This window comes from Monodelphis domestica, chromosome 3, assembly GCF_027887165.1.
Source record: "Monodelphis domestica isolate mMonDom1 chromosome 3, mMonDom1.pri, whole genome shotgun sequence".
NCBI classification, from domain to species: domain Eukaryota; kingdom Metazoa; phylum Chordata; class Mammalia; order Didelphimorphia; family Didelphidae; genus Monodelphis; species Monodelphis domestica.
In genome coordinates this window covers 247143898-247215986 of record NC_077229.1, presented here as the reverse complement: position 1 = coordinate 247215986, position 72089 = coordinate 247143898, and the positions used below count along the sequence as shown (strand labels likewise).

The following is a 72089-nucleotide window of genomic DNA, read 5'->3' as shown; positions in this document are numbered from 1 at the left end:
AGCTCTCCTGGCTATAGCAAGCCCGGTTGCTTCTTTGCTGAGAGTTACTTCCCAGGTTACTTCCATTATGCTCCTCAGGCTCCTCAGCATATACTAGACTCCTCACACAGCCTGTTCGACTATTCTCTCCTCTTGACCCAGTGAAACAGCTCCTTCCTGTTGTCCCTCAGTATTTTCTTTGGTGTATAAGATTCTGTCTTTCATTAATTATGCCATTCTAAAATTTATTTCGAAGTCCTTTTTTAGTAACTGTTTGGAGATAGGTTTGCGTGAACTTAGAGCATTCCTTACTCCACCATCTTGCCTACCAGATTGTTTTTATTTTTATTTTTTGAAAGGCTAACACTTGGACTAAGCATCAGCCTGCAGCTCATAATGTTGGAAAGAAGCACTGAGCAAATTAAGGTTCCTAAAATTTTGTAAATGATTTTTTAAATATTAAAAATCATTCTAACACCTATGGCCATTAGTAAATTTTAATGTGAACAGACAGTAAAGCTAATTTAGAATAGTTATCCTTATGAATAACTAGTTTGGTATCCATGTAATGGCAAGGTTTTAACATATGACAAGAAATAGAGATTTGAATTTTTTTGCAAGTACATACAGTCAGTTGTTAACATTTGCCTGACACCCCAGGCCAAATGAGTGTTATCATTTTACACATTAAATATTAGCATGTATTTTCAAATTCATTGAAGGTCAGTCATAACACTGACTATCTTTGTAGTTAGGTGATAGATTTCATAGAAGGGGAGGCTGAAGGACATATGTAGGGTGATGGATTCCCTAAGGTGAACCTTGAAATTGAAATATGATCTTGAAAATAAAGAAAGCAATTATATCTTCACCCTTCACACCATTTTGTTCAGGGTGGTTGGGATCCTGCTGTTTGATCTGCCATAAACAACATGATTTTGCTGATCCTTTTCACGGAATTTGATCTTTTTTCATCCCTTTATTCCCCTTGATCTACGTATTAGATGGTTATTTTGTTAGGTGGTTTATGGTAATATGAGGCTACTGAGCAAGCACACTGAGCAATACAGTAGTGAAGAGTCAGACCCCATCTCCCTCCTACCCTCCCACCAACTTCCATTGTTCTCTTCTGTTGGAGTGAAGCTGGGATTCAGACTAAGTTGACTGAAAATGTGACAGATAACTCACTCTCTAAATTTGTTAGAAACGGAATTTATTTAAGGAAGGAAGGGAAAAGGAAGTTAGATAAGAGAGAGGTGTTGGGATTTCCTTAATCTAGAATAAATCCTAAACTGAATAACTAAAATTATATAGTTTTATAAGAGGGATGTCTTTAACAGCTTTGAAAGGGTCTTCAGAGTCAAACTCCAGTATCTCAGAGAAGAAATTAGTGACGAAAAGGCAGAGGAAAATCCCCAGCTCTTTCTCCCAATGGTCTCAGGAAAAAGAGTCAGTTCTAAGCAGTTTGTGGGTTCCTGTTTTAACTGCCTTCTCCAGGTCACATTCTCCCCTGGAATTTTTCCTTGATGGACAGATCTCCAAGCATTCATTCATTGCATCTTTTCTCCAGGTTTTCTGCACTTATTCTCTTACAATGTATTACTCTTACATCTACCTCCTTCCATAGACTAAATTAACTAGAAATTCTTGCCAAGTTAGTCAGAATCTTGGTAGAATATATTCATTATTCTTCTACTTCATTCAATATCACAAATATTAAAATATTTATTGCTTTAAAGGATTTTTTTCCATTTTCAAATTGTAATTCATTTTCCTTTAAGGGAAAATTTTACACATGTGTTTATGTAAATAAAAGTGTGTTTGAAAAGAAGAAAAGTAATAATATGTAACATTTAAATAGCACTTAATATATGCTAGAATTATGTAAAGCATTTTTTATTTTACATTTTTATTTTTTCCAGAGTGCAATATTGATACAATTTTTAATATTCATTTCTTGTTTTTTTTTGTAATTCATATTCTCTTCCTGCCATATTCTCTTCCCCTCTTTCTTCTCCCTAAAAAAGCAGGTAATTTCATATAGGTTGTACATATATTATCATCTATACATAGTCTCATGTTCATTGTGTTATGAAACAAGACACACATTGCTTACACCAAAGAATAATTTGTGGAGGAAATGAAGGAAAGAATGTTATGTTTCAATCTGCATTCAGACTCCATCTGTTCCTTCTACGGCAGTTTATATTCCTTTTCATCATGTGTCCCTAGAGTTGTTCTGGATCCTATCATTGTTGAAAATAGTTGTAACTCACAGTTGATCATAATATAGTAGTGTTTTTATTGTGTACAATGTTCTCCCGGTTTGTTCACTTCACTTTACATCACTTCATATAATCTTTCCAGGTTTTTTATCATCATTTTTTTCATGTCTTATGGCACAATAGCATTCTTTTATATTCATATACCACAACTTGTGGTACTGTGTACCTAAATTACTGGATAGCTCTTCAGTTTCAAGTTCAGTTTCCAGTTGGTGCCACCACCAAAGGAGCTCCTAGAAGTAGGTTCTTTTCCTCTGACCTTAATATCTCTGACATACAGACCAAGTAGTTGCATTAGTGGGTCAAAGGGTATGCACAATTTATGTCCCTTTGGATATGGTTTCAGATTTCTCTCCAAAATGGTTGTATCGGTTCCCAGCTCCACCCACAGTGTATTAGTGTTCCATTTTTCCACATGCCTTCCAACATTTATGACTTTCTTTTTCAGTCTAGTAGGCATGAGTGAGGTGGTACCTCAGAGTTAATTAATATGCATTTCTCTATAATTGATAGGTACTTGAACTGAAACTGAATTAATATATAAAAAGGCCAGTGTACCTTTCCTTTGCATCAAGTTTATTCATAGCTGAGTAGAGAGCCAATGGGGTAGGTAGTAGGCTTTCTCCATTACCCAACCAAAAGTCATAAGTACATGACTATCTGGCTTTTTTTGTGGTTGTTCTGTCTTGATCTTGGATCAAGATATGGAATTGCTATTTGAAAGTAATAGTACCTTAGGAGGTTTGTGAAGGTGGCAGTTGAGCCAAAACAGACACAATTGCTTAAGGATTACTATAATATAACATGTTATTTAACTTGAAAAGGCTATAAACCAAGATTAAATGGAGAGAGAGTTGATACATGAGTTTTTTTTTTCACAGATGATTGTGCACTCAATGCATCCTCTGAGTCTGAGATGCAATAGAATATGGATCAATTTTTAAAAAATAAATACTAATTTTGGCCTGACAATTAGCACCAAGAAAAGAGAAGTTCCCCATCAGCCAACATTGCATCATTGATATGTAAAACTATCAGTTATGGTAAAAAGAGAAATTTTGAAGACTACATAAGTTCACTTATCTTGGTAGTATACTGTCCAGGGATGTACATATAGATGAAGAGGTTCATGCACACATTGCCAGAGGTGGATCAGTATTTGGAAGGCTCTGAAGGAAAGGAAAGTAGAAAAGAAATATTAGGCTGCCTACCAGACTGAAGGTCTACACAGCCTGTGAAACTTGAACAATATGCCAAAGTCATATCAGGAAATTGAATTGCTTCCATTTGAATTGTCTTAAGAAGATTCTGAAGATCACCTGGCAAGGTAAGAAGATATCAGACACTAACGTAAGGTCTTAAGCTGACCTGCCAAGCCTTCAAACTCTACTGCACAGATCCCAATTCTGATGTTCAAACACCAAATGCATATTTCCCTAATAGAAAATTTTACATAGAACTCACACAAGGCAAACACTCACATAGTAGTGAAAAGAAATAACTAAAGGATTAAATAAATCCCCAGCTGACTTGGGTATTTTCATATTTGGGAATTCCCCATGCCAACCACTTAATTTTAGATTTTAATCAAGACACTAAAAATTATCTTTACAGTTTGGCTGAAACCTTTACAATTTTGGCAGTTACATATCCCAAGGGCCTACTGACTTCTTGCCATTACGTACTTCCTGTAGACAGAGGATAAAGGGTGTGTGCTTTGGAGGTTCCCTCTCTGATGTAGAATCAGCATTGATGATAGTGAGTGGGGTTGACTAAAAAATGGCTAACCAGTTATGGGCACATGTTCTTTATTTTGTATCTTCTTTGTTCCTTGATTTCTAGGGATCATTAAAAAATCTCTTAAAACATAATATTATTATTGAGATTTAATTTTAACCTTTACAATACATTCCTGGTTGCCAGGATTTGAAAGGTTAATCAGGGTGGAGAAAATCTAAAATTCACAATCAAAAGACAATTCTCACTTTACAGACTTTTTCATCTGGTATCAGGAAAGAACACACACACACACACACACACACACATACACACACAAACTGTGAAGATTAAAATTAACTTTTCCATACTAGTGGGGAACTCAAGAAGGAACCAAAGTGTTGCCAGATACTTGGGAAAGTGGGAAGAGATAAATTCCCCTACCCCAAGCAGAGCTGTTTGACTATGGAGTTGGGTATGACTAGAGACAAAGGTAAGTGAAAATCCCCTTCAGTCTCTTTCTTCTTAGTTGATGTACTTTGTAATTCTCCCTCTAGCACACTGAAGATGATTAAGTCTTTAGTAAAAACCAAAAATATATATTTATTGGGTAAAATGGTTGAGGTATAATAAGGGTAGAGGAAACAGGAAGTCCCTGACTATTTTCCCCTCTACAGATGGGTTTAGGGTTCCCAGACTCTGTTAATGTCTTGGTGAGCTCAAGATGTTGGTATTTTGTGTCTCAGAGATATGGTTGGCATAAATCTTCTGTAAGACAGGCTTTTTCTTTCCCCTAAGGGAAAAGTCTCTATCCTAACAATATAACTGATAAATGAACTGGATCTTTTATTTCTCAGCAAAGGATTAATGGATATATGTTGTCCTCTCAGTAAGGAATTCATTCCCTCTCTCTTCAAGCCAAGGAGAGAAAAAAACCCCAGCAGTTCTCAACTGCTCCAGCTTTAACTTAGCTAGAATGTTCAATCCCATCTCCCAATGGCAGCAGGAATCCATCTCATTTTTCCTTTTTTTTTAAATTCAGACTCTGATTTTATTTTTATAAATTTAATATATTTAGTCAATTTATAACATTATTTCTTGGTTCCAATCTTCCCATAGCTGAAATGTGATTTCACTGGGTATTAAATGTGTCCTTGATCAAAACCTATTTCCATCTTTTTGAGGTTTGCACTAAGGTGATCACTTAGAGTCTACATCCCCAACCATCTCCTTGACCCATGTATTCAAGCAGTTGTTTTTCTTCTGTGATTCTACTCCTACAGTTTTTCCTCTGAATGTGGATACTATTTTTTCTCATAGATCCCTCCAATTTGTTCAGGATCACTGCATTGCCACTAATGGTGAAGTCCATTACATTTGATTGTATCACAGTGTATCAGTTTCTGTGTACAATGTTCTCTTGGTTTTGCTCCTTTCACTCTGCATCAATTCCTGGAGGTTGTTCCAGTTCACATGGAATTCTTCCAGTTTATTATTCCTTTGAGCACAATAGTATTCCATCACCAATATATACCACAATTTGTTCAGCCATTCCCCAATTGAAGGGCATCCCCTCATTTTCTAATTTTTTTGCCATCACAAAGAACACAGATAGGAATATTCTTGTATATATCTTTTTCCTTATTTTCTCTTTGGGATACAAACCCAGCAGAGCTATCACAGGATCAAAGGGCAGATAGTCTTTTAGCATCCTTTGGGCATAGTTGCAAATTGTCCTCCAGAATGGTTGGATCAATTTACAACTCCACTAGCAATGCATTAATGTCCCAACTTTGCCACATGCCTTCCAGTCTTCATTACTTTCCTTTGCTGTCATGTTCGCCAATCTGCTAGGTATGAGGTGATACCTCAGAGCTGTTTTGATTTGCATTTCTCTGATTATAAGAGATTTAGAATACTTTTTATGTGCTTATTAATAGTTTTGATTTATTTAACTGAAAATTGCCTATTCATGTCCCTTGCCCATTTATGAATTGGAGAATGGCTTGATTTTTTTTGTACAATTGGTTTAGCTCTTTATAAATTTGAGTAATTAGACCTTTGTCAGAGGTTTTGTTATGAATATTGTTTCCTGATTTGTTGCTTCCCTTCTAAATTTGGTTGCATTGGTATTGTTTGTACAAAACCTTTTTAATTTGATGTAATAAAAATTATTGATTTTATGTTTTGTGATTTTTTTCTAACTTTTGCTTGGTTTTAAAGTCTTTACTTTCCCAAAGATCTAGCAAGTATACTATTCTGTGTTCACCTAATTTACTTATAGTTTCCTTCTTTATATTCAAGTCATTCATCCATTCTGAGTTTATCTTGGTGTAGGGTGTGAGATGTTGATCCAAACCTAAAATCTCCCAAACTGTCTTCCAATTTTTCCAGCAGTTTTTTTTTCTTTATCAAATAGTGGATTTTGGTCCCCAAAGTGGGGATCTATGGTCTTATCATAGACTGTCTTGCTGGGGTCACTTACCCCAAGTCTATTCCACTAATCCTCCTTTCTATCTCTTACCTAGTACCAAATTGTTTTGATGAACACTGCTTTATAGTATAGTTTGAAATCTGGAACTGCAAGTCCACCTTCCTTCACATTTTTTTGATGATTTCCCTGGATATCCTTGACCTTGTGTTCTTCCAAATGAACTTTGTATTGTGTTTTTCTAATTTAGTAAAAAAGTGTTTTTGCAGTTCAATGGATATGGCTCTAAATAAGTGAATTAATTTGGGTAGGATTGTCATTTTTATTATGTTAGCTCATCCTAGCCATGAGCAATCAATGTTTTTCCAATTGTTTAGATCCAGTTTTAATTGGGTGGAGGGTGTTTTGTAGTTGTGTTCATATAGTTCCTGTGTTTGTTTCAGCAGATAGATTCCTAAGTATTTTATATTGTCTAGGGTGATTTTAAATGGAATTTCTCTTTTTAATCCTTGATGTTGAGATGTGTCAGAGATATATAGAAATGCTGAGGACTTATGTGGGTTTATTTTGTATCCTGCAACTTTGCTAAAGTTGTTGACTATTTCAATTAGATTTTTGTTTGGTTCTCTAAGATTCTTTAAGTAGACAATCATATCATCTGCAAAGAGTAATAACTTCGTTTCCTCACTGCCTATTTTAATACCTTCGATTTCTTTTTTTTTCTCTAATTGCTACAGCTAGTGTTTCTATTACAATGTTAAATAATACAGGTGATAATGGGACAAGCTTGTTTCACTTCTTATCTTATTGGGAAGGTTTCTAGTTTATCCCCATCGCAGAGGAAGCTTGCTGATGGTTTTAGATATATACTGTTTATTTTTTTTTTAGGAAAGGCCCTTCTATTCCTATACTTTCTAGTGTTTTCAATAGAAATGATTGTTGTATTTTGTCAAAGGCTTTTTCTACATCTATTGAGATAATCATGTCATTTTTGTCAGTTTGCTTGTTAATATGGTCAATTATGTGAATGGCTTTACTAATATTGAACCATCCTTGCATTTCTGGTATGAATCGTACCTGGTGATAGTGGATAACCCTCGTGATCACTTGCTGGAGACTTTTTGCTAGTATTCTATTTAAGATTTTTACATCTTTGTTTATTAAGGAGATTGTTCTATACTTTTCTTTCTCAGTTTTTGACCTGCTTGGCTTTGGAATCAGGACCATATTTGTGTCGCAAAAGGAATTTGGTAGAACGTCTTTTTGCTTATTCTGTCAAATAGTTTGTATGATATTGGGATTAGTTTTTCTTTGAATGTTTGATAGAATTCATTTATGAGTTCATCTGGACCTGGGGATTTTTTCTTAGGGAGTTCTAGATGGCTTGTTCAATTTCTTTTTCTGATATGGGGTTGTTTTGGTAATGTATTTTTCCTCTGTTAGTCTAGGCAATTTATATTTTTGTAAATATTCATCCTTTTCACCTACATTGCCATATTTATTGCCATATAATTGGGCATAATAATTTTTAATGATTGACTTAGTTTCCTCTTCTTTAGAGAAAAGGCCTCCCTTTTCATTTTGGATACTATCAATTTTGTTTTCTTCTTTCGTTTTTTCAATTAGATTGACCAGGACTTTGTCTATTTTATTTATTTTTTCAAAGTACCAGCTTCTAGTCTTATTTATTAAATCAATAATTCTTTGACTTTCAGTTGTATTAATTTCTCCTTTAATTTTTAATATCTCCAATTTAGTCTCCATCTGAGGATTTTTAACTTGTTCACTTTTTAGTTTTTTAATTTGCATGCCCAATTCATTAACCTCTGCCCTCTCTAATTTGTTAATATATGAACTCAGGAATATAAATTACTCCATTGGGTACTGCTTTGGCTGCATTCCCTAGATCTTGAAAGGATGTCTCATCATTGTCATTTTCTTCAATGAAATTATTAATTGTTTCTATGATTTGTTCTTTAACCAATTCTGGAATGGTATTGTTTAATTTCCAATTAATTTTTGCTTTGCCTCTCCATGTATGCTTACTAAATATTATTATCATTGCATTGTGATCTGAGAAGGTTGCATTTATTATTTCTCCTCTTTTGCACTTGTTTGCAATGTTTTTATGCCCTAGTACATGGTTGATCTTTATGAATGTACCATGTGCTGCTGAAAAGAAGGTGTATTCCTTTTTGCCCCTATTTATTTTTTTCCACATACCTCTAATTTTCCTAAGTTTTCATTTACTTCTCTTACCTCTTTCTTATTTATTTTTGTTTTGATTTATCTAGTTTTGATAAAGGAATTTTCAGGCCCCCCCCCCAGCTTAGTTTTTCTATCTATTTCATCCTTGAGCTCCACTAGTTTTTCCTTTAGAAATCTGGATGCTATGCCATTTGGTGCATACATGTTGGGTACTGATATTTCCTCATTGTCTAAATGCCTTTTATCAGGATGTGATTACCTTCCCAATCTCTTTTAACTAGATCTATTTTTTCTTCAACTTTGTGAGATATCATGATTGTGACTCCTGCCTTCCTTTTATCAGTTGATGTCCAATAGATGTGGGTCCATCCTCTTACTTTCACCCTATGCGTATCTACCTTCCTTATGTGTGTTTCTTGTAGATAGCATATGCTAGGGTTTTGGATTCTAATCCACTCTGTTATTCACTTGCATTTTATGGGTTAGTTCATTCCATTTACATTCAGAGTTATAATTACCAGCTGTGTATTTCCCAGTATTTTGATTTCTACTCGTAGTCTGCCTTTTCTTCTTTTAATATTTCTTTCTACACCAATGTTTGTTTTTAATCAGTACCCCTAATTCCCACACTTATTTTACTTCCCTTTTGTGACAAGGAAATCACTTTAAAAGACTGATATATATTAATTTAAAGTCGCCAAGGAATTCAGCTATGTAATTCCTAAATGAAAACTCAAGTCAGCAGTCAACCTTTTATGGAGTTTAATTACAAACAGGATGAAGAAAGGTATTAGAGATAGAGAGAGAGAGGGAGAGAGAAAGGGGAGAGAAGGGAATAGGGCTTAAATACCCCTTCTGTTTAGGCTGGGCCAAAAGGCCCAAGCCCTTAGATAGCTGGGGCAAAGAAAGGAGATCAGTCCCTATTACTCACGTGACCAAAATGGAGAAACAGTCTCAGGGGCCTCCACCTCCAGCTTCCTTCAGAGCAAGCTTCTCAGAGCACCTCTCCAACCACTCAGAGCCAAAACTCTCCAACCAACCACCCCTCAGTCCTCAGACCCCTCTCTCTTTAAGCAAACCATCCAAGTTCCCTCCCCTCCATTCCCACATCTACCAATCACTGTCCATGTCTTCCCTGTGACAATGGTGGCTCTAGCTTAACCCAGGACCACCCAGAGGTCTGTGGCTTTGCACATGTCTGTTGAAGGTCATATTCTCAAATAATTAAATCTTGATCCTTTGCTACAGCCCTTCCTAAATCCTGTTAGCCTGAGTAGGGTGGAGATTGTAAGTTCCAAGACCTGGTTCTGTAATTCCAAGTATCTCTATTGTATCAATTCTAAAATCAATCATGACTCAAAGAAATTCCTGTTCTATGCTTAAGCATAGGTCAAAGCCCTTTCCATTGTTCAGCAAAAGGTTTCTGTCCTAAAGTAATCTTAAGAAGGGAGGAGGAGGAACCTCCCATGCCAATGGGGTTCACATTCCAATAGAGTTCCCACTATCAATAGGAAATTTTTCAAGTATGAAATTTCCCAATTGGGAAATTTTCAACATTTATAAGTCTAAGAAATTTTAAGGTTTACACTTTCTACCCCCTCCCTTCTTATTTCCTTTACAATGTTTTTATACTACCCTTACCTTCTCCCTGCCTTGTAGTGCTTCCCTCCCCATCTGTCTGTTTCTTACCCTTCTACTTCCCTATAGCACTCAAATCAATTCTCTTCCCCAATGGATTGGATTGTTCTTCCCACTTTGAGTCAATTCCAATGCAGGTAAGAGGTGAGTATTTCCTATCTCTAACCTCTTTACCCTTCCAGTGTATTGATCTTCTCCCCCTTCCAATTGTGAGCTTCTTTGTGACAAATAAACTTAGCCCCTTTTTTTCTTTTCCAATTTCATTAAGTATTAACCTCTTTTTTAGCTGTAGTTGTGCATATATTTACATATATGTACATATATATATATAAACACACATATGTTTGTGTTTATGCATACATATATCTATTTATATATTTATGTCTTGGCATTTCATCCTATACAGTTTGTCACTGTTCCATCTAAATGTAATTCTTCTAGCTGCCCAACTGATAATAATATATTTTAACATTATTTTATTTGGTCATTTTCACACATTATTCATTGGAAACAAAGATGATTTTCTTTTCCTCCTCCCCCTCCCACCACCCATCCCCCAGCTCACACATGATTCTACTGGGTATCACATGTGTCCTTGATTCGAACCCATTTCCTTGTTGTTGGTATTTGCATTAGGGTGTTCATTTACAGTCTCTCCTCAGTCATGTCCCCTCAATCCTTGTAGTCAAGCAGTTGTTTCCCTTCTCATTTTGGTTACATTGTTTTTGTTTGTACAAAAACTTTTTCATTTGATGTAATCAGAATTGTTTATTTTACATTTTGTGACTCTTTCTATGTCTTGCTTGGTTTTAAAGACTTTCCCTTCCCACAGGTCTGACATGTATACTATTCAGTGTTCACCTAATTTACTTAGAGTTTCCTTCTTTATGTTCAAGTCATTCACCCATTCTGAGTTTATCTTGGTGTAGTGTGTGAGGTATTGATCCAAACCTAAAATCTCCCAAACTGTCTTCCAATTTTTCCAGCAGTTTTTGTCAAATAGTGGGTTTTTGTCCCAGAAGCTGGGGTCTTTGGTTTTGTCAAAGACTGTCTTACTGAGGTCACTTACCCCGAGTCTATTCCACTGATCCTCCTTTCTGTATCTTAGCCAGTACCAAATTGTTTTGATGACCACTGCTTTATAATACAGTTTGAGATCTGGGACTGCAAGGCCACCTTCCATTGCATTTTTTTCCATTATTTCCCTAGATATACTTGATCCTTTATTCTTCCAAGTGAAATTTATGTTTTTTTCTAAATCAGTAAAAAAAATTTTTTGGAAGTTGAATGGATATAGCACTAAATAGATAAATACATTTGGGTAGGATGGGCATTTTTATTATATTGGCTCATCCTACCCATGAGCAGTTAATGTTTTTTCAATTGCTCAAGTCTAGTTTTAGTTGTGTGGAGAGTGTTTAGTAGTTGTGTTCATATAGTTCCTGTGTTTGTCTTGGGAAATAGATTCCTAAGTATTTTATTTTGTCTAAGGTGATTTTGAATGGGATTTCTATTTCTAATTCTTGCTGCTGAAATGTGTTGGAAATATATAGAAATGCTGATGACTTGTGCGGGTTTATTTTGTATCTTGCAACTTTGCTAAAGTTCTTGATTGTTTCAACTAGCTTTTTGGTGGATTCTCTAGGATTCTTTAAGTAGACCATCATATAATCCACAAAGAGTGATAACTTGGTCTCCTCCTTGTCTATTTTAATGCCTTAATTTCTTTTTCTTCTCTAATTGCTACTGCTAGTGTTCTACTACTATGTTAAATAATAGAGGTGATAATGGGCATCTCCGCAGCTGCACTGTCTTCCTGGGGAAACCCAGGGTCTGCCCTCCACTGCCTGCTGGTGTTTCAGTTGTTATTACTCTCAGGTGTGGGTCTGGACTACCATAATCAAACCTCTGGGCTGTTCTAAGTCAAGCTTGAGTCACCATTGGCACATGTGAGATGTAGGAAGTAAGTTAGAGAACAGCCTCTGGAGTTCTCCTGACTTCCTTTGGAGAGGGATAGAGTTCAGTTCAATCCTGGAGCTTGAGCTTGGAGAAGCCCCACAGACAGCTTTCCTTCAGACCCCTCATGTGAGTGATAAGGACTGACCACTTTTTCTCTTCCTTGGCTTTCCAAGGCCTTAAAGCCTGCTTTGGCTCAGCCTGAGCCAGAGTGGTAATGAGTTAAGCTCTTTTTCATTATTTTTTTTTAATATAGCATACGGCTGCCTTGTGAAGTCACTTGCTTCTAGTTGTTGTATTCTGGATATTAAAGACAGGATTTCTTCCCTGGCTTTTTGGTCATCCTTATTTTTCTGTTCTGATTTTCTTTGGAGGACATCTTTCATCTTCTCTGCTGTGATATGGAAATCACTTTAAAAGACTGATATATATTAATTTAAGGTCACCAAGAAATTCAGCTATGTAATTCCTAAATGAAAACTCAAGTCAGCATTCAACCTTTTATGGAGTATTAATTACAAACAGGAGGAAGAAAGGTATTAGAGAGAGAGAGAGAGAGAGAGAGAGAGAGAGAGAGAGAGAGAGAGAGAGAGAGAGAGAGAAGGGGAGAGAAGGGAATAGGGCTTAAATACCCCCTCTGCTTAGGCTGGGCCAAAGGCCCAAGCCCTTAGATAGCTGAGGCAAAGAAAAGAGATCAGTCCCTATCACTCACGTGACCAAAAAAGGAGAAACAGTCTCAGAGGACTCCACCTCCAGCCTCCTTCAGAGCAAGCCCTCGTCTCAGATCTCTCCAGGAGCTCTCCCTACAGGACCTCTCTCCTCTCAGACTCCTTCAGAACAAAACCTCTCAGAGCAAAACCTCCTGCTCCCCTCAGTTCTCACATCTCCCAATCACTGTCGATGACTCCCCTAGACCAATGGTGGTTCTAGCTTAATCCAGGAGAGCCCAGAGGTCTGTTTCCTTTGCACATGTCTATTGAAGGTCATATTCTCAAATAATTAAATCTTGATCTTTGCTGCAGCCCTTCCTAAATCCTGTTACTCTGAGTAGGGTGGAGATTGTAAGTTCCAAGACCTGGTTCTGTCATTCCAAGTATCTCTATTGTATCAATTCTAAAATCAATCATGACTCAAAGAACTTCCTGTTCTATGCTTAAGCATAGGTCAAAGCCCTTTCCATTGTTAACAAAAGGTTTCTGTCCTAAAGTAGTCTTAAGTAGGGAGGAGAAGGATCCTCCCATGCCAAGGAGTTTCACATTCCAATAGAGTTCTTACTATCAGTAGGAAAATTTTCAAGTATGAAATTTCCCAATTGGGAAATTTCCAACATTCATAAGTCTAAGAAATTTTAAGGTTTACAATTCCCCCTTGATGATCATGGGAGACCAGTCTCCCCATTGATCCAACAACATAATCAGTTTTGTAATTCTGAATTCAATTCTAACTATAGATATACACAATATTCAATTTTCTAAGAGAATTAGAATAGTGAGAGAGGAAATAGAAATGAAAAGAAAGCAAAACCAATGTTTTGCTAGGCACATTGACAGAAAGGCAAATTAGGGGCAGTCCCTTTTGGCATAAATGTGTACAATTACAATAAATGTTCAATCAAAAGTTCAGTCCAATCAATCATATCCAAAGTTCATTCTTGATCTTCTTGATAAAGTGTAGGTTTTTGGCATCTTTCTGCAACAGTTCATTCTCTGGATACAAAAGTTTCAAGCTTATTTCTTGAAGATCTTTTCTCAAACAAAATCAAATCTTGAACTTTTACAAAAGTACAATCTTAAGCAAAATTCAAAATTCTTGGATTTTTATAAAAATACAATCTTCTTTTTTTTTTAATTTTATAGTATTTTATTTGATCATTTCCATGCATTATTCATTAAAGACAAAGATCATTTTCTTTTCCTCCCCCCCACCCCCCGTAGCCGACGTGTGATTCCACTAGGTATCACATGTGTTTTAGATTCAAACCCATTGCCATGTTGTTAATATTTGCATTAGAGTGTTCGTTTAGAGTCTCTCCTCTGTCATGTCCCCTCAGCCATTGTAGTCAGGCAGTTGCTTTTCCTCGGTGTTTCTACTTCCTCAGTTTGTCCTCTGCTTATGGATAGTGTTTTTTCTCCTAGATCCCTGCAGGTTGTTCAGGGACATTACACTGACACTAATGGAGAAGTCCATTACGTTCGATTATACCACAGTGTGTTTGTCTCTGTGCAATGTTCTCTTGGTTCTGCTACTCTCGCTCTGCATCACTTCCTGGAGGTCTTTCCAGTCTCCATGGAATTCCTCCACTTTATTATTCCTTTTTGCACAATAGTATTCCATCACCAACATATACCACAATTTGTTCAGCCATTCCCCAATTGATGGGCATCCCCTCATTTTCCAATTTTTGGCCACCACAAAGAGAGCAGCTATGAATATTTTTGTACAAGTCTTTTTGTCCATTATCTCTTTGGGGTACAGACCCAGCAGTGCTATGGCTGGATCAAAGGGTAGAAATTCTTTTATCGCCTTTTGTGCATAGTTCAAAATTGCTCTCCAGAAGGGCTGGATCAGTTCACAACTCCACCAGCAATGAATTAATGTCCCTACTTTTCCACATCCCCTCCAGCATTCATTATTTTCCATAACTGCCATGTTAGCCAATCTGCTAGGAGTGAGGTGATACCTCAGAGTTATTTTGATTTGCATCTCTCTGATTATAAGAGATTTGGAACATTTCTTCATGTGCTTATTAATAGTTTTGATTTCTTTATCTGAAAACTGCCTATCCATGTCCCTTGCCCATTTATCAATTGGGGAATGGCTTGATTTTTTGTACAATTGATTTAGCTCTTTATAAATTTGAGTAATTAAACCTTTGTCAGAGGTTTTTATGAAGATTTTTTCCCAATTTGTTGTTTCCTTCTGATTTTAGTTACATTGGTTTTGTTTATACAAAAGCCTTTTAATTTGAAGTAGTCGAAATCATTTATTTTACATTTTGTGATTCTTTCTATGTCTTGCTTGGTTTTAAAGTCTTTCCCCTCCCAAAGGTCTGACATGTATAATATTCTGTGTTTACCCAATTTACTTATGGTTTCCTTCTTTATGTTTAAGTCATTCACCCATTTTGAATTTATCTTGGTGTAGGGTGTCAGGTGTTGATCAATTCCTAATCTCTCCCACACTGTCTTCCAATTTTCCCAGCAGTTCTTATCGAATAGTGGATTTTTGTCCCAAGATCTGGGATCTTTGGGTTTATTTTATACTGTCTGGCTGAAGTCACTTGCCCCCAGTCTATTCCATTGATCTCCTTTCTGTCTCTTAGCCAGAACCAAATTGTTTTGATGACTGCTGCTTTGTAATATAGTTTGAAGTCTGGGACTGCTAGGCCCCCCTCATTTGTGTTTTTTTTTTTCATTATTTCCCTGGATATCCTTGATTTTTTGTTATTTCAAATGAACTTTGTTATGGTTTTTTCCAAATCAGTAAAGAAATTTTTTGGGAGTTCAATGGGTATGGCACTAAATAGATAAATAAGTTTGCGTAGGATGGGCATTTTTATTATATTGGCTCGTCCTATCCATGAGCAGTTAATGTTTTTCCAATTGCTCAAGTCTAGTTTTAGTTGTGTGGCGAGTGTTTTGTAGTTATGTTCATATAGTTCCTGTGTTTGTCTTGGGAGGTAGATTCCTAGGTATTTTATTTTGTCTAAGGTGATTTTGAATGGGATTTCTCTTTCTAGTTCTTGCTGCTGAGCTGTGTTGGAGATATATAGAAAAGCTGATGACTTATGTGGGTTTATTTTGTATCCTGCAACTTTGCTAAAGTTGTTGATTATTTCAATTAGCTTTTTGGTTGAATCTCTAGTGTTCTTTAAGTAGACCATCAAGTCATCTGCAAAGAGTGATAACTTGGTCTTCTCCTTGTCTATTTTGATGCCTTCAATTTCTTTTTCTTCTCTAATTGCTACTGCTAGTGTTTCTAGTACAATGTCAAATAATAGAGGTGATAATGGGCATCCTTGTTTCACTCCTGATCTTATTGGGAATGCATCTAGTTTATCCCCATTGCAAATGATATTAGCTGATGGTTTTAGATATATACTGTTTATTATTTTTAGGAATGACTCTTCTATTCCTATGCTTTCTAGTGTTTTTAATAGGAATGGGTGTTGCATTTTATCAAATGCTTTTTCTGCATCTATTGAGATAATCATGTGGTTCTTGTTGGTTTGCTTGTTGATGTGGTCAATTACGTGGATGGTTTTCCTAATGTTGAACAAGCCCTGCATCCCTGGTATAAATCCTACTTGATCATGGTTGATGACCCTTCTGATCACTTGCTGGAGTCTTTTTGCTAGTATCCTATTTAAGATTTTTGCATATATATTCATTAGGGAGATTGGTCTATAATTTTCTTTCTGTTTTTGGCCTGCCTGGTTTTGGAATCAGTACCATGTTTGTGTCATAAAAGGAGTTTGGTAGAACTCCCTCTTTGCTTATTATGTCAAATAGTTTGTATAGTATTGGGATTAACTGTTTTCTGAATGTTTGATAGAATTCACTGGTGAATCCATCAGGCCCTGGGAATTTTTTCTTAGGAAGTTCTTTGATGGCCTGTTGGATTTCATTTTCTGATATGGGATTATTTAAGAATTCTATTTCCTCTTCTGTTAGTCTAGGCAGTTTGTATTTTTGTATATATTCATTCATATCTCTTAAATTGGTATATTTATTGCCATATAATTGGGCAAAGTAATTTTTTTTAATTTTTTAAATATATTTTATTTGATCATTTCCAAGCATTATTCGTTAAAGACATAGATCATTTTCTTTTCCTCCCCCCCACCCCCCCCATAGCCGACGCGTAAGTCCACTGAGCATTAGATGTTTTCTTGATTTGAACCCATTGCTTTGTTGATAGTATTTGCATTAGAGTGTTCATTTAGAGTCTCTCCTCTGTCATATCCCCTCAACCTCTGTATTCAGGCAGTTGCTTTTCCTCGGTGTTTCCACTCCCATAGTTTATCCTTTGCTTATGAATGATGTTTTTTTTCTCCTGGATCCCTGCAAATTGTTCAGGGACATTACACCACCATTTATGGAGAAGTCCATTACGTTCGATTATACCACAGTGTATTAGTCTCTGTGTACAATGTTCTCCTGGTTCTGCTCCTCTCGCTCTGCATCACTTCCTGGAGGTTGTTCCAGTCTCCATGGAACTCCTCCACTTTATTATTCCTTTTAGCACAATAGTATTCCATCACCAACATATACCACAATTTGTTCAGCCATTCCCCAATTGATGGGCATCCCCTCGTTTTCCAGTTTTTGGCCACCACAAAGAGTGTAGCTATGAATATTTTTGTACAAGTGGGCAAAGTAATTTTTAATGATTGCCTTAATTTCCTCTTCCTCAGAGGTGATGTCCCCCTTTTCATCTTTGATGTTGTTAATTTGCTTTTCTTCCTTCCTTTTTTTAATTAGATTGACCAGTACTTTGTCTATTTTGTTTGTTTTTTCAAGGTACCAGCTTCTTGTCTTATTTATTAAATCAATAGTTCTATCACTTTCGATTTTATTAATTTCTCCCTTAATTTTTAGGATTTCTAGTTTGGTTTTCTGCTGGGGGTTTTTAATTTGGTCACTTTCGAGTTTTTTAATTTGCATTTCCAATTGATTAATCTCTGCTCTCCCTAGTTTATTAATATATACACTCAGGGATATGAATTTACCTCTGATTACTGCTTTGGCTGCATCCCAAAAGGTTTGAAAGGATGTCTCGCCATTGTCATTTTCCTCGATGAAATTATTAATTGTTTCTATGATTTCTTCTCTAACAAAACGATTTGGGAGTATCATATTGTTTAGTTTCCAATTAGTTTTTGATTTGGTTTTCCATGTACCATTACTGATCATTATTTTTATTGCCTTTTGGTCTGAAAAGTCTGCATTTATTATTTCTGCTTTTCTGCATTTGTGTGCCATGTTTCTGTGACCTAATGTATGGTCAATCTTTGTGAATGTGCCATGTGGTGCTGAGCAGAAGGTGTATTCCTTTTTATCCCTATTTATTTTTCTCCCTATGTCTATTAATTCTAATTTTTCTAAGATTTTGTTCACTTCTTTTACCTCTTTCTTATTTATTTTTTGATTTGATTTATCTAAATTTGATAATGGTTGGTTCAAGTCTCCCACTAATATGGTTTTACTGTCTATTTCTTCCTTCAATTCTCCTAGTTTCTCCATTAGAAATTTGGGTGCTATATTATTTGGTGCATATATGTTGATTAGTGATATTTCCACATTATCTAAAGTCCCTTTTAACAAAATATAATTACCTTCCCTATCCCTTTTTATCAGGTCTATTTTTGGTTTGGCTTTATCAGATATCATGATTGCCACACCTGCCTTCTTTCTGTCAGTTGAGGCCCAGAAGGTCTTACTCCATCCTTTAATTCTGACCTTGTGGGTGTCTACCCGCCTAATGTGTGTTTCTTGGAGACAACATATGGTAGGGTTTTGGATTCTAATCCATTCTGCTATTCATCTACGTTTTATGGGTGAGTTCATCCCATTCACGTTCAATGTTATGACTGTCACTTGTGGACTCCCTGGCATTTTGATATCCTTCCCTAATTCTAACCTTTCTTCTTCAGCTCTACCTTTTAGTCCAGTGATTTACTTTAAATCAGTCCCCCTTGTATTTCCCTTTCTACCCCCTTCCCTTCTTATTCCCTCCCTTATTTTCCCCTGTAGTCTTTTTTAAAATTCCCCCCGACCCTCTCCCTCCCTTGTACTGCTTCCCTCCCCACCAGTCTGTTTTTTACCCTTCTACTCCCCTATAGGGCGCAAATCTATTCTCTTCAACAATGGATTGGATTGTTCTTCCCTCTTTGGGTCAGTTTCAAAGTACCTAAGAGTTGAGTATTTCCTATCTCCAACCTCTTTACCCTTCCAGTGTATCGATGTTCTCCCCCTCCCACCATGAGCTTCTTTGTGACATATAAATTTACCCCCATTTGTTTCTTTTCCCATTTCTTTTAGTCATAACCTCTTTTCTTTTTTAGCTTTAGTCATGTATATATACATATACATACATATGTATATGTATTTATGCATGCATATATCTATATACCTATTTGTCTTGTCCTTTCATCCTATACAGTTTGTCACTGTTCCCTCTGAGTATAGTTCTTCTAGCTGCTTAGGTGATAGCAACAGTTTTTAAGAGTTGCCAATGACCTCTTTTCTTATAGGGATACATATCATTTTAACTTATTGAGTCTCTTAAAAAAAAACCCTTTTTTTGTTATTGTTCTTTTTCCCCTTTTTTAATTACCTTTTGATGATTCTTTTGAGTTCTGTGGTTGGACTTCAAATTTTCTGTTCAGGTCTGGTCTTTTATTTATCAATGCTTGGAACTCTTCTGTTGTGTTAAATGACCATACTTTCCCCTGTAAGAATATAGTCAGTTTTGATGGGTATTTTATTCTTGGCTGTAGGCCTAGTTCCCTTGCTTTCCGGAATATCATATTCCATGACTTTTGGTCCTTCAATGTGGATGCAGACAGATCCTGTGTTATCCTCTCCATGTTTCCATGGTATCTGAATGGTTTCTTCTTGGCAGCTTGTAATACCTGTTCTTTTATCTGATTGCTTTTGAATTTGGCTATAACATTCCTTGGTGTTGTCAGTTGGGGATTAAATACAGGGGGTGATCTGTGGATTCTTTCAATCTCCACTTTCCCCTCTTGTTCTAGGATTTTGGGACAGTTTTCCTGGATAATTTCCTCTAGTATTATGTCCAGGCTTTTTCTTTTGTCGTGGTCTTCTGGTAGTCCAATTATTCTTAAATTGTCTCTTCTTGAACGATTTTCTAAATCGTCTGTTTTGTGAATGAGATACTTCACATTTTCCTCAATTTTTTCATTCTTTTTGTTTTGTTTTATAGTGTCCTGCTGCCTTGTGAGGTCACTTGATTCTAGTTGTTTTACTCTGGTTCTTAAAGATTGGATTTTATCTTTGGCTTTTTGGTCGTCTTTTTCCTTCTGGTCTGAGTTTCTTTGAAGATTGTCTTTCATCCTCTTTATCTCATCTTTTATCTCCTTTGCCTCATCTTTCATCTCCTTTGCCTCATTTTCCAGCTGGATGATTTTGGCTTTCAGGACACTATTTTCTTGTTTTAGTTCAAGTGCCTGTTTCCAGATGACTTATCTTAATTTTTAAGTTCTTTTCCCAATTGTCTTCAGCCTCTCTTAGTTGTGTTTTGAGTTCTTCCATAGCCTGTATCCAATTTGCTGGGATTTCTGGTTTATCGTTTGCTGATCTCTCCCCCTCTGTTCCATTTGGTGAGTAGTAGCTGTCTATTGTAGTTTCTTTCTTCTGTTTCTGTTTTTTGTTCAAATTCACCCCTTCTTTCCTTCCTGTATTTGTCTGTGTTCTTGTTCCTCTCATTTTTTTGTTTTTTAGGGACTTCTATCAGTCTCCCCTCTTGGAGCTATAACAGAGGATCATTTTAAAATCTCTGAGGGAGGGTTGTTGGGGGTTTGAGCTTTCCTGTCCTCTGGAGGCTTTTGATTGGCTTAAAGTCCAGCAGTCAATGAGGATGGATGGGGAGCCTGGGCTTCCCTGTGTTCTGGAGACTTTTGATGGGATTGAGTTCAGTTTAGTTGGGCTGGGTTTACTCTGAGTTTTAAACTTCCTGGACGGCTGGAGCAGATATGGAGGATTTCTAAAGCTCTGGCCAGGCTGCCAGGTCTATGCTCCTTCTAGGCTGCCATCTTGACTTCACCTCTAGGTTTCTGTTTTTTCAGAAGACCCAGCTCTCTAAGGGGGGAGGGGTTGTGGCTTGCCTGGACTCTGAGGGCTCCTGATGGGATTAGGTTCAGGTGGTGTGGGCTGAATGATCCCGGAGCCAAAAAAGGAAGGAAAAAAAAAAAGCAGCAACCTCCTCTTCCACAGTCTGTGTTGAGTGCCCAGAAACTGGCCCCGGTTACTTTCAAGGTAAGCTCTTCGGAGCAACCCTTTTGCCAGCCCTGAGTTTTCTGTCCTTTCAGTAGCTCTGAGGGCTCCTGATGGGATTGGGTTCAGCTGGTGCCCTAAAGCTGGGACCTCCCTTGAGACTCAGATGGAAGAACCCAGCCAGGGGGCTACAGGCTTCCCCCTTCTCTCTATGTTTCCCTGCCGTCTGTGTTGGGTGCCCTGGAGACTGGCTCCGGTTGCTTTCAAAGTGAGTCCTCAGAGCCCTGAGGTTCCCCCTGCTGCCTTGGGCTCAGCACTCTGGGTTGGGGGGGATGGGTCCTGGGACCTTCTTTCTGTCTACCCCTTAGATCCGAGTGATCTAGGGTTCTGGCTTTTGGGGTGTGGTACCTTTTGATCCAGGTCCAGGAGGAGGTTTCCCCAGGTCTATCCTGTTGTTCAGCTTGAATTTCGGTGGCCTAGGAGCACTCTGTTTGAGATCGGTAAGGAAGGGTTTCCGAGGTCTGAACTTTCGCTGCTTCTACATCGCCATCTTGACCCGCAGTCCCTGATCTAAAAATACAATCTTAAACAAAAAAATTCAAAAATTCTTAGATGTTAAATTAAAATACAATCCCCCCTGAAATAAGTATTAAAAATATTCTTATGTGTTTACCTTCCTAAAATCCTGGTATTACAATACTCAGATTACATCTAGTCAAGTAGTACATAAGTATGCTTTAAGAAATGATCCTCATGCCAATTTTCACTTATTATCCTCCTCTCACACAATTGTCGAATTTAGGAGTAGAGGCATTAGAAGTCATCTAATCCAATTCACACATGAAAAGAATACCTATTATTGCCTATTCAACAAATGTTCTTGCTGTGTCTGCTTGAACACATCAAAGAAGGGTAAAACTACTACCTCATGATTCTGAAATTTTATCTTTATTCCAAAGTTGCTCTTTGACTTTTCTCAAAAAGGAGAAACATTACCTATGACTTTGTCAGTGGAGTCAGTAATGAATCATTAATGGGTAGAAAGCTATTCTCATTATACTCACTTGCCTCATTAGGGATCACAGTTTTGATTCAAAATGGCTGTATTTATAATAGGAAGTTTCTCCTCAAAACCAAGACTCATTTTGAATGAATGCAACAACAATGATACCATCAATAGCTGTCATTTGTTATCATTATTCATCCTTTGTTTTTGAAGAGGACCAATGACTTCATGGGGTGACATCTGGGTCAAGTACACATCTAAACTACGAATTGAAATTATTAAATAAGGCAGAATTGCACAAAGTCATCAGCTTTCACTCTCTCTTCAATGGTCATTAAAGTCTAGTGGCAAGAAAAATGTCAGAATGATTGCTGATGACCTGGGATATAGCAGATGAACTTCAGATTTTTGATGTCTGATACATTACCTTGTACTCTATAATGCCTGCTATAGCTACCTTCATTCATGGTCATTGGAAAAAAAAAATGTTCTCATCTGCCCATTTTATCTAGGAAAATCTTCACATGCTTGGCATAGACATATCCTTAACCAACCAATAGGATATAGGACCTATAGAATTGGAAGGACCTTTATAGATATTATCTAATTTGATCCTCATGACAACATTGTGTTGGTGGAAGTGCAGAGGAGGAATTATGGAATCTTCTATGCCATTGATCCCTATTAAAACTTTTAAAGTTCTATGATGCTAATCACTATATACTCAATATATCAGAGCTAAGGAGGCTGCGATGTTGTAGAATAATCATTTAGTGGATTCAGCAAGAAAACTTGTGTTCTCCACTCATACTCTTATAATGTTAAGACCTAAAAGAAAGTTCCTAGCATAATAGATTATATATACTTCTGTCTAGGATTTTTGGAAAGATCTGGGCTAGAGTTATACAGAATGATTGTGATCTCTACTTGTAAAGAGAATACCCACACTGAAGAGCCCATTGAGCTATCAAAATATCTATATATAGAAACGGGATAGGGACAGGGTATGTAGTATGTGAATACTTTTGCCAAGATTTTATCTTATCTTCATCACAGTTTTGATATGGAACTGCTTATGAGGTTATTACAGTATCTATTATTTTCATTAAATATCCTCAAGTTATATCTCTTTGTGAAATAATCATCCAAAAACATTGAATGACAAATTTATTGACTTAGAACAGTATCTTGAAAATATAAAAGTTTCTTCTCATTATTTTCTCCTCACTCCAATTTCACAGATTAAAAAGTGAGGATTATGTCAATAAAAAATAAAATAAAATGGAAATAACTGGATGATTCTGACCTATGTTAATATCATTTAAAATAAAGAGAAAACTGCCACTTCTGCTTTCTCATTATAGGCATTTTCCCTCTCATAACATGTTTGAGGATTTACTTCTTTTTCTTTTTACCAAAAGTATGTAGACTATTGTCTCTGTTCACCTATCCAATTGCCTTTCCAGACAGCAATAACAATGAGGTTGAAATGTCCACTGGAGCAATTCATGATAGTTAGTTAAAGGAACATCAAACCTTCTAAAAGTTTAATGAATAGAACTTTTGGCTTCTTCCTTCATATTAACCCTATGATTAATATATTTATCATGTACTGATGTCCATTACAATTCTAATGCTGAGTCTCTCAGAAGTCAGTGAGTTGTTACAGAACAAAATCTTTGGGGCTTCAAGTTTCTAATAGAATATAGGGTCCTTTTCTTAGTCAAAATGAAGACTGAACTTTTAAAATTTACCCATCAAGTTATGCATATTAACTTTGGTTTCCAATTACACTTTTGCTGCATGAGTCATCTTTTTGTTTACATGACTTTTCATGAGGAAAAGAATGTACAAAAATGACCTTCAAATTAGGGGAAATGTTATTCATTAATATTATGATCATAGCATAATTGTGCCTGAGTATTAAGAAAAATATATGAATTGCATCCATTCTTTAAAGGCTTGTATCCTTAATCTCAGATTATATCTCTTGTTTAATACTAGAAAATTTATTATCTGTTATCTAATAGCTCTTTATCATTTTAATGTGGCTAGTACTCCCTGGTTCATATATTCATGACATATTTGCCTAGAAAAAAACTTTAAAATTACCAGTGCTAATCCCTTCATGTTATAATGAAGAAACTAAAGTCCAAAATGAATGACCAGTTATCATGACCAGTTGGTTAGGTGTCAGAGTTGGGATAAAAATTCTTAAATTAAAATTAAAAAAATATCTGTTGACTCCAAATAGTTCATTAATCTAGCTACTAAGAAGTAGCCCTCTAACTTTACTTTATCAGCCAGTGTGCTATTATCCTAAAACTATCAGGGGAACAAGGACTTTTGTAATGTTATTGGTCTTGATTTTAGGGTAATAGCAATCTTGAAACTATAAAATATTTAGGTTTCTTTATTAAAGAGAAACATTTAATGGACAGTCAGAATTAAGACTAAATGGAAATTTTTAGGTCAACAATGTATCAGAAGAACTCAAGAACAATGTACAAATATATCAATAATAATACACACATCAGTTTTATTTTGTTTTTTGAAATGGACTAATGATATCACTGGGTGATGCCTTGACTTGTGCATAAATTGAGTTTAAGTGAGGCAGAGTTACACAAAATCCTCAGCTTTACTCTCTCTTCCAGAGTAATCAAAGTTCAGTAGCAAGACAGAAATCAAGACAATGGGTGATGGTAGGGGATGCAGTGGATAACTGTGGCATCTTTGACAGTTGACTGAGCTCTAAGTTCTCCACAGTGCCTGTTTCAGTCACCTTGATGACCATTGGGACAAATTGTTCTCATCTGCCTATTGCACTGGGGGTGGCCTTCATATGCTTAGTGTAAATATCCCTTAAGTCACTCATAGGCTCCTGGCCTATCATTGATGTTCAATTTGCTTTAACTCATGTGCTGCAATGGTTTATTATGGTGTGGCTGCTGCACATACTTGAGCTTCCTGGAGTTATAGAAAGAACTAAATGAAAACTAGATACCAAAGGTGAATAGCCAAGGAAAAGAATTGGCAAGCCTTCACACCACAGGTGAAAGTCCTCCTTGAACACTCATACACCTCAAGGAGGCAATAATAATCTATTGGATAGTTGGTTTGCCTCAGAACCAGACTCATATCAAGTCCTTTCTCTGAAACATACTAGCTGTGTGATCCTGGGTAACCACTTAATCTCTCAGTGTTCTAAGCAGAGAAAGTAGTGGCTTGCATTGGTAGAGAGAGTTTTGCTCATCTAGAAGTCCTCTGTGTCAATGAAACCAGAAGTCCAATCTCTGTCTTGGTCCATATAGAAGAAAATTATTATTTTTAACAGTAATCCCTGAAATATAATGCAGATAATTATTTCTATAATGAATGGTGCTGAATTACATTTCCAGAGTTTAATAGGGTATTTCTGAGTATACAAGTGGGTAGGTCTCTCTCTCAGAGAAAGCTTCATTAAGACATGAGATATTAAAAACTGCTATATTACCAAGGACAGGAGTAAGTACCTTGAACAATGAGGTACATTACCATGTTAATTACATGAAATATCTTTCTTCTTATTTTCCTTTGCCATAATAATGAGAAAAGAAGTTACAATTATTGGTTATCATCTGGCTTGTATCAAAAAGCAGAGTCTGGTACCACTAAGTTATCTAGAATTACAGTTCTAGCAGCAAGTTCTGTCCAAGGGAGCACAAATAAAGCTGGGCCTATTGGATAACAGTTAGATAGTGTGGGTTTGACAGATGGGAAGCAGGGCAGGTAAAATATTTTCATCATTATGATTCCAGAGATGAAGGTTGCTGCCTGTGAAGAAAATGGAAAAAGTTTGAATATGAGTTATTTATATTAATAGAATATTGGTTCTCAATTCCTTCAAGTTAAAGAAAGTTCTTTCCAAATAATTTTTTTCAAATGTTTATTATTAGTGGTATAAAATAAAGCAAGACTGATTAAAACAAATAAATTCTCCTATTTTCAGATCAATGTCCCCCCCCCCAAATATAATAATGTCATAAAGAACATATTTAGGGAGAAAGGTACAATTTTCCTGCTATCAATTCATGCTTTATAATTAGGAGCTAAATTGAATTTAATAGTTTGCCTTGAAAAGTGTCTCACAACAATGTGCAGAAATTGTTTCAAAAGAGGGAAATAGGTAGGGAGGAGGTGGAAAGAAAGAAGAAAGAAAAGAAAGAAGGGAGGAAAGAAAAGAATAAGAGAAAAGAGGAGGAAACAAGAAATAAAAATAGAGAAAGCAAGGAAGGAAAGAAGGAAGAAAAGGAAAGGAAAGAAGGAAAGAAACAAGGAATGATGCATGGAAACAAGAAATTGAGAGAGAGAAAGGAGAGAAGAGAGAAGAAAGCAGCAGGGAAGCAAAGAGGAAAAGGAGAAAGACAGAAAGAGAAAAATGGGGAGAAACATAAGAAGGGAGGGGGAAGAAAAAGAGAGGGAGATATTGTGGGATAGAATTTTGTTTTCATTCCATGATACTACGTTCCATTGTCACACACCAAGGAAAATAAGGCAAGTTAAGGTTATGATTGCTGTAGCAGACACTTTTACCTATTTTTTATGGCAACTGATTTGCATTGGTTCAAATTCTCACATTCTCTTTCACAAAAGGATTAATATGGAAAGATGTTTTACACTATTACATATATAAAAGCCATATCAGGTTCCTTGGCATCTCTTGGAGGGGAAAGGGGAAGGAGAGAGGGTAAGAATTTGACTCAGCTTTTTTTCTTTTAAATGAAGGTTAAAACTGTTTTTTCATGTAATTGAGGTGAAAAGAAAGTATTAAAAAACAAAAAAAAAGACAGATAAGGAAAAACTTATTAACAATTATAGCTAAGTAAAACTGAAATGTAGTGAGTTCCCAATCACTTCAGAGTTTAAAATGAAATTACTAGAGTGAATCTTGAAAAGGAAGGAAGTAACTTGTTTTGTTTGTCCTCAGAGAACAAAACCAGAACCAATGGGTGAAACTTGCAAAAAAAAAATGCATTTTAGTTAGGAAAAATGTCCTAAATAATAGGACTGTTAAAAAGTGAAGTGAGCTATCCATAGAAATAATGTGTTCCCCTTTCCTCCAACTCTTCAAATATATAGTGGATGACAAACTCTCAGATATTTTATAGGAATTATGGAATATGGAAAGATTAGGAGTAGGTGTTGGACCAGATAGTCACTCAAGTTCCTTCCATTTTTTAGAGTTCTTGATTCCATCATTTAATGCCACACATTAACCTTTGCTATTGTGGATTTCAATACTCATAATTATTGCATTGCCATTTGAGATAAGTGCATTGTAGAGGCAGTTTTTAATATGAAATAAATAGTACTGGTATGAGACTTAAAAACAAAACAAACCAAGGGCTAGAGATATAGATCTAGGAATTATTTGTTTAAAAATGATTATTAAACTTATGAACATTGATGAGATCACCAAGCAAGATAAGAGAGGACAAAAGAGATCCAGTACAGATCTTTGGGGGAAACCCATACTTAGCAGGTGCTAAGAATTTGATTATCCCACAATTAAGAAATGTATGAAGAATCAACAAAGGAAACTTGGAAAGAGAAGTCAGACTGAGAAGAACAGAATTAGGGAGGACAGGGCTATTAAAACTTACAGGAAAGAATACTCAGAAAGAGGAGATTTACATTGTCAAATCACATAGCAAGATCAAAAAGGATTAAGACCAAGGAAATACTTTCAATTTGGCAATTAAGAGATGAAATGTAACTTTGGAAAATGCAATTTCTGTTGAATGGTGGAGTATGGTAGCAAAAGTGAATGAGTGAAGAGGAAAAAAACTTACTGAGTGTTGATGGCTAATTCAAAGAGTTTAGCCATGAAAGGGAAAATAAATATAATACAATAGCTGTCATGCATTATAGGATCCATTTTTAAAGATTCAGGAGACCTTGGATGTATTTTTAGGTAGAAGAAAAGGAGCCAGAAGATATGAGAGAGAGTACATTTGGTAGTAGGGATTGGGTGAGGTAAGAATCTTTTTAGAGAAAATTGAAGGAGTGAAATAAAAAATACATATAAAAGAGAAGGCTTTGGTAAGGAATGGGCACCCCTTCATCAGAGACTGATGTTAAATAAATCATAGGAGAAGTTGTCTGAATTTTGTATGATAGGAAGAGAAGAAAAAAAGGAACTCAGTGAATGGCTTCATTTTTATTTTTGGTGGTGGGTGGGAGAAACACAAGGTGAATTCCTTCACTAATAAGATGGGAGAGTTGAGTAGATTCAAGAAAACTTGAAATAGCCATTTTGGGAATTGATACAATGATTTCATCAGAAAGGGTTTGGTTGAGTTTAGATACTATGAATTTATAGTATATTCAGTTACCAGGGTTTAATGATCTCTTCTACATCTGTTCAGAATCACATGGCTAGGAGCAAAGAGATTGATAAAGGGAGAAGTCCATAGTTGGGAGTTAGAAAAATATAGTCAGCAATAGAACAGAAAAACAAGGGATTCAATATGATTCAGTAAACTTGTCCTAATTCATGAAGAGGTTGACAAAAAGAAGGAATGAGTGTTTATAAAGGTGATTGCAAAAGAATTGAAAAGTGGAAGAAATGCAAGTCATGATGAGGATGAATAATAGGGTTTGAATCATAAGACATGGGAAGATGAAATAGCTAAATTCATGATCAGATAAGGAAATTTCAGAATTTATGAGAGCAGAAGTAGGATTCTTGTGCAAGATCAAGGACACATGAGGCCATTTCTGTTTAGCTCATGCTAGGCTTGAAAGTGTGCAGATTGATGAACTTGGAAATTAAGTTTTTGGAGGGAGGTTTAAGATATACAAATGAATTCCCTATTAGGAAGGTAGAATATGGGTAGGAGAGAAAACTTATGAACCATGTACTAATTACATCGAGAAGGAAAGAATAATATCCTCAGGCACTGATTACACAATACAATTGGAGAGCATGAACCTCTAAAGAGGAGAGGTTGTTTAGTGACAGTGGTAGAGAGAAAATCAACATATGACAATGAGGAACAAGAAGTAGTCTTTTCCCCCTATAATGATCAGTGAGTAAGAATTTTTGAGAGAAAAAGGAGACAATAATCAAAATAAAAATGATCAAAATGTTTTCATCAGTAAGTATCCAGGTCTCATGACAGCAAGAATTTTAAGAGATGTTCATCATGGAGCAGGTATCCAGAGAGTAGAGGGGAAGAGATCAGTAGATGTAGAGTGGAGTGGGACCTTTGCATAGTAGAGTCTAGGTGTATAGGCCTAAAGGAGTAGCGGATTAATGAGGTATAGGGTTTGTACTTTGGCAGCTGGGTGTTCAGAATTAATAAAATGGGAGAGTAAAGGGGCCTGGAATATTCTAACTATTAATGGAACAGTGGTTGAAGTCAGGTTCTTTGAGAGGAGTGTGATATTAAATCACAAGCATAATCTCACAAGACACTTGGTTCTTTTGTCTTGTACCACTCATGATGACAAGGAAAAGCAAAAAGACCTCCATAAACACAATTGTAGCTGGAGCACTGAACACCCTTTAAAGGCTGAAGAAGTAAAGGAATTCTAGGAAGAATATGAGTTCTACAAAAATCAAGTGAAATTATACTTTGATAGTCAGTTAAAAATATTGAGATTATGTTAAGCCATATGATTCAGAATTAAGAAGTAAAATATTGCAAAATCTTTAGAATATTCAGATGTGTCATATTTGAAAATCATGATGAAATAGGTTATGGCTAGGCCTATATACTTTATAAGGAAAGGAGTGATTCATGGAGCCAGGGGCAATAGAATTTCATACAAGAACCTTCAGGCCATAAGACAAATAGAATTTCAAGACATATGAGAATTAAAGAATATTGATGAACAGAAGTCCCTGATTAAAATGTGGCCAGAGTTTAAAGGCCTCATTGTTTTATGTATAATAGAATACTTTAAACTGGTTTATGGATTCATCCTCTAGTTCTATGAAAAGTTCAAACAAATGCACCTTCCTACTTCCTCATACCTAACATTATTTCACTCCTTGCTGACCTCATCTGTCATCACTTGAGAATTGTATTTATAAAAAAGAAGACAAGATTTGGAGCTCAAATTACCTGAACCTGAACAACCAATGTTCATCTTTCCTAAGGATTTGAAAATTATAGTTTTATAAGATAAGAAAGGATATTCTATTACTTGTTTTGGATCAGTTATTTATATCATTGCGTTATATAAGTTTAAACAGTTCCCAATAACCTTCCATAGTAACAAGAATATTTTCTTACAAAAGAATGTCAGAAGGCACTGATAAGAGAAATCTTTGAATACTGATACAAAAAAATAAAATTGACTAATAGAGGCAAAAATATTTATTGATGTGGGGATCATTTCCAAGTCAGCTGTTCTGATGCCATAAAAAACGTCAAATATTTAGAATAAAATTTTAAATCACATATAAATATTAAGAATAATAAATAACAACATCTCTAATTATGGCCTATTCCAACAAACTGTTAATCTCCCAAATTTGAAAAGATAAAGATGCTGATTTTTATAATTATAATTTTTATGATGAGATACAGACCTAGCAATATTGTTGATCAAGGGGTATGCACAATTTTAAAGTTTTTTGGATATAGCTATAGATTGCTTTCCAGAATGGTATGATCACTTTCTACCAACCATACAATAGTGTCTCAATTTTGTCACACTCTGTAGTGTTTCTTGTTTCCCTTTTTTCTCTTAAGAACCAATCTGACAGCTTCAAGGTACCTCAGGGTTGTTTTCATATGCATTTCTCTAATGAAGTGATTTAGAGCCTTTTTCATGTGATTATGCATAGCCTTAATTTCTTTATCTGAAAACTGTTTATTCATATCCTCTGACCATTTGTTAATTGGGCAATGATTTGCATTTTCATAAATTTGAGAAATAAAGCCTTTATTAGAGATACTTGCTATAGAATCCACTCCTCTCAATCCCAGCTTTATTTTTTCCCTCTAATCTTGGTTGCATTGATTTTATTTATGCAAACAATTGTTTATTTTAATATAATCAAAGCTACCAATTTTACATTCTACTGTGCTTTCTTAGCTCTTGCTGGTCATAAATTGGTCATAAATTTGCACTTTATCACCAGAACTGACAGACTATTCAATGGTCCTGTAATTTATTAATGGTAGAAATAACCTTAATGTCTAAATTATGTATCTATTTTGACTTAATGGTGGTATATAGGGTATGAGATATTGGTCTATACTGTTACAAGGGAATCACTTTAAAAGACTGATATATATTAATTTAAGGTCGCCAAGGAATTCAGCTATGTAATTCCTAAATGAAAACTCAAGTTTGCAGTCAAACTTTTATGGAGTTTAATTACAATAGGAGGAAGAAAGGAATTAGAGATAGAGAGAGAGAAAAAGGGAGAGAAAGGAATAGGGCTTAAATACCCCTTCTGTTTAGGCTGGGCCAAAAGGCCCAAGCCCTTAGATAGCTGGGGCAAAGAAAGGAGATCAGTCCCTATTACTCACGTGACCAAAATGGAGAAACAGTCTCAGAGGCCCCCACCTTCAGCTTCCTTCAGAGCAAGCTTCTCAGAGTACACTGCCACCACTCCGATCAACTCCTCAACCATCCTCGAGTCTTCAGACCCCCCTCATCTTTAAGGAAACCATCCAAGTTGCCTCCCCTCAGTTCTCACATCTACCAATCACTGTCCATCAATTTCCCTGTGCCAATGGAGGCTCTAGCTTAACCCAGGACTGCCCAGAGGCTTTGCACATGTCTGTTGAAGGTCATATTTTCAAATGATTAAATCTTTGCTCCTTTGCTACAGCCCTTTCTAAATCCTGTTAACCTGAGTAGGGTAGAGATTGGAATAATTAAATTTTGATCTAGGCTACAGCCCTTACTCAATCCTGTTAGGACTGAATAGGGTGGAGATTGATTCCAAGTATCTCCATTGTATCAATTCTAAAATCAATCATGACTCAAAGAAATTCCTGTTCTATGCTTAAGCATAGGTCAAAGTCCTTTCCATTGTTCAGCAAAAGGTTTCTGTCCTAAAGTAATCTTAAGAAGGGAAGAGAAGGAACCTCCCATGCCAATGGGGTTCCCATTCCAATAGACTATCAGTAAGAAATTTTCCAAGTATGAAATATCCCAATGGTGAAATTTCCAACATTTATAAGTCTAAGGAATTTTAAGGTTTACAATACCTAGTCTGTGCAATATCTTTTTCCTGTTTTCCCATCAGTTTTTATTAAATAGTGATTTCTTATCCCCAAATCTTAAATCTTTCAGTTTATCAAACACTAAATAATTAAGGTCATTTGCTATTATGTATTATGTAGCTAACGTACATCACTGATTTATTACTCTATTTTTAGCCAGTAACAGACTCTTTTTGATGATTACAGGTTTGTAATTCAGTTTGAGATCTGTTATTCCTAGGCCATCTTCTTTCACTCCCCTCATTGATTCCTTTGATATTCTTGATTTTTTCTTCTTCCTTATGGGTTTTATTATTTTTTTCTAGTTCTATGAAATGTTTGGGTAATTTGATTGATATGGAACTGAATAAGTACATTAATTTATTGAGAATTGTCATTTTTATTATGTTAGCTCAATCAACCCATGGGTAATTAATATTTTCCTATTGTTTGAATCTGATTTTCTTTTTACGAAAAGTGTTTTGTAATTTTGTCCATTTGATTCTTGGGTTTGCCTTGGCAGATAGACTTAACAATTGTTTTAAATTATCTATATTTTAAAAACTGGAAAACGAGGGGATGCCCATCAATTGGGGAATGGCTGAACAAATTGTGGTATATATTGGTGATGGAATACTATTTTGCTAAAAGTAATAATAAAGTGGAGGAATTCCATGGAGACTGGAACAACCTCCAGGAAGTGATGCAGAGCGAAAGGAGCAGAACCAGGAAAACATTGTACACAGAGACTGACACACTATGGTACAATCAAACATAATGGACTTCTCCATTAGTGTCACTGCAATGTCCCTGAACAATCGGCAGGGATCTAAAAAACACTATCCACAAGCAGAGGAAAAACTGTGGGAGTAAAAACACCGATGAAAAGCAACTGCTTGACTACAGGGGTTGAGGGGACATGTCTGAGGAGAGACTCTAAATGAACACTCTAATGCAAATACCAACAACATGGAAATGGGTTCGAATCAAGGACACATGTGATACCCAGTGGAATCATGTGTCAGCTGCAGGAGGAATGGTGGGAGGAGGAGGAGGAAAAGAAAATCATCTTTGTTTCCAATGAATAATGTTTGGAAATGACCAATTAAAATAATGTTTTAAAAAAAAGAGCATAATAAATGAATAAATTACCTATATTTTATTTAAATTAAATTAAACTTCCTACTTGCTCTCGTGTGTTCAGAGATGCATATCTCCACCCTCATTATGTCTACATTGATTTTGAATTATTAAAACAAACACAAAAACAGAAAAGCTAATATTTAGATGGTTGTGTTCTGTTCCATTTTTATCAATGAACGTTACTTGCCCCCCCCAAAGACCTCATGATCATTCTTTAGTTAAGTTTCTTTCTAATATTCTTAAAGTCTGCCTTTACTCCTAGTATTCTTATTACCATTGTTTTTTCACCCATGTTCACAACCTTAGAGACATATTTGACTCTTCCTTCTTCACCTTCCTATTAAGTAATCAATTCCAATATATTTTCTATGCTATCATCTGTTATTTCTATTATCTAATCCCTCTTCTGAACTCACATGACCATCATCACATTTTAAGTCATCATAATATCTCTCTGTTCTATTGCAATAATTTCTTAATTGGTTATCCTGCATCTAGGCTCTCCCTTTTTAAATCCACTTTCCATATATTTTGCAAATGGATATTTCTAAGTCATGGATATGATCATGTAACTTCTTTGTTCAAGAGGCTTCAATTATTTTCCTCTGCAGTGAGGATAAAACATAAACTTTTTTTTTTAACTTTGAAGACATTCACAATGTTTTAGTTTATTCTTTCCTAGAGAGCTTATATATTCCTACCAGCTGCTCTGCCTAGTTTCAACTCTACAACTGTCATCATCATTCCCTCCACACCATTACTAGTGCCTGGCACATGGTATACACACACATACACATGTATACACACACACATACATGCTGACTTACTGATTGGTTGTGAGAGTATGCTTGTAGTCATTGTGAAAATTTACTGAGTGAATTCTGAATTGAAGGAAAGTAGAGTTGTTGGTACCTGCTGTCAAGTATTTGGAAAGTCATTGGGTAGAAATAGATTTGTTTTGCTTTCTTTACCAAAAGCAAAATTTGAAGCAATTTCAAAAGCTAGGCCTAAACTGAATGTAAGAAAAAGAAATTTGAATCAATTAGGGCTGACAAATAATATAATAGAAAACCTTCATTTATGGTTGGTTCTTCAATCACTGGAATTTAAACTGACATTGGATATACATGTATATAGATGATGTGGTAGAGAGATTCTTAATGTCAAATATTATTAACTAGAGACCCTCTGATAGTCTTACTGAAGAGCTGTGAAAACTAGTTCCTTAAGTCAAAATTATTTACTAATATCATATATATATATATATTCAGATAAAGAAGAGATATATATCTCTGAAAATCATTGAATAGTTAGGTAAGAATTGTCTTTCTCTTGTCCTTCCTTAAAATTCTAAATTCCACTTCTAACAACATTCCTTTAGGGACCCCTTGAAATACCAATTGGCTCAGACCTTGAGAAAAATTGTAGAGAGCAAGATTAATTTTTCTCATCCTGAAGGATTAAAGTATCTTTGTTCCTTAGTTAACTTGCCTCTGACAATAATATATATGAATACTGGATTTTCTTTTCAGTGAACTTTTCTGTCTGATAGCATTTTTCTCTTTATTTCAAAATTCAGAAGTTGTTATTAAAAATGTCATTAATTTAGAGATATGGCTTCAACTATGCTACCAATCTTATCAGTGATGAAAATGACAATAAAACAGGCACATTTACCAACCTTAAGAGAGTTAGGAGAGCTTTGCTAAGAATAAATGAGCACTTCCATAATAGTTATGAGCTACAGTTACTAAAACAGGAATCTGATTCATAGAGGAAAATTCTTACCAATGTTTCCTTAGCCCCATCTATACACAATGGCCTCTACACAGCAAAAGAAAATAAAAAGTGAAGGAAAACAAGAACAAAGAACCCCCCCCCCCAACAAACTATTCATTGTTCTGAGTCCTTCAGGTAGTCCAAGTAATAAAACTAAATAATATGTTTAAAAATATTTTCTTCTATCAATTTCTAAAATCTGATTTTCTGCCCACTTTGTACCCTGAAAAGTAATCTAAAATATTTCCATCTAAAAGGAAATATTGAGTCCCGTAACACTAAAACTCCTGGGCTCGAGAACACAGTTTTCCCCGATCATTTGTCTTCACTTCATCATTCTTAACAACATATCCAATATTTAAATGCATATTGTGCTATAGCAAGGAAAAAAATAGATATGCAACAATTGTGGAAGTCATTAATTTTGTTGTTTTGTTTTGTTTTGAAATATTAACTCAGTGCTTACTATGGCACCAAGAACTGGGCATACTGAGACCAAAAAAAATGAAGCATTTCTTGCCCTCAGAAAGCTTAGGATTCCTTCAGCCCATTATTAACCCAAGGTCTCTTTGTTCCAGGCATCCTCTTCTGAAGCATCTTCCATTTAGTGACCTCCCTCCTAAACTGTGAATCCCAAACTGAATACAATCCCCAGCTCTGGCTAGGCAGCAAACCTTGGGCCTTCCACCTCCCTAGTCTCTCTGATCCTCCCCAAGATCCCCTGCACTTTTTGGCCCTACAGATTCCTCCTGAGCCTCTAGGGTTGTCTCCCCAAACCCCCAGACTCTTTGCCCACAAATGACTCTCTAGCTAACAATCCTCCTTCTAAGCCAGAGTTGACTTTGGAACCCAGATGTTAGACTTCACACTGATTGCTGTGACATTTTCTCCCTTGTTTCATTTGGCCCATTGTTCTAGCTTATCAGGGACCTCAGGAAGGGCCTCAGTTCAGGTAACAGAGATTTAGCACCTACCAGTCTCACATCTATCCAGACAAGAAGAAAAAAAAGAAAAGAAAAGCAATCTCCAGCCTCATGAACCAGAAATCTAAATGAGTCAAAGGCTGGTCTTAATAGGATCTCCTCTAAGAATATCCAGATAATCTGTCCATAGAGACACAGATTTCCTCCAGGCCAGGCAGCCTGGGTCCTAGGTACTGCAGCTCTACACTGAATTGGGAAGATTTCAAGAGTTCGAATCTTGCCTTTCTACCTGGCACTTATTAGCTGTAGGGCCCAGGCCTAGTAATTTAACCTTGCTTGGCCTCATCATTTTTTCATCTGTAAAGTGAGAATAATTGGATTGAATGGCCTCCAAGGCCCCTTCCAGCTGTGAAGCTGGTCTTGTGCTGGGGACTCCTTACTCCTGCCTTTCTGATCTCCTCTCATTGGTTGGAGAGAGTCAGGGCTTTTGGCTCCCACTCCTCAGCCCCTGATCATCCACAGCTTGAATATAATCAAACACAGGTCTCCTGATTGAACCCAAAAAAGATGAGCCCCTGAAGTGCAGAGTTTAGAACCCTTCCCTGGTCTACTCCAATCCCAGAATGTCCTCATCACAGGGGGTCCTTAGCCTAAGTCTCCCCATCTCTCTTGGGTGCTGTGTTTCCTTCTGATGAAGTAGTGAGTGGTCACCTATGAAGGACAGCACTTGGGCAGACATCCCACCCCTCCCTGACCCTTTGCTTGTCACCTCCCTCTGCAGCCATTTCCTAAGGGATCATTCATTAACCACACTCATCTGTCCTGTGGCTGATGTGTTGTGTCTCCTCCCAGCTTCCCCTTCTGAGAAACTGCCAGGCCTGAAAGAGAATTTGTGAACCAGAAAGGGTCTTGGAGAGGGAGGGGACTGCCCAAGGTTCTGACTAAGTGAGTGGCCAAGGGCACATTAGAATTCGGGTCTCCAGATTCCCAGTCTTCAAAAAGAAACCTCTGAGCCACACTGGGCTATGGGGAGGGCACTTTTCCCAATTTCCAGTCTAAATGTCTTAGGATAAGCCTTCCTCCCTGGAAGCCTGAATTCATTTCGAGGATACCTCAGCACGTGTCCATGTGGAGTGGAGGTTTCAGGGGAATGGCAGGCTCCGAAGACAGATTGGGGGAGAGGGAAAGGGGGAGAGGGCAGAAGGCGCCATCTTTCTGTCTGTATCCAAATCAGTCCACCAGACTCCCCAGGACAGGTGAGGTTTCCTGATGGGATGGTATTTGGTCACCTCGGTTGTTTTTCCCTTCCTTTCCTCTAGACCCACCGGAAAGAAGAAATTCTAACTTGACAGGCCGCCAATCAGTGGGCATCTCTACTTCTGGGCGCCATCCCGTAGTAGACCATTCGGCCAGGGCCCGAGAGTGGGCCTTTGTGCCCCTCTGCTCCCAGCCAGGTGCTCAGCACTAGAAGGTGAGTATCGGCTAGGAGTGGTTGGGCGCGCGTGGGCCTGGGAGGCCTGGGAGTGGTTTTCTATCCGCCACCTAGTCCTGCAAGGCAGGGGCTGGAGCAGCAGTACCTAGCCACCACCTCCTCCACCTCCGCCTCCTCCCATCGACCTCCATCAGCCCCGCCCTCGCCCCGCCTTCCTTTGGAAATCATTTATGCTTCTGACTTGAAGTCTAGCTTTTTTATGAATATTGAAAGTAGCTCTATACATATATGTTCCTGAAAAATATGACCTCTTTAGTTTTTTCATTCATTATTTTAAAAGGATTTGGTATTTGAATATAATATGGCCCTTTAAGTGTTAATATGTATTGAATTCACGAGTCAGTTCTCTTAATCACCACATGACCCCTGGTCCTCCAACCCAATATGCTCTCACATTATATAAAGATGTAAGTATATTTTAGGCAGTTACATTGAGAATACTATCTTATGACTGTTGTATAGACCATCTTTAATTCATTTAAACCTCAAATCATCTTGAAATATTCCTTGGATAACCCAATGGAAGTATTATTTCTAATAGTCAGTCACATCCATGGTAAAGAGATGCTCTAAGATCCAATTTAGGTCAAAGCCAAAACATTAGATTATGATCAGTAATAGAAATCCTCTCAATTAGAACACATCCTAGATTTAAAATGGACCCCTCTATATGGTTATATATTCAAATAAATTCCATTTATTTCTGAGGAGTCAGTGCAATCTGGTTACAGATCAGAAAAATTATACAGTTCACTAAACCTATTTACTATTATTCATACTCTCTCAAAAAAGACAGCTGTCGTTGATTTTCCCCCAGTAGCTATAAGCCAAGTGATATTTGAAGTCATAAGGAGATGTTTTACAGGGAAAAATGGGTTTAGAAGAAAACTACATCACTGGACTAATGCTGATTAAATATGTCACTTCTATATTTAGACCCATGGCTTAGATTAGTGAACAGATTCAGGTGCTGAGATTTATAGGAAAATAGTACCCACAAAGCTTGTGCAAACATAAATTTATTCACTATGCAGTGAAGCAAGCCAACAAAAAACAAACTACACATACACATATGCCAGTATGGCAATGCAGAGATTCAGCCACACACATACAGGGCCATCATCACTCACTTGAGGAAAGGAAACGTGTACAGTAGCAAAGATGAGTGCAAACTAACAGAGGGGAATGAACAGAGAAGTTTTACATATTAAAGATTAAACACAGTTGAGAACAGGCAATCCCTGAGAGACCAGAAGGCATTCTTACTCAGATTCAGTTGTGGTGGAGAAATTCCCCAGGTTGCTTATTGTATCATATTCAGGAAAGAATGGTTTCTAATGGTACCAGAAAAGGGATGGAGGTTTGAGTTGGTTACCAGGGACTCTGGCAAGGGAGTTGGTGTTACAGTATGGGCACGAATTTAGTGTTAGGGTTCGCGATTATTTTACATTGTTGAAATAGAATATTTTATGGTCATTAGGATTACTTAGCATATGTGACTCCATATTGGAGTGCTATCACTTATAACTATAATATTAAACAATATATTTAAAAAACCACACAATTTTAGTTACTTAAAAAAATAGTACTATAAGGAAGGAGAAAGAAGATAAGCATTTATTAAGTGCCTATTTTCGGCTAGGTACTGTGTTATATGCTCTACACATATTTTCTCTTTTGATCCTCACAACACTGTGGAGTTGGTGAATTATCTACATTTAACAGCCGAAGGAGCTGTGATTACTTAAATATTTTGTCAAGGATCATACAGCCAATGAATATCGAAGGCTAGATTTGAATATAGGTCTTCGACAAGACTCTATCCACTGTGCCACCCTGGCAAAATTAGAACAAGGACAACTTGATAAAAGCTATATTAATAGATTTAGTTGTTTGTTTTTTTAACCTTTTACCTTCTGTTTTAGAATCAATAGTTTTCATTAGTTCTAAGGCAGAAGGATGGTGAGGGCTAAGTAATGGAGGTTCAGTAACTTGTTTAGGGTCACACAGCTAGGAAGTGTCTGAGGCCAGAATTGAACTCAAGACCTCCCATCTCTAGATCTGGCTCTCAATCCACTGAGACAACTAGCTGTCTCCCAACATTTAGCTTTAATATTCATTTTCCACCCAGTTATACTTCTCTGAACTTCCCTATCGTGCCCAAGGCACCCATTCATTCTATAAGATAATTTCATATCTACATCTAATCAGTACACTCTGTACCTGTCACATCTTTCCTTGATTAGAACCTGAAAGTGCCTCCTAGGACCACCATTTATGGAGAGGTCCCAAGCCAATCATTCAATTTTCATGAGTCTTCATGAATCTGTACTCATCTGGATTTCTCCATCATGTTCTATTTAACTCCTTTTCCCACCACTTCCCTTCATATTCTTTATTACATGTTCTCTTCTTCTATTAGACTCTAAGATCCTCAGGATCAGGGACCATCTTTTGCTTTTTTGTATCCCCAAGTCTTAGCACAATTCTTGACACATGTTACACATCTAATGCTTGTTGACTAACTCATGTATTTGAGTTTTCTTCTAGGTCGATTTATATATTTAATATTTACCCCAAAAAGTCCACATTGATAGTAGAGAGAGACTGAAGATGGACTAAATAGAAAATAGAATAATTAGTGTTAAAGAGGAATTCATTTCCATTGCTTCTTGAAGCCCATTCTTCTGTGTTAAGAGGAGTCTCTGAATTCTCTAGGTAACATCAGCTGAGTATCTAGCCTTCCAGCAGAGAAAGAAGATTAATTGAGGAAGAATAGCTTTTAGAGTTGCTTGGTGGGTATCTCTAAGTTCAAAAATTCTCAAGTCTGAAAGTTCATAGCATTGGATCTTATAGCACAGGGGTTTTTAAGCTACTTTCGGCCATTGACTGCTTTAGGCAATCTCCTAAATACTTTAGGTCATTTCTAAGAAAATTTCAAATTGAGGAAAAATGAAATATGTAAAATTTATAAAGGAAAGCATGTACTTTAAGATAAACAATTATCAATTAAAAAAAAAGTTTAAAGATCCTAGGTTCAAAATCTTCATTCTAGTGATAGATTTCCCCCGGCAATTTTTTAAAAGTAAATAGACAATCCAAGTTTCTATTCAATGTTCTGCTTAGAGCACAAAACCAGAAAAGTGTTCATGTTCATTCTAAAAATCATATACTAATTCCCTAATGTAAGAGAGAGAAATCTGGAAACTTTGGGAATAAGCCTGGAAGAGTTGCAAGAATCCTGCAAGCAGCAAAGGGGGGAAGGAGCGAGGGGGATGGAACTTGGAACCTTGGAGTGAGAAAAAAAAAAAAACTGATCCAGGCAGTTGAAAGGGACTGAGAGTACCTGGGCAGAAGGATTTGACTCTTAAGTGATTCACAAAGTCAGTGATCTTTCTCTCCCTGAATTCCTGATCCCAGATCCTCCCAAACCTCAACCAGTGGACAAGGACTTTAAGATACAAGCAGTCCACAAAAAAGATCTCCACAACTCCCTTTGAACCTTGAACTTGGGGACACTTGCTGTGCCAGCCAAGAAACCAGGGTTTCTCTACTCTGAACCCCTCAGGGGTTATCAGACCTGAGCTGTCTAACTTTGGGGGGAAGAGTGTTAATTAGATAGAGACCCCCCTCTCCTTTCCCTCCTGAATCTCAATCCTTATCATTCTTCAGCCCTGTCTTTTTCCTGCTTCCCTTGAATAAACTCAGTTATTAGGACCCAGAATTGACTTCAGCTTTTTTAGAAGACAGCCTGAATTGAGGGGGAAGAGAAGTGGTCTTTCTCTCTCTCCAGAAGAAAGAGGCTTAACACCTGAAACCTCTTTCAACAAAGATCTTAGAGGGTCTGGCAATAGGAGTTGAAGGCAGTCATAGTGAAGAGGTCTAGTCAGAGAGGGCTGAAGGGGGAAAAGACAAAATCCATCCTCCTATCCTCTGGCTAAACAATACCACCCCCTCTCATTCTGTCTTTTCCTAGAAGAAAGAAGACTCCATTCCCTTTTCACCCTTTCTTCCTTTATTATAAATCTCTCACCTCCCCCCCCCCCCCCCCCCCCCCCCGCTTTATTACACTAATCAAGGATTTAGTTGAGCCAGAAACTGGACATAGTCATGATTACAGTTATGCATTCTTCTAATCATGGAATAATGCAATATATGGCAATATCCAGTAAGACAGAAACTGGAGGAAGAAGGGGTACCTAACTGTCTAAACTCTTTCCTCCCCCAAAGTTGTGAGGAGCTTGGGCTTAATGACCTCAAGTCCCAGAAGGGGTTCAGTCTTGAACCCTGATTTCCATCCTGCCCAGCAGGAGCTTCGATTTAGGTGGGGAGACTGTGGAGATTCTACTTATGGAATTTTCTTCTTTCTGTCTTTATCCACTTGTGGGGGTTTGAGAGAATGGAAATCAGGATTTCAGGAAAAGAAGGTTTTGTTGGGATCAACCCAGCCAAGACAGGACTTCACCTCAGCTGTCTCAGAGCCAGAGAGAGAGACAGACTCAAAATCCCAATTGCCTGCTCTCTGGATTCTTTTTTCCTTAAGATTCCAAATCTCTCCAGCCAAGCCCCCTCTGCTTCTGGAACCTTTGCTCTTTTCATTTTCACAAAGTCTCTGGGATCTCTTGTAAATCTCTCCTCTTCCACATATATTGGCACACTGGTCTATTCCATGGCTGGGTTGCTTGAGTGCTAAATAGGCTCGCATACCTGTTAGTCCCGACTGCTCCTTTTTACAGATGGGTTCTTCCAAAAATGGTAGAGATGTTTTACATGGATTTTCTAGAACTTTCCAATTCTGTTCCCTTGGCTGGACTATTAAGGATTTTCATCTCTTGTAGAGCAGATTGCAGCAGGGAAAGGTAAACACTCTCTTTTATCTATCAACTATTCTGAGAAGGAAGTGGCAGTGCATAGAGATATGATCTTTCTTTAGGCGATTTTGATATAGATACACTTTATGAATTTAAATTTAGAGCAATGCAGTGAGAGAGAGCTCTCTCCTGGTTCATGATGATTTACTTTATTATTATTATTGCTGGCAAAGCTGTAACAAGGCAATGGTTATTTAATCAGTTGTTACAACATAATTCTAGGGTTCAAGGTTTACTTGATATTAACTCTAAAGTTCATCTGTCAGATATATAAATTTAGATGCAGGGAAACAGGACTGTAGATCAATCAATCAATCAATAAACACATTAATCCCTTATGTGCCAGACATTGTGATAAACACAAGGGATACAAAAAGAAGCATAAGATAGCCTGTACTCTCAAGGAAGTTTTAATCTGATGGGGGAGACAATATGAAAACAAATATATGGAAAGCAAACTAAAAACAAGATAAATAGGAAATGATAAACAAAAAGAAGAAACTAAAAATAAGAGACATTTAAGTTGGGATTTAAAGGAAGCCAGGGAAGTCAATATGCACAGCTAAAGAAGGAGACCATTTCAGGAATTGGGGAAAGCCAGAAAAAATTTCGAGTAAAGAGATGGGATGTCATTCCTGTAAGAATCTAGAAGCCAGTGTTACTATATTGAAGAATATAAATCAGGGAGTAAGGTGTAAGTACATTAGAAAAGAAGGAGGGGGTTATGAGGAGTTTTGAATGGCAGAACAATTTATATTTAATCTTAGAGGCAATAGAGAAAGCTCTTTGCTGAGTATCGGAATGATATTTAAAGTCATGATTTATGACATTTGCTTTGGTAGATTAATTGAGGATGGATTAGAGTGAGGAAAGGCTAGATGTGGGTGGACCCACCTAATATATATAATGCATATTTATATCTCTGAATATGTAGATATATCTTTATGTATATCTATGCATTTATAGTTATATTTTCTCTACATATACAGATATACATACACACACATATATGTATATATAAATAAAAATAGATAAAGTGGAGCAATGGAGACTGGGCAGGGAGCCCTCTTTACTCTCTCTCTCTCTTTCCTTCTCTCCCTTCCTCTCTCACACATATATATATGCATTCACAAAAACAAACATGGATAACATCTCTAAACTGTAAATAGTACCAGTGAGTTTGGCTTTTCTGCTTTAATTTCATATTAGAATAAGTTTATTCACATTTTAAAAGCTATATATCTCATTTTATCATCCACTATCCAGAAGAAAAAAAGAAATTATAAACATCACTTTATGTAATAGGCTTCCTAACACCCATAGTGAGCCAGAACTCTTTCATCTCTTTATTCAAATTCCTCTCTTTTTCAGTAACATTCATTCTTTAGATTTATGCAAGGCTTTTATATTCAGCAACTGTGTTAATTTGAATTCCCTGCTCTTACTAGTTTCAGTCACCTTTTTACATAGGAAGTAAGAAAGAAATCATACAATTTTTGCAATGTCCTAAGTTTGTTGTATTTCATGTTGATAATCATGTTAGCAGTGAAGCTGAAATTAAAAAAAAAATCACATAGTACCTAACATACTATGGCTATATAAATTAAAATACTAAGAAAAGCATCAAATATCTAATCTCTCTCTCTCTTACCAGCACAACTTCATAAGAAGTCATAGTTAAATTTCTATACAAGCAATGCTTTTCCCTATATGACTCCTTAGTGAACCAGTACAACTCCACATTGTCCTTTGCTCTTGAATCCCTAACCTCCTTATTGTATTACTGATTATGTCCTGCTAAGGATCAGCTATGGATTAATTCAGTCATTTGCTGTCTTCACTCCCATACATGTATTGCTAAACAGAGATGGAGAAAATCATGCAACTATTGTGAGTGGATCCACTAACATTTTATGATATGCTACCTCAGCTGAGCCTTCACTACTGCTAGGCTGTTGTATTATACCTCCCTTATCAATTCACTGTGCCATTCTCTACACTGGCCCTTCTATGTCTTTGTTTCTCTCTCGAACCTTCTATGGCCCCTCTTCCCTCACCTTCAGAGCTGAGATTTTTGTCTCATATTTTACATTAACCATGAGATTCCTTTTCTTTCTTCCTTATCTCCTATCCCTTGGGAACCTCTTCTGGTTCTCTTCCTACCTGAATATACTTTATTCTTCTTTTCTTGATCTTCATTTAGATCATATCCTTTAATTATAGGTCTTACAAGTTGTTTTTTTTTTTTCCTGGACCCACTTTTCTTTTCCCCTTTTACTATTTCACTTGGTAATCTCATTAGCTCCCATGGATTTGATTACCAGCTCTATGTTAATATTTTTAAAATCTTCCTCTCCTGTCCCAAACTCTCTGCTGACTTATGATATCCAACCATCTCTCATATCTCAAACTAGAAAACTTGGATAATCTTAAACTCAACATTTCTTTCTGTCATTGTCTCTCTTTGCCTTTCTCTATATTTCTCCTACTTTATCTCTGTCTCTAATCCTGTCTGTTTCTTTCTTTCTATGTCTCATTAAGATTTATTCTCTCTGAAGAACATAAAAATAAATAAAGTTATGGTCACAGATATCTCAAGGAAAAGTGCTAAAAATATAAATTGTGTTATTAAATGTGAGACTAAATCATATTTTGCAACATTATAGGAAGTTCCCTAGATTGAGAGTTCCATAAAACAAGTAACCACAGATTCACTTCGTATATTTCTGTTATAGGTAGAGATTTTCAGAGAGATGGCATGGTGCAGTTGATAAGAGAGCTGACTTGGAGTCAGAGATATCTGGGTTCAAGTCTTTCCTTTTTTTTTTACCTAGCCATATAGATCACAGGCAAGCAATTCTAAGTACTCCAAGCAGTTAACTAGAGTGCCAAATTATAGATGAGATGTTGATCAGTATTATTGAAGGTTTCTAAACACTAGTAACAAGCCACAGCTCATTTCACTAATTTAATTATACTTGCCTCATCAATTGAAACCAATGACTGGTGCTGCCTTGCTATTAACAACAACATTTATAACTGAAATTGTGTGAAGTTATGAGATCACTAAGTCATAGTTATTGGGGGAGGGGGGAAGAGGAAGACTGATAACAGAACCCTGAAGAAAAACACATTGAATGAATGAGCTGGATGAATATCCAACAAAGTAGACTAAGAAGAACTGATTAGATAGGCAGGAAGAGAATTAGAAGAATAGTGTCACATAAAAAAAAAAACAATTAAAGAAAAGAGACAATTGAGGAAAGAGGGTTAAAAAGATTTGACTAGTGTGTTGGAGAAAATGTAAGCCTGGAGATTTGATTGGATAACAGAACCGCAAATATTAACTCTAATCCTAACCCTACTACAGGTAATGATTCCCATGTCATAATGGTAGAAGGAACTTGCTAGATTGGCATTAGGATTTCAATATCCAGTTGACATTTTAAAATGAACACCTCTAAAATATATTTAATTATTGTTTCTTCCAAAATTTACTATTATTATTGAGGGTGTCATCATCCCACTAGTTATCTACTCTCTCAATGTAGGTGTCATCCTTTATTTTGCATTTTCTCTTGATCTTTTTGTATAAACTGTAAAGTCTTTTTTTCTATTTTACATTTTCAGTTTTTCCCATGTATAACCTCTTCTTTATTGATACTTCTACAAATAGGCCCTTATCACTGCCCACCTGACTTTTATTTAATTAAATTCCTTTGCTTTGAACTCACTCCAAACTCAGGCTAACCATCAAGGGTAAATACATTGATGGGAGCCAATATCATAATGATTGGTCTCACTGCCTCAAATCTGTAACTCCTCCACACCAAGCTACTATGCTATAGTCCTACAGCTCAAGTCAGTCCACTATCTAATAAACTGGTGTGGCTTCCTATTGCCTCCAAAATAAAATATAATACATTCAATTTGGTTCTTAAATTCCTTTGCAACCTGTTCCCTTCTTTTTCAGGTTTTCTTAGATCTTATTGTTCTGCATGTGTTAGAACATAATAAAATCATTCTTGCTTCCTTTCTCTTCCTTAAACAAGAAATTCAAGGTCCATCACTGAATTTTCATTGCATCTCCCAAACATGGGATACTCTTCTTTCCATTATCCTCCTCCTAACTGCCTTCAAGTCTCAACTTTTACAAGAAATCTAATACCTGTGCCTTTCTTCTCCTGAAAAATTACAATTTATCCTGTCTTGTTTGTACAGTTGTTTGTATGTTGTCTTCCACATTTGATCCAGAGTATTTTTTCACATTTGGTTGTACTTTTTACTCTTGGTAAAGGGCATAAAACATCATAGGCCCTTAAAACATGTCTGTTGACTTGATTAGTGTTAAGGCAAAGAGATATGAAGAATGAAATAGTAGACACCTCTAAGTATCTTAAATATGTGTGTAAGAAAAAATATATGTGTGGATGGGTGGTTGTATATTTATGGGAATAAGTGAAAATTTGGCATTATCTTTAATATATTTTCTATTTCTGATGAGTTTATTCCAAAGTAATAATAGCGATTTTTTTAAATTATTGAAACTAAAGAGTCTACAATTATTATATGACAAAAAATCTTTATTCTTGTTTAATATATTTTAGCAGAATAGACTGCACTGGGTTTTCTTTAAATCCTCATACATAAGCTGGTAGAGGCAGAGAGCCTTATCCACTTCTTGGAGAATTTATATGCTTCAATTGATATTAGGATCAGCATTCATAATTTTTTCCTTCATGACTTCTACAGCTTGAAAGATATCTTCAAGCTCTTTGAGAGTAAACTTCTCCATTTGCTCATTATCTGCTACTATGGTATCACTGTTGGCTTCTTCAGATACTTTTTCTTGTTATAAATGAAGATCATTATCAGGGAGTTCTTCTGAGTGTGAAAGGAGCAATTCTCAGATATCACCATTCAAATGTACTCTAAGCATGGGTTACAGTTTCTTTAAAATGACAAAGAATGGGTTTGGAATGTAGTGTTAGAACAGTAAGACCAAATTGGCTAGACTTTAGAGTGTGTAAAGGCAAATTATATATATGGAAATGTTGGTTTGAGTCAAATGGTAAAGAACATTAAATACAAAATAAAAGGAATTGAATTTGATTGTGGAAGCAATAGGGACTAAACAAATTTTATTGAATATGAGGGTGGAATGGTCAGACTTGTTCAAGAAGAATGTAACTTACTACATAGAGGATGGATTAGAAAAGAGAGATTTGAGGCCAGAAGATTAATGGTACAGGTGAGAGATAATAAAGGATTGAAGATCCAAGAGTTTGTCTAGGTCTTTGTGGGACCAATATCCAAAATAATGTTTTATATATATATATATATATATATATATATATATATATATATATATATATTCTTCACTTTACATAGTTTTAGTTTGAACTTTGAATCATCCATTGTTCAATAATATGGATCCCTCCACATAGTTTACATCTTGTGAAGGTATTGTTGATGTTTTTTTCATAAATCCTCCATAAGAGATTTATTTAACACACGGAACATATTCCTCTTCTTGTCACATCTTGAAGTTAACAGTACACCACCATCATGCTTGATATAATAGCTGCCTATCTCCTTTTCTAGTCATGTATTTCCAGTAGGACAACTTTTGTTCCATTTCTTGAGCACAAAATATTTCTAGTAACATAATCTCAGCCTTCATACTCCCAGCATGGGTTATTCCATTGATCTCTGAATGGTTTCTAAGTTTGAATTTAATTATATTTAATTTGGACTTTACATTGGTAACTCAAAAGGCTTTAAAGTTATTAGATTTTTAAAATCTCTATAGATATCAATCAGTATTTAATGAATATTTGCCCTTATATAATTCTTTGCTATTACACAGCACTGCTACACATTGCATTTTATTTGATTTCACAAGTCTAGAAAATTTTAAAAAGGCAATTAGTATTATTCCTATGTTACAAATGAAAAAATACTGAATTGTCGAATGACTTACCCAAGGTCATACTACAAATAATGAGTGCAATCCTACATGAACTCTGAGAAACTGACATTTGTCTATTTCATTTTCCTGACATAAGACATCCCATCTCGTAATTCCACACATTTTCACTGGATGTCCTGAATGCCTGGAAATATTTTATCTTCACTTCCTGACTTCTATGTCTTCCTTCAAGTTCCAGGTAAAAACCTACTTTGTAAAGAAGCCTTTCTGAATTCCCCTTAATATTGTTCCTGCTTTCCATTGACTATCTCCTATATATCTTGCATATTAATTTTAGTACCTTATTGTTTACATTACATTTTCTTCATTAGATTATGAGATCCTTATAGCCAAGATCTTTTGTTGTCTCTTTTTTTTTATATCCTCAGTCTTTAACACAATAACTGGCATGTAGAAGGCATTTAATGAGTACTTGTTGACTTGGTGATTTGACCACATTCCCCATAGAGAGAATGTGGGGTATAACTTACTGTGAATGATAATGAATGTAAGAGAAGAAATCAGATCCAGCATGACCAAGGAGCAACCCAAGTGGGGAAGGGCAAGAAAGACCCAAGATTCCAGAAAAAGAACAGATGAGCTGTGAGGATACAAAAAGTTACTTCACTTCTTGGGAACCTGCCAGGAGTGAATGGTCTGAGAGGAAGCTTCTGAAACAGAGAGCTTCTCTGGACATTGATCACCTTCCAGTGAACCTCAAATTCCTCTGGTTCCTTCTGAAGACTATAAAAGTAGATTGGGACTTTTAGGAAAAGCCATTTACTAAAGAAGATCCTCTCTATGCTCAAAACTCTCCTTAAACTTCATTTTACAACTAGATTAGGTCAGGAGGAAGGACAACCCCTATAAATGACCAAAAGAGGGTCAGGCAACCACCTGAACCCTCAGGATTCAGAGGGAGGTCAGTTGTTAGTTCATAGGGATTCCCATTTCCCACTTTCCTTAACCAACAACCCCATCCTCCCTGCCTTGTGTGTCCCCTAGAATAAAGAGTTACCTTTTTAGATCAGGTCTGCTTCTTAACATCATTGAAGGGAACTAAGGCTTTGAGGGAAATATCACCTTTCTCCCCAAGAAGGAAAATCAGCTCCAAACCAAGCTGTAGAGTCATTCAAATCTAAAGGGAGAAAGTGGACAGTTGGGAGATTGGGAAATCCAGGGGAAGAAGAATTACTCTGCTCTCCTATAATAGCCAAGATCAAACAAAGGGGAGACATCAGGTTTATTCTATAGGACCTTCTCCTTCAGTCCTTAACCTCCATAGTCAATCTAATCTCTGAGGAGACATTCTGTCCATCTAGAAGACAGTTTGGGCTACATTCCCCAAGGGGAAGAGAGGGGAGGATCAATCTCTTCCCTCTCTCTATTTCTCTAGCTCCTTCACATCTCTCTCTCTAGTTCCTCAGTGGGAGTATGAGGGACCCCATTCAGCCCCTATATTACATGAAGTATATGTATAGAGAATTTATGTGACAAAAGTTTACCTCATAGCTCTTACTTCCTAAAAGTAATTTTTTTTCTTTTTGTAGTTAGTTAGCTAGTCAGTCAGCAAAGTATTTATCATTAAGTGTTTTACCATGTCCCAGACACTCTGATAACCATTAATAATAAAAATAAAATGGAAAACAAAAATGAAAAATATAACATGACCTCACTTCTCATGTTAAAATGAAAGAAATAATATTCAAATAACTACTTACATAATATATACATTCAATTTAGCAAATATATATGGTAGTTTGGGCAAAATTTAAGGAGAATTGCTATATAGCAAAAATATTCATCTTTTTTTTTTCCTTTTCATGTCAGAAAAGATAAAAGCTCGTAATGGTCTCCTGAACTGATATTGAAAGCTGGGAGAGAACTTAGACATCATCTAGTCAGAAATGATCTGAAAATGGAAGAGACCTCAGAGACCATCTTATCCAACCTTTTAATTTTTGCAAGTGAAGAAAATGGGATCCAAGGGGTCACAAATAGAAAACTTCCTACCCCAAAGCAATATTTGAACTTGGGGCCTCTGACTTCATAGTCAATGTTCTTTACAGTCTATTGCATGGCTCCCTACCTGCTCTAGACCTATAGAATATTCTATCAACAAAAATAAGATTTACTTTCATTACCATGGAATGCACTGCTTTCAACAAGCTTTTATGTTGTAAAAATAAAATTGCGAGCTATATAAAATAAAATATTTCCATTGAAAAACTGTTCCAATATAGGTTCAAAACTGTTTAATTCACCAATCAGGTTCAAACTGTTCAGATACTTTTGATAGAGGTAATCAAAGGTATCCTCAGTGATGAAGTGAAGCTCAAATGTGAACCTCCCTTCAGGACTAGGCACAAGGACGCTAAAGAGACTCTTATAAAATAACGTGTTTATTAAAATATATAAAGTTAAATAAAGTATTTCTAATTCTATGGGATTCTAAATCCACCCAAATAAACTCCCAGGTTCCTCTTCTCCTGTGTTTCACAGGCTACACTAATCCTCCTTGATCTGACTAACCCAAATTTATACTATCTAAATAAAACTACCACTATTATCCTTATAAATCTTAATGTTGCCTTCAAATTATAAAATAGCAAAGACTAGCTGGTTGAGTCTCAACAAGAATCCAGTTAGGATTCTGAGTCTTAACAGACTCAGAGTCCAAGCCAAAGACCAGGTTTTTCTTTGGTCCTCTCAAAGTTAAACAATCTAAAAACCAAAATAGATATTCAATAGTGTTTCCCAAGTTGGGAAAGGAAAACACTGCGCTCCTTCAGATCTTTCCCTCAGACAGAGAGAAAAGCAACGATGTTACCTCCTTCAGCCCTGAGAGAGAGTCTCTGAAAATGTGTCTGCCAACTGCCAGAGAGAGTAATTGACATGGAAAAAAGGTTATAACTCTCAGCAGTTGAAATGAACACGCTCTCTCAGTTCTGCTTCAAACTCCAATTCTTTTTCTCAAGCCAGCCACTCTACTTCTTATCCCTAAACTAATAAAACAATACTTATTTTCTAATATCATCCTTATAATGTCTTATATTTTGCAATATATAAACATATAAACTGAAAATGAAAAATAATCTCAGAAAGTTATTGTTTGAACTTCACTTCAAAGTTGGCATTCACTTCAAAGATGACATTATGGGATGATGTCTGAACTCAAGAATTAATTAGATTTAAGGGAAGCAGAGTGGCATAAAGTTGTCAGCCTCAACTCACTCTCTCTTCCAGAGTCATCCAATTCCAGTGGCAAGATCAAAGTCAGAATGACTGGCAATTGCCTGGGACCCAACGGATGACTTTGGCTTCTTTAATGTCTAAGCAAGCTCTAAGTGCTCCACAGCCATCTTCATGGTCACTAGAACAAGCTGTTCTCATCTGCCCATTACACCAGGAAAGGTGATTATATGCTTGGGGTAGACATTCCTCTTAGTCACTGACCAATTTGAGGTCTATTGGTAAACTCAACCAGGTTTAGTCACTGGATGAGATCTCGGTTTATAAGAGTATAGCCACTGCTCATGCTCCAGCATTTTGGAGCCACAGGTGAGGTGTAAGTGAAAGGGGGGACACTAAACATGAAAGAGCAGTTCTGAAAAAGGCTTACACCAGAAAGCTGGGGTGCAGGTGTATACCAATGGAGGAAAGTAGCCCTGAAAATGGCTTACATCAGAGGTATTAATCTTCCCTGAATGCTTCATATGTTCCAGTCTTCTCATACATGTGAAACAGAACATCCTCTAAAGACCGGGTTCTCAGTGCCAAATTACCCCCATTGAATTGTTTCAGTTCCTATTTTAAATATAAATTATTTCAAGTGCAAGGATATATGTATGTATATATAGATATAACTTTTGGGCTTGGTATTCTCAGAACAAAACAATGCTTTGCATATGATAGGAGTATAACACATTTTGGTGGAAGGAACTTAGGATGATAAATAGATAAATACTATGTAAGAAAGAATCTGTTTTTAATTGAGTTCTGCATTCAGAATTTTCTTTCTTTATTGGTATTCCTCTGACCTAGGCTTGTGTGCAAATTTGGCCCTTAAATTATATATCTCTTTCCATTTTCATTTGACTCAATCATTTAAATGGTGTTAAAATGTCAATTTTTATATCTTCTATTTTTGCAACAAAGACTTTTGTTAAATATATACATACATTTATAATACATAGTATATAAAATATTATGCAATACATATGTGTGCATATATATTTTTGTATAAATATGTGTATGTGAGTGTGCGTATGTGTCTCTGAGTGTGTATGCTTACAATTTGGAAATTATATTCTTCCTGTGGTCCATAGCAAATACTTCTTTACATCACAAAGGATCACAATCTTTGAAGCTACTGTATAGTGAATATCTTCTGACATCCTTCTATAGGCACTTCTTCTCTGATGTCATCTCTGTCTCTCTCTACACACACACATGTATATATATATATATATATATATATATGTACACATATTCATGAAAATGTAGTAGGGTGTGTGTGTTTGAAAAATATTGGCAAATGGAGAAGATACAACAAATGCCAATTCTAAGAGTTTTAAAAAACCCTCATTTGGCTTTCTCCTTTCTTACCACTACTTCTGTCCCCTCAAAAGAGAAAAAAAAATTGATCTGAAATTCATGTAGAATTTATTACTGGGGTATAATTGTTTAAAGCTATTATTCCTAGCATATTTATTTACTGTTCAACTGAGGTTCTGACGCTTCATTGCAAAAAGGTAGAAAAGGAAGCTTCTTGGAAGCAGTGGGTTCCATGGTAATTTAGGCAAGTCTCATTTTTTGTTGGTAGAACATACCACAGGACTAGACAGGCAGGGAGCCGTGTAATAGACTTTAGAGAACACTGGCTCTAGAGTCAAAGATCCTAAGTTTAAATACTGCCTTTGGACAGGAAGCTTTCTATTTGTGACTTTTAAGCAGTACACTTAATCCCCTCTGATCCTATTTTCCTCATTTGCAAAATTGAAAAGTTGGATAAGATGGTTTCTAAGAGCCCTTCCACTTTCAGATCATCTCTGACCAGATGATGTCTATGTTCTCTCCCAGCTTTCAATATAAATTCAGGAGACCTTTACTAACTTTTATCTTTTTTCTTCTGACTTGAAAGGGGAAAAAAATGAACATTTTTGTTATATAGACTTTCTCCCTAATTTTTTGTCTATACTACCAGAAGAATGTAGCCCCAGGGGAAAAAAAGGAATGTGGTTAGACTAAGCACTTAATTAAAGACTGCATGCCAAGGGAAGGCAAGGAAAAATGCATAAATTTTGAGAAGAAATAAAACAAGGCCAATAGTATATAAACACTGAGAATTTCAAGCCTCTCAGAGCCAAAGCAGCTTGAGGTCATCTACTGTCAAAGCTGCTAATGGCTGTAAGGGCTATTTGAACCCCAGAGTCCTGGAATGAGTGCAATACCTGAAGTAAATACATTATCAGAGTTGTTGATTCCGGCTGTGTAATAGAAAAATCAGTGGACTGGAAATCAGAGAGCCTCCCATCTAATCTCAGTTCTACTGATTATTTGCTACCTGTTATTTGAGTTCTGTAGTTCACAGTTTCTATTTTTGTAAAAGTGAAATTAAAATACAAATGGTGGATTTGGACTACTTGGTCACTGGTCATGACCAGTTCTTAATAAACCTGACCAGCACCTAAAATGAGGATTGAAAGGTGGAATTCCAGGCTCAGGGAACACTTTGAACAATCCAGTTTTGTAAATGTGTAAAGTTCTTGGGAGGGAGGAAGGTGATATATAAATGGAAAGCTAGGTAAGAATCAAATAGTGGAAAGTCTTCAGGACCAAAACTTTTTTTTCAAGTAATGTTTACAGTTTATGTAAGTGGGCTCAAATTTCTAATTTCTCTGGTTCCTCTCTTTCTGCACTAACCTCCCCACCCCTTTGACAACACGCACTAGTGGACAAGATGGGTGATATGGGGCATTTTTAAGCAGAGTGACTGTGGAAAGAACTCTAGATTGAGTCAAAGGATCTGAATTCAAATCTTAGACATGTCTTGTATCATCTTGTGACACTGGAAAAGTCACTCAATTTTGGGCATCCATTTCTTCAATATCATATTAAGGGGTTTGAATTTAATGACTTATAAATTCCCCTCCAGTACCAAACTAATGATGAGATGCATGCTGATGGTTTATACTGTTTTTTAAAGATGATTCCTGTAATATGCACAAGTTCATATTTCTGATTAGATTTTAAAAATAGGTACATGTATAAGGTGACATCAGGCTATCACAAAATAGGACGATAATATTAAAATAAGAGTGTTCTTTGTGGAGGCTTTTAGCTTTAAATCAAACACTGAAGAATTAACTTGTTTTCAACAAAATGAATACAGTATTGGAATTTTTCAGAGGAACACTTTCCTATCTACTCCAGAAGCTAGTAACTATTATGTGGAAGGAAATAATTGAAGAGAACCTGAAGAATTCCTTGGCTTTTAATGAAGATGCCACAGACAAAAGCCAAAATCTAAAGACTTGTGTCAGTATCATTGAAGAATGAACTACTGCTTTCTTTACTTATAGTAAATTTCCTTCTTTTTTCCCCCTTTGGTCTTTTGTTAGATTTTTGTACTTCTCTGATTTATCCCACAGTCTAGCCCTTAAGCAAACTGGTATTTAAGGACACTTCTTTCAATCCTGTGACATTGGTGGTCACAAACTGCTTTGATGAACTCGTTGACTTTTGAATTGGCTATTCAGAATAGGAGCATAGACAGCATAGACAGAATAATGGAAGGGAAGTAGGTAGACAAATATCTTTGTATAATAAATGAAAGTCAGGGCAATGGGCTACAAAGATGGATAAAAGTAAATTGAAAGAAAATATAGGTCACTTTAAAAATATATTATTTTAATTTTTTTAGGATTCAAAACCCACTTCCATATTGGTCATTTTTGTAAGAGAACACTCATACAAAACCAACTGCCCCTCAAAAAAACAAACAAACTATAAACACACTGATGTGGAAGATAGTATGTTTTGATCTGCATCTATCCATCTCATATAGTTCTTTCCCTGAAAGGTGATAGCATTCCCCATCAAGTCTTTTAGAATTGTCCCTGATCATTGCAATGTTGAGAATAGCCAAGTTTTCAGTTGATCATCACACAATTTTGCTGTTACTGAGCACAGTGTTCTACTGGCTCTGTTTATTTCTCTCTGTATCAGTTCATGCAGATCTTTCCAGTTTTTTCTGAAATTATTTTGTGTTATCATCAACATGTACCACAATTTGCTCAATTCTTTCCCAACTGGTGAACATCTCCCCAATTTCTAATTCTTTGCCACCACATAAAAAGCTAAATTTAAATAAATATTTTTGTATAAGTAGGTCTTTTCTCCTTTTTACGATCTCTTTAGGATATAGATCCGGCAGTGGCATTACAGGATTAAAGGGTACACACAGTTTTATTGCCTGTTGTTCATAGTTCCAAACTGCCCTCCAAAATAGTTAGATCAGTTCACAATTCCAGCAACAATACATTCGTATCCAATTTTATCAAATCCCCATCAACATTTACCACTTTCCTATACTGTCATATTGGCCAATCGGACAGGTGTGAAATGGTACCTCAGAATTGTTTTAATTTGAATTTTTCTAAACACGAGTGATTTAGAATATTTTATAGGATTATTGATAGTTTTGATTTCTTCATCTGAAATTTTTTATTCATATTCTTTGGCCATTTGTCTATTGGGGATTGTCTTGTTTTCTTATAAATTTGATTTAGTTCTCTATAAATTTGAGAAATTAGACCTTTCTTAGATAAAATTGTTATAATTTTTTTTCTCAGTTTGTTGTTTCCCTTCTAATCTTGGTTATGTTAGTGTTGTACAAAAACTTTTGAATTTACTATAGTCAAAATTATTCATTTTATATTTGATAATGCTCTATATCTCTTGTTCGGTGATAAATTGTCATCTCCAAATGTCTGCCAGTTAAACTATGCAATGTCCCTCTAATTCAATAATGGTATCAAACGTTTTTTTCTGAATCAAATACTCATTTTGACATTATCTTGTTATAACATGTGTGATATTAGTCCATAACTAGTTTCTGCCATACTGTTTTCTAACTTTCCCAGCAGTTTTTGTTAGACAGTGGGAGTTCTTATTCTGAAAGCTGGAGTGTCTGGCTAAAGTCAATAAGGTCATTTAATATTACTGCTTTGTAGTACGGATTGATATCTATCTAGTACTGCTAGGCCACATTCACATGTTTTTTTTTCATTAATTACCTTGATATTTTTGACCTTTTGTTTTACCAGATGAATTTTGTTATACATTTTTCTAGTTCTATAAAATAATTATTTGGCACTTTCATTGGCATGGCACAGAATAAGTAAATTAATTCATGTAAAATTGTCATTTTATTGTATTAAGAAGTCCTACCCATAAACAATAGTTTTCTAATTGTTTGGATCTGACTTTATTTGTGAAAAGTGTTTTGCAATTTTGTTCATATAATTTCTGGTTGCGTTTTGGCAAGTAGATTCCCAGGTATTTTTTTATTGTCTAGAATGGTTTGAAATGGAATTCCTCTTTCTATCTCCTGTGGCTGAACTTTGTTGGCAATATATAGGGATTCTGATGATTTGTGGGGATTTATTTTGTATACTGTAACTTTACTGAAGTTATTAATTTTTCAAATATTTTAGTTGATTCTCTAGGATTCTCTACATATACCATCATATCATCTTTGAAGAGTGAAAGTTTATTTTCCTCATTGACTATTTTAATTCCTTCTATTTCTTTTTCTTTTCTTATTGCTAAACTTAGCATTTCTAATACAATATCAGATGGTAGTAGTGATAATGGGCATCTTTGCTTCACTCCTGATCTCATTAGGAAATCTTTCAACTTATTACCATTGTAGATGACCCTGGCTGATGGTTTTAGGGAAATACTACTTATCATTTTAAGGGATGACCCCTTCATTCCTGTGCTTTCTAGTGTTTTTAACAGGAATGGGTGTTATATTTTATCAAAGTATTTTTTTGCATTTATTGAGATGATAATGTGATTATGCCAATTTGGTTATTGATATGATTAGTTATGCCAATAGACCAATCCTGCATTACTAGAATAAATGCCTCCTAATCACAGTGATATATTGCTGTAGTCTCTTTGCTAGTATTTTATTTAACATTTTTGCATATATATGCATTAATGAAATCGGCCTATAATTTTATTTCTCTATTTTTACCCTTTCTGATGTAGCTAGCAGTACCATATTTGTATCATAACAAGAATTTGGTAGGATTTCTTTTCTCTCTATTTTCCCAAATAGTTTTTTTTTTTTTTTAATAAGCAGGATAGACCAAATCGAAAAGGAAAATCAAAACATCATAGCTGAAAATCAGTCTTTAAAGACAAGAATTGGGCAAGTAGAAGCTAATGATCTCATTATACAGCAAGAATTAATAAGGCAAAATCAAAAGAATGAAAAGATAGAAGGAAACATGAAATATCTCTTTGACCAGACAACTGACCTAGAAGAACAGATCCAGGAGAGATGATTTAAGAATTATTGGACTACCTGAAAGCCTGAAATGATATATATTTTTTTATAATTTGGGCATTAATTGTTCTTTAAATATTTGAAAGAATTCACTTGTGAATCCATGTAGCAATGGGGATTTTATCTAATGGAATTCATTGATAGTTTGTTGAATTTCTTTTTCTGATATGGGATTATTTAAGCATTGTATTTTGTCTTTTTTAATCTGGGAAATTTATGTTTTTGCAAATATTTATCTGTTTTGTGTAGCTTGCCAGATTAATTGTTGTATAATTGGGCACAATAGGTCTTAATGATTTCTTTAATTTCCTGTTTATTGATGGTGAGCTCCCCATTTTCATTTTTGATGATGAATATTTTATTATTTTTTTCTTTTTGTAAGTCAATAAATGCCCTGTTTATATTATTGTTTTTTTTTTCAGAAAACTAACTTTTAGTCATATATTAGTTCAATGGTTCCCTCACATTTAATTTGATTAATTTCTCCTTTAGTTTTTAGGAGTTCCAATTTAGTTTTTATTTGGGGATTTTTCATGTGTCTTTTTTGTTTTCGTTTTTCTAGTTGAATGCCAATTTAATTAATTGCTTTTTCTCTCTTTTACTGATGTAAGCATTTAGAGACATAAAATTTCCCCTAAGTATTACTTTGGCTGTATCACAGGAATTTGAATATGTTGTTTTCTCATTGTCTTTCTCACTAATGAAATTACCCACTGTTTATATAATTTGTTCTATGACCTAGCTCTTTTAAAATATTGGATTATTTAATTTCCAATATATTTTTATTTGCCTTTTCATAAACATTTGATGATTATAATTTTTATTGTGTTATGGTCTGAAGAGGATGCATTTATTATTTCTGCTTTTCTACATTTGGTTGTGAAGTTTTTACTTCTTAACACGCAATCAGTTTTTGTGTAAGAGGCATGTTCTGCTGAAAAGAAGGCATATTCTTTTCTATACCCATTCAATTTTCTCCAAAGATGTATTAATTCTAATTTTTCTAAAATTCCATTCACTTCTTTTACTTCTTTCTTGTTAGTTTTCTTGGTTTGATGTATCTTGATCTGAAAGGGGGAAGTTGAGGTGCTACACTAGTATAGTTTTCCTGTCTTTTACCTCCTGAAGGCCATTTTGTTCTTCCTACCTGAAAATCACAAACAAGCAAACAAAAACTGGATATCATAATAACAGAAACAGTAAAAAAAAAAAACAAAACAAAACCTGCCTTTATATGAACAGGAAAGTAAACTAGAAATTTAAAGAATCCACAGATCACTTCCAGAAACAAGTCCCAAATAACAACTCTCAGGAATATTATAGCTAAATTAAAGAGCTCCCCCTCCAAAATAACAAACAAACACAGAGAGAAAATACTGCAAGTAGCCAGAAAGAAACAATTTATATAGAATAGACCTACAGTCAGGATTACACAGGATTTAACAGCCTACACATTAATGGATAGAAAGACTTCAAATATGATATTCTAGAAAGAGAAAGGACTAGAGTTACAACCTTGAGTACCTATCTAGCAAAACTGAATATGTTTTTTCAAGGGGAAAAAAAGATCATTTAATAAAAAAGATTTCCAAGCATTACTATTGAAAAGACAAGACCTTAATAGAAAATTTCATGTCTAAACACAAACCCAAGAGAAGCCTAAAAAAGCAAATAAGAAAGAGAAAATTTAAGTGAATCAGTGAAGTCAAACTGTATGTGTTACTATGTGGGAAAATGATATATGTAATTATTAATTTTAATCAATATTAAGGGAGTTAGAAGGAGTATATTTAGACAGAGGCAGAGGACATGGGGTGAGTTGATTAGAATGATATGATCAGCAAAAAAAATTCAAGGTGTGAAAAAGAAGATTACACTTAGAGAAAAGGGAAATAAGTGGAATGGGGTAAATTATATCAACTAAATAGGTGTGATAAACTAAAGTTGAGGGGAGAATGAAGGGGTAATGGACAATTCCTTGTTTTTTAATATAATTATATCTCATCATGATTAGCTCAGAGAGGAAATAACAACTATAATCATTGTAATAAAGGGTTTTTTTATGTGGGGAGAGAGAAGACGGAGAGAATAGAGTCTTCCCTCCCTCAAGGCCAGAACAAAGGGAGGAGGAGTTGATGTTGGTTTTGGACCAAAGGGCAGAAGGAGGGTGAGTCTTATTCCCCTCCTACTGATCTATAGGCTAAGATAGGATTTTATACCTGAATGATGTGAGAGAGACAAATTCAGAGACTTTTGGAAATGGAGAAACCTGGAGAGACTGTAAAGATTCCATAAGCTGCAGGGGGGATGGACTGAGAAGATTTTGGAACCTTGGGAAAGGGAACAACCCAGAAGGAGTCAGTTGGTCTGTTCTCTCTTGACTTGAAACTTCCTGAGGAGAGAATCAATATCTGACTGGATTCAAATCTCAGAAATTTTTCCTTCCCTGAACTTGATCACAATCTTCCCAAATCAGCAAGTGGATAGAGAACTGGAGAGAAAAGGAGTCCACAAGATGTCTTATCCCAATCTCCCATTACCCTGAACGTGGGGACACATGCTGCATGGTGCCAAAAACCAGGCTTCAGCACTCTGAATCTCTCAGGATCTCAAACCACCAAACCTGGGTTACCCAACTTTGAGGGGAAGAGTTTAGATAGCTAAGGATCTCCTTTTACCTCTTTCCTCCTCACCCCAATCTACCAGCCATTCAACCTTATCCTTCATCCCCAATTTTTAGAATAATCTTGTTAACAAATTTTAACTGACTCAAGACTGATGGAAGGGCAGTTATAGCTGAGGGGGGAGAGAGAAGTGATCTCTCTCCCCAACTTAAAGAAGCTTGTTATTTAGTAGGAGCCAAACGGTGGGGAGTGAACAGGCAGGCTTAGGGGAAACAACAGACTCACCCTCAAACTCAGTTCTTTTGTTTTTTGCTTATTTTTTCTTAATGTCTAATGAAATTATTATCTTCTAAATGTCCAATTCTAATTTTTAAGCAATGATTTTCTTCCACAAGCTTTTGAATGCCCCCCCTTTTTTATTTGGCCAATTCTGCTATCATTTTCTTCTCACATTATTTTAATTTTGTCTTCCTCTTTTTTTTACCTCTCTTACTTGATTTTTGAAATGCTTTTTTAATTTTCCCAGAGTCTGAGATTAATTCATATTTTTCAATCAATCTTTGTGTGTGTTTGCTTTGTTTTCATTCTCCCCTTCTGTGTCTATGTCTTATTTTTTTGTCTCCATGAAAATTGTCTATGGTTAGGTCATTGTTTTTTAAGTTTGCTAATTTTTCAAACTTTTTTTTAACTTTCCCTTTTATCTTAAAATTAGACTCTATTCTCATGGTATAGAGGGCACTCTCTTAAACTCCATTTTTTACTTGCTGTTACTCTTAGCTCTATTTCTGTGTTTCTGTAAGTTTCAGTTATTCTAAGGTGGTATGGTGGCCTATGGTCTTGGAACTATGAATCCTATGTCCCAGTGCTGATTCAATTACTCCCTAAGACTGCTGATAGCTTGCAGAGTTAAGAGCACTGTGAACTACCCTGGGGTAGCTCAGAGTCTAGTCTCAATCTTGAGTGAGGTCTTTTGGTCTCACTCTGGGCTTGATCAGGTCAGGCACACTGTGGAAAGTCTTTTCCTGAGGTTTCTAACTTTGCCTTCAGCTTTGGTAGGGGATAGCTCTGGGCCTGGGCCTGGGTTTAAACAGGCCAGTGAGGTGTGAACTATCTTGAACTGGGACTTGGGACCTTGCCCTTGGCTTGCAAATACAAAATGTGCCACACAGATTACCTCAAGCTAGGGTTCAAATCCTTACTACAAGACTGGACTGATGCTCATGGGCTCACTGGGTACATACACAGATCAGGTATGCTGCACATACTGTCTCATACTGGGATGCCTGACCTTATTGCAGGTTTGGGCTGGAGTGTAGACCATGGGGTATGCATGGAGTTGCCCTGCTATTGGCTTAGGCAGCCTCTTAGGGTCTAGATGCTGTCTTGAGCCCATCTTCAGAACTTGGAACAGTAGATGTGGTTTAGAAGGGCTTGCACTAGCACTTCTTAGTGGAGCCTCTGGTGGTTTGTCTTCCCTTCTCACCCCAATGAACTAGACCCTCTCTACCTACTTTTCAGGTTGTGCATGTGAAAGTTACTTCACTCTGTCTCCTTGTTGATCTTTGCCCCAATATTTATTTTGAGGTGTTATGTTAAGGTTGGTAGGGGGGATTCTCATAGTGGTTCAAGATTTTCTTGCATCCACTCCACCATTTTGGCTCCTCTTCAATATGTACACTTTTAAAAAGTAGGCCCCTAAAAGAAAGAACAACGAAGGGAAACAAACTAACAAAGAACAACACTGGAACAGAAGTTGGTATGTAAAAGTGACTTTACATAATTATAACAAAAAATAGGTACCCAATGTATACCTTTAAAATTTTGAAAACTCAAATACCACTATCATGTATTAGTCATTGATTTTGCTTTTGGAAAACTCTCTATATTTGATTTCAGCTTCAATATTCAGACAAAGAAATAAAACAGAAGAGGTCTGGATCATAAACTCTTAGCAGGTCTTTGAAGAGATCTGAGTGGAAAAATGGTTTCCCATAAAAATCCTTTGCATAGAATAGACTCCTTAATAACAGAATAGATGGAATGCATTAAAAATAAGATTCATAATATTTTTTCATTCTATTCCTCCAATTTATTAACTACTCTGACCTCTCTACAAATGTCAATAAATTAAAATTTGATAAGAGACTTGGAATAGTGGCATTTGGGCATATTCCTAAGGATGTAGAATAAAGTAAGCTGGAGACAAAATTTACCTCAGATGTTTAGGACCTATGGAACATTGACAGCCTCCTGTTAACTACCTTTAGTCACAATTTCATATGAAAAAAATAATACAATAAAACTTTTCCTGCCTCTTTCAGTGTTTTGTTATTAGGAAACATCTTTGCAAACTTTAAAGTTTTATTCAAAAATAGGCTACCCTTATTATGGTTTAGGTGAAAAGATGAAAGAAGTTGCTTGATTTTTAGGATATATCCTAGTGCTAGTTCTGTGTTGGGTTCTACATTTGTCACTGGAGTAAAGTCATCAGCATAAAATAGCTATTTGTTGGATATAGAAAAGATCTATGCTCTAATATGTTTGAACAGATCATAGGAGTTTAAATTGATAGAGAACAGGTTTTAATCTTTTGGCTAAGGTGGAAAATGAAGTGAAATTCTGCAGATGTCAATCAATAAGCATTTATTAAGGATTTGTTTCATGCTAAACATTCTACTAGATATTGGAAATACAAAGACAAAAGAGAGAATTTACATTCTGCAGAGAAGATGGACATAACATGTTCACTAATAAGTTAAAATCACAAGGTAGATACAAAATAAATCCACAATGGGGCCACTAGTTAACTCAGGCCTAGAGATGGGAGGTCCCAGGTTAAAATCTAAACTTAGACACTTCCTAGCTGTGTGACCCTGGACAAGTCACTTAACTCCCATAGCCTGGCCTTTACTACTCTTCTAACTTGGAATCAATACAAATTGATTCTAAGGTTGAAGGTGAGGGTTTAAAAAAAACCTGCTGATTTGAGGTAGATACTAACAATTCAAAAACCATGAAGGAGTTAGCACATACAATGAACCTTGATAGAAACTTGGGGTTCTAAGAGAAATAAATGAGGAATCAATGAAATTGTCCCCTACTGCCCTCTCCCTACACGTGAATATTTATCTTTAAGGTTAAGGATTCCTTTTCATGATTCTGGCATGGTACCCTGCACAGAATGAGAATTCAGTGTTTGAAAATTGTGATAATAATTGATAAATTGCCTATTAAATAATTTGTCTCTCTTCCTTCCCCTTATGTATTCATAAAATGATGACACCTCAGATTCAGACTCTCTAAATCAGAACTTCTTGTGAACCTGATATTTTTTAAAGTTAATTTTTAGAATTATTTTAATATAGTTTGTTTTCCTTGTAATTCTATGTATTTCATTGTACACATTTAAAGACAATATTCTGAGAAGGGGCCCATATCCTATGGTCAGAGGACCATAGGGATCCATGATACATGTTTTCCATGGCACACATCTTTTGAATGAAAACTGAAACTTACTTCTCTTTATGCTTGATACTGCCCAGACAACTGGGCAAACAAATTCCTGTTTTCTTTCTCTCTGATCTTTATGGTTTAAATTACTTTCTGCCTAGGGAAAAAAAATCTCTTTGCCTTGCTATCTCTTTCCAAAACTTTATCTTTATAAATCTCAATCTCAGCTCTAAGTTCCTCCTTTCATTTGCCCTTTTCCATTATGTCTTCTAAAATCCTCTTCTACCACTTAAACATTTTAAAAAACAATTTTCTTCTAAAATTCTTCTCATTCTAGTTTCATTTTCTGGAGTTCATTGAAAGTAGTTTTCTTCAGAAGACATTATATATATTTACACCTTCTCCACATTTAACTATTTCTTTTCTCAAACACTTTAACCCACAGGGCCAGGAGGAGGAAATGACATACTACATGCCAATGAATTTGTCAGCCTATTTCTCTCTTATCACAATCACTAACCATTTTTTTTTTTACAGTTTATACTGCTTCACACAGATTCTTATTTCTATCTTCTCTGGACTTCCTCTTCACTCTCTTCTCCCTTCCCAATAAGTCTCCTAGTCTTCTTTTTAAGTCCATTATCTCTTCTTTTTTGAAGATCTTGGCCTCCCAGTTTCCCAAGTAATTTTAAGGATGTGTACTCTGCCTCTAAAAAAACTCACCCACCATACAGAGGACTAAATTTAGAAATGCTTAACTTTTGCTCAAAAATTTTTGCCATTTGCTGAAATAAGTAGTATTTACTACTATATGAACTATTAGAAATTGCCAAGATGAAGAGAGAGAGAGGGAGAAAGAGAAAGAGAGACAGACAGACAGACAGACAGACAGAAACACTGACACACAGATACAGTCATAGGCACAGACAGGGAGAGAGAGAGAAAGAGAGAGAGAGAGAGAGAGAAAGAGAGAGAGAGAGAGAGAGAGAGAGAGAGAGAGAGAGAGAGAGAGAGAGAGAGAGAGAGAGAGAGATCCTCCTTTGACAAGTATTTATTGCCAGGAAGGAGGCCTCTTCCCAAGGAATCTTCATATTTGGAGATATGTTTATCTTGGTGAGCTTAAATAATCCTTGGGGACTAATGAAGGATGTTTATTTAAGGATTTCCCCCTTCCATGTAGTAACAAAACTCTGTGAATATGTATGTATATAGTGATATTTTGGGCTATCTTTACAAGCTCATCAGTCTCAGCACATTGTGGGAAGTAGAGTGGGGGGAGAGAAGATATCATAAGTATCTTTATCCATGTTTTTAGGGTGGGAGCTCTATAGAACATGAAAAATAACTACATATTAAATCTGTCCTTCCCACCATTAGACATTTCTTCCAAAAGTTAAAGCAAGGAGGATGGTATGTAGTTCAGAATGAGTATGATAGAAAGACAAAGTGATGACATTTAAAATTCCCAGGAGTCTAAAGTTTTGAGTAAGCTCATTCTATGTTATAATACAGAGAAGAATGTAGGATCCTTCAGAGTAACTCCTCCCAACACCATGTAGAATTTGGGTTCCCTGAAGTGATTATCTAAGGTTCAAGGTACTCTATGTATGTCTGTATTTTTACCACTTTAACTCAAGTCCACTTTAACTATCTACCTTTTTATAGTCACCCAGATTAAATAATTACTCCAAGCAAAGAAAAGTAGTTTCAAAATATATCCATACACAATGCACAAAGTGTTAGAGCAAGGAGGCCAAACCTAGAGAATTTACAAAAATGATAATGTGTAAACAACACATGTGCTCAAGTTGCTTACCAATTTCTTCTGATGATATTCTCAGAATACCCATGTAGAAGCAGAAGAAGATCTTAGGAGAAAGCGACTAAGTGATTAGAAAAGATATTTATTATGAAGGAAAGGATGAAAAAAAAAACCTGTTTTGTTTTTAAAGTCCTTCATAAACCAACTCTATCTTAATTTTCCCAGTTTATTGTATGTTAATTCTTTTTCACATAATCTATATTCTAGTCAAAATGATAATAGTTTGGCTTTTGAAATCCCCAGCACCCATTTGCTTTTGCCAATACTTTTCATTCTATCTCTCATCTCTGTGTTTTTGCACAAATTAAACTCCCTGCCCAGAATAAACCCCAATCTCAGCTATGCTTTCTAGAATCCTTGTGAAAATATGAAGATTAAATTATCTTTCACATGATAGTCCTTTAAACAATGAAACAGTCGTAGTATCTCTTTCAATTTTTTTAAATTTTAGATTAATATTCCCAACTCCCAGAATTCTTATAGCAGGAGGGTGACAAAAATATCTGCCACATGAAGAACTAAATAATTACCCACAAGGAAGGAAAAGACATAACTATCTTATAGTTAAAAGAGAAGGGAATAAATATATTTGAAACTTTGTAGATTCAACTAAATTTATAAATAGAAATTTTCAAAATCAGAAAAAAGATTTAGTTTTCAATGCATCTCTAGAAAATTAATAATTAAGTTTAAATTAATAACATTATATAATTTTAAAAATAAAGTTATAGAAATACTAGAGAAAAATAAACTTTTTATATTTAAATTTTATTTCATTAGAAAGAATAATTTTATTTATTCTTTATTTTTTAAATGATATTTTATTTTCCCAAATTCATGTAATAATGATTTTCAACATGTTTTCCAAAAATATAAGATCCACATTTTTTCCCTCTCTCCATCCTTCTTTTACACTCCATGACATGGTAAGCAATTTGGTCTTTGTTATACATGTATTATCATGCAAATCATACTAGAAGAAACAATTTTAAATATTTGTGCTCTCTGTTTTTCATTGTTTTAAAACATGTATTCAGTAGTACGTGTAAAACAACTTTCTAAATTTTGCTACATTTCTAGGATAACATAAAAATCTTTGGAGAGGCAGTGTGGTATAGTAGCTGAAGATCTAGCTTCAGAGTCAGGAAAATCTGAGTTCAAAATCTTCATCCAAGGCATTTGGGTGTGGAAAAGTTACTTTAATGCTAGAAACTCTCAGACAAATTTCTCCTAGTTAAGGAATTTTTCCCATAGGGATGTCCCTATATAGATGAAAAACATGATCCAGGATCAGAAACAAACCCAAAATGAATAAAGGTATGTGCTTTGAAATATATTTTAAACTATTTTCCATATATGTATACACACATACATATATATACATACATATATCATTATTAAATGATAATAATATATCAGATTAAAATTCTGCTTCAGAGATGTAACAAATATAATGATAACACTAGCAATTTCTATAGTTACAGAAGAGCACTTTTAGAAACTGGAAAATTTTCACTCTTTTTTTTTTTACTCAAGTAAAATGCTTCTGTAAGATAAATTTGTGAAGAGCAAAATAATTGCTTTTTTATGTACAGTTTGACAAAGAACAACTCAAAGGGAAAGATCATGTGGACCCTACTAAGTGTTTGCAGGGTGACTTTTTTTGGGGAGAAAAACCAACAACCAGTTTATAAAATAGCTCATATTACAGTTTATCTATCTTTCTCAGGGAAATTTTAATTGCTTTCTGAGGGTTTGCTTGAGATCCTGCTGGCATTCTGTGTGTTCCTGCTGGCTGAGCACCTTGCAAGGTTAGTAGCAATCATTTTAAGAATCCTGCTAAGAATATCACCAGAAGAATGATTCATTTGAAGAACCTCCCCTCAAAAATAAGAAGAAAAAGAATAACTAGGCTATCTTGAATGTTCAGAATCTGTATTTGATGACATCAAAGCAAGTTCATACCATATCTGTAGTATTTGTTCAGTTCTGAGAACTATATTTTAGGAATAATTTTAACCTGGAGAGGATACAGAGGTGAGGAACTGAAATGGTGAAAGGCCTGGAGTGAATTCCATTTAAAGAATGCTTGAAGATTCTGAGAGTGTTTTCACTGGAGAAGGAAAGAATGAAAGTTTTCCTCAAACATTTAAGGTCTATAGTGTGGGAAGTAAACTTAGATTTAGTATACTTAGTTGTATAGAGCAGAACACTCAATGATTTGGTAGATATTGTAAAGTGGCAATTTGAGGCTTGATATAAAGAAAAAATATCCAATGATTCGAGTCACTCAAAAATGGAATGGGCTACTTTGGAAATAAAATGATTTCCCTTACTGTAAATGTTTAAGCAAAGTCTGAATAATCATTAGTTGGACACTATGTAGAGATAACTATTTCAAGCATTGGTTTCATTACTTGACTGCTTAGTTGTCTTCTACTTTTGAAATTCCATGATTCTGTAACCGTTAGTCCAATCATTCCTTTAATCTCCCAATGATTCTAGAGTCCTCCATTGTACTTAATGAAATCTTCCATGACACCACCCATAACTGATTTTATGTAAACCAAATTAATTTTGAAATAATAGGAACAGATTTTTTTTTGTTTGTTTTAAACCATCTATTTAAGAATTTCCTTCCATTTTAGAATTGATACTAAGGCAAAAGAGTGGTAAGGTCTAGGCAATTGTGATTAAATGATTTACCCAGGGCAAAACAGCTAGGAAGTGTCTGAATTCAGGTCTGATTCCAGGTCTTCTTGACTCAGGCTTTGTTCTCTTTTCACTGAATCACCTAGTTGACCCAGGAGCAGTTCTTTCAAGCAATGGATTAATGGATAGGAGTGGCACTAGAGAACAAGAGTTCAAGTAAAAGATGCGGAAATACTACTACAATCACAGGGTTAACTTATACTCTTTTGGTGAAGCAAGGGGAGAATACTGTTGCCGACTAGGCTTGCTATTAATTCAGCTGCCTGCATGGGTCATGGCTGCTAAATTAACTGTCTTTAGTGATATATTAAGTTCTCAAAGTTCATGACAGTTTCCGCTCCTCATCTGTTTTGGAGCTGACAGCTGCCATTTTCTCTGTAAATCACAGTGCAGCTATAGTCTTTGAGAGTATGACAGTGAGTATGAGTAGTGATATGACTGAGAAGGGGCATTTTCCGTTGAGAGAGAGAGAGACAGACAGACACAGACAGAGCTAGAGAGAGACACAGAGAGACACACACACAGAGACATAGAGTCAGAGACAGAGAACATTTAGTATCCAGTATCCTTGACTATGATAAAACTTTTAACAGTTAAACCCTAGTATGATATCCCAGTAGAAATTACAAATCACATCACCACCAGTGGTCTAATATTTGTTTTATGATGACTGCTCAACCCCTCAAATATACATAACACCTAAGAAATGTGTAGTAGTAAACTGGCAAACTAGTAAAAGAAAGCGAGATTTTTTGACATTAAATTGAATTTCTCTTCTCAATTCTGTCACTGAATCCATGTGTGACTTCAATTTTTTTTTTCTCATTACACTGTTTCAGCCATCTGTAAAATGGGAAATAGTATGAGACTTTCAGAGATGGGGATTATGATGGAGAAGGAAAATCTTGGTCAAGTATTTTGAAACTTCAAAAGTAAAACTCTTGTAAAAATGCCAAGTATTATGATCAAATGAATATAGTCAACAAAATGTATTTAACAGTTCCAGATTTCTGTCAACAGAGAAAATAAACAGGTTTTGCCCATTTTTCCACAATTCAGTATCAATTTCTAAGTCTAAGGTCCTCATTTCCACCTCTTTGTTCATTCTGCATGCCCTTAAATGAATTACAATCTCACTTTACAAAGCTTATCTACTGCTCAAGCTATAAACCACATTTTGTTAAACTTGTAGGATGCAAGGTAGTAATTATTTGTGCAAGCTATACTTCCTCTAATCTAAAAAATAGCAGATTAGTTTAGAGAGAATGTAACAAATGGAAGAAATGACTGACTTAAAAATTTATAAAGAAAAGTGAAAATAATTCATTGTGACACTGTGAATTCAGGATTTTCCTCTCCATGTTGAACAGATAATTATACAGTTACATAGTTTTATTTCTGAATCAATTTTTGTTTTGTTTAGTCACACTATCAGAACTGGAAGGGATCTCAAAGGCTATCTAATCCAATGTTTAGCTGAACATGATTACCTTCTATAACTAACCTGACAAATGGTTATTCAGGTTGCTTGAAGATCTTCAATGAAGAGGAAACTCACTGTCTCTCATAGTAGACCATTCAACCTTTTGATACCACTGACAGGGAAGAATTTTTCCCCATATATGAAGTCTAAATCTTATGCTTCATTTAAGCTTTCACTCAGTGCTTCTTTTTTTTTTAATTTGAAAAATTTTCATTAATTAATTTAGAATATTTTTCCATGGTTATACGATTCATGTTCTTTCTTTCCCCTTCTCCCACCACCCCCTCTTGTAGCCAACAAGCAATTCCACTGGGTTTTACATGTGTCACTGATCAAGACCTAGTTTCATATTATTAATATTTGCACTAGGGTGATAACTTAGAGACTACATCCCCAATCATATCCCCATCGACCCATGTGATCAAGCAGTTGTTTTTTTTCTGTGTTTCTATTCCCACAGTTCTTCCTCTGAATGTGGATAGTGTTTTTTTCACTCAGTGCCTCTTGTTTTGCTGTCCAAGTCAAGCAATAAAAGCCTAAATCCTGCTTCCACATTAAGTTCCTCCAAATACTTAGTACTTATGCATGACCTTGAAGTCATTCAACTATACTAGTACTCAGATTCTTCATATGAAAAATTAGTGTGTCAGACCTCGCAGGTGGTCCCTCCGCAAAATCTCTACAATCCAACTTGTAGATAGCTACTCTGTCTTCATGTTTAACATCCTCAGCATCTCCAAATAATGCTGGCATGTTCTCTAGTCCTCTCACCATCTGGATTGCCCTTTTCTCTAATCCAACATATTTGGTCATTCTTATAATAACATTAATCTGGAACAGACATGATATAGTAGAAGTAATCCTGTAGTTCTATTGAATATTATTTTTTTATAATGCATAGAAATGCATATAATGTATATTAGTTGTTTTTGGTTTTTAAGCAGGTTTGTCAAACTTTTCACTGATATTGAATTTGCAATTCATTAAAGAATCTAATGTTTAAAAACTCACCTAGCTATAAATTCTTATAATGTATTTGTAACACCAGTTAGGAAAAGATTATAAGTCATGGGTACAGTGTTTAGGACTTGAACAAAGGTAGTGTCCATGTGAAAGGTTATAGGATTGTAGATTTAGAGCTTGAAGGACACTCAGATACCGTTAAATTTAACCTCTCCATTTTACAAAGCATGTACCCAAAATCTTAGTGAATTTTTAAGTTATTGAAGAATAAAAATGAACTAAGATTTTGGGGATATATTTTATTTTAGGAAACACATATAATGAGGTTAAGTGACTTTTACAGGAACACATAAGCACATCTATAGATCTATATGTGTGTGTGTGTGTGTGTGTTTAGAAAACAATACTTAAGCTTTGTCACTCAGAAAATAATGGGTCACTTCTAAGAAAAAATACCCAAATTGAAAATGGAAACTTAAAAGAGACCAAAAACAATTTGAACACTTAAGAAATTTTTCTTAGGTAAATGGACAGGAATTGTAATAGCAATATTTCAGACATAATTTCATCTATGATATTGTGTAATTCAGGGTAAGATATATATGGCTACATCTTTGTTTTCTAAATGTGGGTCATAAGAAGCATTGATATAGTTCTCAAATATTGATCCAACTTCTCCAAGAGAGACAGCATTTCTGACCTTGATAGAAACAGAAGGGTACCAAGCTTGGCATTCTTTTCTCCAGTACTTTGACTATGATTATATTGATCTCCTTCTTTCAATACTGCTTATCTAAGGGTACAATAAATTTAAAATGAAAAAGACTCTTTATCCTTGTTTTTAGTACTTCATGAATGAAAGTAGTCCCAAATTTACATC

At 35.6% G+C, this 72089-nt stretch overlaps 2 long non-coding RNA genes across 2 annotated transcripts; one reads left to right on the top strand and one right to left on the bottom strand.

Moving 5' to 3' along the window:
* Positions 1 to 25568: 25568 nt before the first annotated feature.
* On the bottom strand, positions 25569 to 37847 carry LOC130458376 (uncharacterized). The gene is made up of 2 exons (XR_008917658.1): positions 37564 to 37847; positions 25569 to 25995 (listed from the first exon to the last, which is right to left on the bottom strand). It is a non-coding gene; the product is annotated as an uncharacterized LOC130458376 (long non-coding RNA).
* On the top strand, positions 37219 to 51089 carry LOC103106226 (uncharacterized). Its single transcript, XR_464878.2, has 4 exons — positions 37219 to 37377; positions 37558 to 37709; positions 48670 to 48771; positions 50403 to 51089. It is a non-coding gene; the product is annotated as an uncharacterized LOC103106226 (long non-coding RNA).
* The last annotated feature ends 21000 nt before the right edge of the window (positions 51090 to 72089 follow it).